At 41.1% G+C, this 71,456-nt stretch overlaps 4 protein-coding genes across 5 annotated transcripts; 2 read left to right on the plus strand and 2 right to left on the minus strand.

Annotated features, from left to right (window-relative positions):
• Positions 1-2,335: 2,335 nt before the first annotated feature.
• Positions 2,336-3,274, minus strand: LOC122482498 (putative olfactory receptor 10D4). Its single transcript, XM_043578818.1, has one exon. The coding sequence runs from the start codon at positions 3,269-3,271 to the stop codon at positions 2,336-2,338; it is 936 nt and encodes a 311-aa protein (XP_043434753.1). The 5' UTR covers positions 3,272-3,274.
• A 10,499-nt stretch (positions 3,275-13,773) lies between these two features.
• LOC122484208 (olfactory receptor 148-like) lies at positions 13,774-14,771 on the minus strand. Its single transcript, XM_043582210.1, is given in 2 exon segments — positions 13,774-14,297; positions 14,300-14,771. Coding segments are annotated over 2 exon segments (996 nt in total).
• Positions 14,772-19,205: 4,434 nt separating this feature from the next.
• On the plus strand, positions 19,206-55,669 carry VWA5A (von Willebrand factor A domain containing 5A). Of its 2 annotated transcripts, XM_043579689.1 has the most exons (19): positions 19,206-19,288; positions 20,252-20,296; positions 22,453-22,510; positions 22,630-22,832; positions 23,136-23,358; positions 23,481-23,656; positions 23,936-24,050; positions 27,647-27,816; positions 28,069-28,157; positions 28,362-28,506; positions 28,969-29,048; positions 35,818-35,932; positions 36,624-36,788; positions 37,067-37,167; positions 37,438-37,691; positions 49,210-49,365; positions 50,657-50,787; positions 54,525-54,651; positions 55,198-55,669. In XM_043579689.1, the coding sequence occupies exons 3-19, from the start codon at positions 22,468-22,470 to the stop codon at positions 55,275-55,277; spliced, it is 2,373 nt and encodes a 790-aa protein (XP_043435624.1). In that variant the 5' UTR covers positions 19,206-19,288; positions 20,252-20,296; positions 22,453-22,467; the 3' UTR covers positions 55,278-55,669. The 2 variants fall into 2 exon arrangements, with proteins under 2 accessions (XP_043435624.1, XP_043435625.1); XM_043579690.1 differs by lacking the exon at positions 49,210-49,365.
• An 11,277-nt stretch (positions 55,670-66,946) lies between these two features.
• Positions 66,947-67,900, plus strand: LOC122484209 (olfactory receptor 149-like). The gene has a single exon (XM_043582211.1). It carries the CDS (start codon positions 66,947-66,949, stop codon positions 67,898-67,900), a length of 954 nt encoding a protein of 317 aa, XP_043438146.1.
• The last annotated feature ends 3,556 nt before the right edge of the window (positions 67,901-71,456 follow it).

Genomic DNA, 71,456 nt, shown 5'->3' on the forward strand with positions numbered 1-71,456 from the left:
CGTTGTTTACATTTTATCCTTTAACATTTGACATGCTTATTATTTCAGATCAATTGTTGCTCATCTGGAAATGTCTTCAGTGTAACAAAGCTTGCTTGAAACTGGATTAGTGTCCTTTGGATTTTTAGCCAGAGTGACTACTTCATTGCTTGTAAGGTATAGTTACAACCTCACATTAGAGGTTTCTATACAGCAAACCACAAAGCATTGGTGAGTGGCATCTGTCACTGGAGCCCGTTTAATATTTTCTAATAGCTCATTCCACACCCAGTGTGATGGTTATAGTTTCTATCTGGGGAGCTTATTTTCAATTACCTGCTGATAGACAGGAACTGTAGGTAAGAAAAGGAAGAAAAGAATCATTGCATTATGAAAAATATTGTTTTACTCCTAAAATACTGCTTGCTTTCTTTTTTCTTCTTCCATCCCTTTCCTCCCTCTGTCCCTTCCCTCCTCCCTCCCTCCCTCCCTCCCTCTCTCCCTGCTTCCCTCCCTGCTTCTTTCTTTCTTTCTTTCTTTCTTTCTTTCTTTCTTTCTTTCTTCTTTCTCTCTTTCTCTCTTTCTGTTTCAGTGCATTCTTTATTCTCTGCTTCCTTCCAAAAAGGATTTAAGGTGACTTACAAGAAAAGCCATAAACAACTGGTATATAAAATACACAAAGAAAAAACAAAATCAAGAAAAGAATACGTTAGTTACAAAATTGAACACTGTTTCTATAAATAAAATTTACCTGTTTTTTCCTTAACATGATAAAACAGAGATTAAAGGTGTCAAAACAAGTTACATTGATCTTATTATGAGAAAAGAAGAAATATGTTCTTTTCAACAGAGAGGAAAACTTATTACTGCCACCTGAATCTGAGTGAAACTTCTAACATGGGCTTTCTATAAGAGACAAAGATAAATCAGTATTCCTTGTTTTGGAGAAAACACGAAGTAACGTATTTAAACTTGATTGGGTTGCTTGTTTTCTACTATCTTTTACAAAACTAAAGCTGATTCTTTCAGGAGCTAATAAATGATTCAAGTTCATAGTCTTCCAGACAGCTAATAATGCAAGAAGAATGGCCAGATCCTGAAGGAATGTGTACACTAGAAAAACCTTATAACTACACTTGACTACACATGAGAAAGATATTACTTTAAACGTTACCCAATTTAGTGTGAGTTTTGGCGTTGATTAGCAGAAAATTGGAGGCTATACTCTACAAAAAGAAAGGGTATTGAGTTCTGATATTCTACATTAATCTGGACTTTCTTGAATTTTTTCCATTCTCCCTTCTCTCTAGATTTTTATGAACACAATTAAAATTTTTTTAAATGTTTATTTTTGAGAGAGAGAGAGAGAGAGAGAAAGAGAGAGCGTGAGTGGGGGAGGGGCAGGGAGGGAGGGGGACACAGAATCAGAAGCAGGCTCCCAGGCTCCGAGCTGTCAGCACAGAGCCTGACGCAGGGCTCGAACCCACAAACCGTGAGATCATGACCTGAGCTGAAGTCCGAAGCTCAACTGACTGAGCCACCCGGGTGCCCCTAGATTTTTATGAACATGATTTTAACTGATATTATGAGAAAGAAACTTTTGGAAATTTAAACAACTAAGAAATGCTTTAGGAAAGATGGTGGTTGGGAGAGAATTCATGCAGCATAAGAATCAGTTCAATGTCGGGGCGCCTGGGTGGCACAGCCGGTTAAGCGTCCGACTTCAGCCAGGTCACCATCTCGTGGTCCATGAGTTTGAGCCCCGTGTCAGGCTCTGGGCTGATGGCTCAGAGCCTGGAGCCTGTTTCCGATTCTGTGTCTCCCTCTCTCTCTGCCCCTCCCCCGTTCATGCTCTGTCTCTCTCTGTCCCAAAAATAAATAAACGTTGAAAAAAAAATTTTTTTAAAAAAAGAATCAGTTCAATGTCTGCTAAGTGGCTCTATTTATTATCTTTCATTATAAAACAGAGGAAACATGAAAACAGACATACAATGTATTTAAAAATCTAGTGAGGTTTGGGGCGCCTGGGTGGCGCAGTCGGTTGAGCGTCCGACTTCAGCCAGGTCACGATCTTGCGGTCCGTGAGTTCGAGCCCCGCGTCGGGCTCTGGGCTGATGGCTCAGAGCCTGGAGCCAGCTTCCGATTCTGTGTCTCCCTCTCTCTCTGCCCCTCCCCCGTTCATGCTCTATCTCTCTCTGTCCCAAAAATAAATAAACATTGAAAAAAAAAAATCTAGTGAGGTTAAGTGGTAGGTCAATTCAGAGTATGTTTAATTTCAATATCTTGGAAGCTGAAAATGAGAATTTGTTCTAAGAAATGGAGAATCAAACTTTGCCCAGCAAAGCTTTAGATTTTCTCATTTATTCTTCACAGAGAAGCCTCTCTTGTGAAATATATTCCAAAGGGCTGATTTTACATCCTTATTCCTCAGGCTGTAGATTAGTGGGTTCAGCGTGGGGGTAACAAGATTGTTCACTATCTGAATTATTGCGTCAAGCAAGGCGCTGGGATTGGGCTGTAGGTAGATGATGATTACCGGTCCATAAGCACAAAGAATTGCAGTGAGGTGGGCACTGCAGGTGGAGAAGGCTCTTTGCCTGCCCTCTGCTGAGCGAATTTTTGATATGGAGATCCCAATGCGAGTGTAGGAAACAAGGATGAGAAAAAAGCAAACGAGAGACAAAAGACCAACATTTGTAAAACCAACCCTCTGGGCTAGAGCTATATCACCACAGGCTAGAGGTAAGACAGCAGGTATATCACAGAAGTAGTAGCCCACCTGGTTAGAGTCACAGTAGGGCAACTGGAAGGTGAGGGAGGTTAGAATAATGGCGTGAACACAGCCACCCGTCCAGGTCCCTGTGGCCAAGATGGAGCAGACCCTGCGGTTCATGATGACCATGTATCTCAAAGGATAACATATGGCAACAAAGCGGTCATAGGCCATCACTGTGTACAGGAAACACTCAGTGCAGCCCAGGAAGTGGTAGAAGAAGACCTGGGACACACAGCCCTGAAAAGAGATACCCCGACTCTGCCCTGAAAGGTATAACAGCATCTTGGGAACAGTGGTTGAAGAGAAGCCCAGGTCAAACATGGAGAGATTTCCCAAGAAAAAATACATAGGAGTGTGAAGCCGAGAGGAGGAGATGATAGCTGTGAGGATGAGCACATTTCCCAAGAGAGTACACAAATATAATGACAAGAACAGGAAAAAAAGGACAGTCTCTAGGCCCTCTGTCTCCGGGATTCCAAGCAGGATGAATTCAGTTACCGTTGTGTGATTTCTCATTTTTATGGAAGAATCAACTCTTGGGTGTCTGTGGAAAGAAATCTGTGGTTAAATTTAATATGTATATAAATGAGCTGTGTGTAAGTCAGTGAACTGGAAAAGGAGCCCAATGGTCTAGAAGAGTAGTGCTAGAATTGTCTTCATCTGCTCGCTTCTCTCCAAACTGGGCATCTCTCTGCAGTGCAGTTTCTATTTAAAGGTGCCCCTTGGGGGGCGCCTGGGTGGCGCAGTCGGTTGAGCGTCCGACTTCAGCCAGGTCACTATCTCGCGGTCCGTGAGTTCGAGCCCCGCGTCAGGCTCTGGGCTGATGGCTCGGAGCCTGGAGCCTGTTTCCGATTCTGTGTCTCCCTCTCTCTCTGCCCCTCCCCAGTTCATGCTCTGTCTCTCTCTGTCCCAAAAATAAATAAATGTTGAAAAAAAAAATTTAAAGGTGCCCCTTGGGGCGCTGGGGTGGCTCAGTCCATTAAGCGTCCGACTTCAGCTCAGGTCACGATCTCGCGGTCTGTGAGTTCGAGCCCCGCATCGGGCTCTGGGCTAATGGCTCAGAGCCTGGAGCCTGTTTCAGATTCTGTGTCTCCCTCTCTCTCTGCCCCTGCCCCGTTCATGCTCTGTCTCTCTGTGTCTCAAAAATAAATAAAACGTTTAAAAAAAAAAGGTGCCCCTTATTACAATATCACCAAGGAGCCTTACATGACCGGTCTCCTATCTTCCATTCTTTATGCACACTACTAAATTGCATTGATACCAGTGCTACTTTGCGATTCTAAAAGGACAAATATGAAGGCTCAATGTCTTAATGACAAACAAGGTCCAATTCAAGGTTCTTACATTGATCTAAGACAATCTGGTTACATTAACTCTCCCAAAATCATTTATAAGCTATACTTACAAAAGATACAGAGTCTTTCTTAGATGGTCTCCCTAGGTATAAAGTCAACAATGGGAAACTCTCCAAAAGAAGGGTCTGAGATAGCTCTTAATGAACAAAAGATTATGTTTAACAGGGTTCACATCCTCTGGATTTTAGAGCAATCGAGTAACTGGTAGCCTCCATTTCAGTCTCCAAAGTCTATCTCATCTAACCAGACCCAAGCTAAGCAATAGCCTGGTTTCATGTCAGTAGAAGACACAGGGGTAGTAGAGGTTCCTCTCCAACTTCCATGTTTTAAAAAAAAAACAACTTATATCTTTTCAACTTGTTTTAACTTTTCCAATACAGTGATATCCTTAAATTATAGATCAACTCATGAAGGCTATTCCCTAAGATCTTTATCTATCTATCAATCACTTAAAAAAATTTTTTTTTGATGATTGTGAAGGGAAGGAGACAGTGAGATCTAAAATAAGAGAAGTGAAGGGCAAACTTTGGGCACTTACATGGCAAACAGGGAACAAAACTGTTCTATTGAATGCTGTTTTCCTTTCCTTCTCCAGCAGAAGGAAAGAGCCCTCCCCTGCTAAATTCCCATCTTTCTGTAGTCTGCAGGTGGTTATCCTGAATTCTTCTCTTTTCAGTCACTTTTTAATAGAATGTCACAAATCTAAATGCACTTTAACTCCCTCACAGAAATTTCCTCTCTGACTCCAGAAACTGCGATCATTCCCAAACGCAGGAGATTTTAAATACCTTTGTCTTCCTTTGGGTATTAACCCCCCAAGTCAGGGATCTTATTGAGTAAGAGAGCAGTTAATTACTTGGTCTAATTGGACCTTAGAAATGAGAGAGAGGGGGTGGGGAGGGAAGAAAAGTGATTAAAGAGGAAATCTTTTATGATTTCTGTTGTAAAATATACTTCAGTGGAATAATAATTAAATTCATTTGGTGCCAATATCACATATTTTGTATGCATATTTATGTATTTACTACTCTTTTATATGTATGTGTTATTTTAATACACAAATTCTGTTATTTTACTGCACTGCCTGATAGGATTGACTTATTGAATGCAACAGGAACTGGGGTAGCCCAGAGAATTAAACAAATGAGTAAAAAAATGTAGCTCACGGGAGGTTGGGAACTAGGGCAGCTCCGGGGCCCACGGCAGTAAGAATGTTGGAGCAGTCACGGGGCACCGCCACCAGATGACTCAGCCTCAGCTGCCTTTTGCTTCCACGTGCCTCAGCTCCAGATTCAAGTCTGATTTTCTTGGTTGGGTCACACGCCTAGCTCTGTGGTCACGGTACAGGGTACAGTGGAATTGGGCAGTTCTCCAAAGGGTAGTGGAAAAGCTTATTGCCAGGAAAAAGGGGGGAAGAAGAATGTAAGAGGCCAAGAGAAAGTTCAGCTATTACTGGAAGCATCTGTCTTACATCACTTGGCATCTGTTTAAGCTTCCAAGTTAAATTCCTTGTGTACTTAAGAGTATTTTTTGGGGGGGGGGCGGGGGATGGTTTATCAAATTCTTTGCTAAATGTGCTCATTCATTTGCTTATTTGTGCATATGTGGATTCATTTGTTCCAACAAATACCAATTATGACAGGAAGGGGCATCCATTATTTGCCAGGAGAGCCAGAAAGGTCAGGGAAGGGGTGGCTAGACATAGCCCCTCTGCTCAAAATACTTAAGAGTCTGAGAGGCAAAGAGTCTTATTTTAACCTCATAAAACTCTGATGAAGTCTTCTATAGATGAAGAAAATGAAGATCCAAGAACAACTCATGGAGCTTACTCTGAAAGGAACTGGGGGGCACCGGGGTGGCTCAGTCAGTTAAGTGTCCGACTCTTGGTTTCAGCTCAAGTCACAATCTCATGGTTCATGAGATTTTTTTAAAATTAATTAATTAATTTATTGAAATTTATTGTCAAATTGGTTTCCATAAAATACCCAGTGCTCATCCCAAAAGATGCCCTCCTCAATACCCATCACCCACCCTCCCCTCCCTCCCACCCCCCATCAACCCTCAGTTTGTTCTCAGTTTTTAAGAGTCTCTTATGCTTTGGCTCTCTCCCACTCTAACCTCTTTTTTTATTCCTTTCCCCTCCCCCATGGGTTTCTGTTAAGTTTCTCAGGATCCACCTAAGAGTGAAAACATATGGTATCTGTCTTTCTCTGTATGGCTTATTTCACTTAGCATCACACTCTCCACTTCCATCCACATTGCTACAAAGGGCCATATTTCATTCTTTCTCGTTGCCACATAGTACTCCATTGTGTATATAAACCACAATTTCTTTATCCATTCATCAGTTGATGGACATTTAGGCTCTTTCCATAATTTGGCTATTGTTGAGAGTGCTGCTATAAACATTGGGGTACAAGTGCCCCTATGCGTCATCACTCCTGTACCCCTTGGGTAAATTCCTAGCAGTGCTATTGCTGGGTCATAGGGTAGGTCTATTTTTAATTTTTTGAGGAACCTCCACACTGTTTTCCAGAATGGCTGTACCAATTTGCATTCCCACCAACAGTGCAAGAGTCTGTTGATGTGCAACAGTGAAGTGTCTGTTCATGTTTTCTGCCCATTTCTTCACTGGATTATTTGTTTTTTGGGTGTGGAGTTTGGTGAGCTCTTTATAGATTTTGGATACTAGCCCTTCATGGTTCATGAGATTAAGCCCCACGTCAGGCTCTGTCTGCACTGACAGTGCAGAGCCTGCTTGGAATTCTCTCTCTCTCTCTCTCTCTCTCTCTCTGCCTCTCCTCTGCTCTCTCTTTCTGTCTCTCAAAATAAATACACAAATTTTGAAAGGAACTGGGATTTGGCCTATTCTCTAGGACTTTTGGCCATAGAAATTTCAGTGTTTAAGGAGTGTTTAGGTAGATCTACTACACCTCTGGAATTTTGATATAAAAAGTAAACTTAATGTTTTTGTTCCACATGATAAAAGGATGTAAAAGTTCATAATTCTACCATTTTATTTGTTCTTGTCTTTAATGTTTTGAAGACAAAATAGTCTGTACAAATAAAAAAGATGATAAATACACTTTTGAGTAGAAAGTGAAATACCGTTACATTTACCTTGGTCTGGTAACAATTTATTCAGGGAAGATACGTGTCATGGACCATCTTTAGTCCATGATTTAGAACTATCCAACCTGATTTACAATTAAGGTGACATGTGCTACATGTAATATCATGGTCACAGTGAAAATACAAATGGTCTACGTTCCCAAAAGGTCAGCCGTTTTCAGATATGATACTTATTACAGGACAGTGATGAGATCTCAGTAGGGTAGACTTTAATAAAATAACTCTGAAAATTTTCTTATTTTTGTTTACACTTTCCTCCAGAAACTGCAAAGATGTTCCAGAATTATCATAAGCAACAAAGGTACAATTGCAAGTTATTTTTATCTGCATTGTTAAGCAAATGGTTTGGTTTTTATAATAATAAATTGTCATTTAAGTCACTAAGTTTAGTGGTTGTATTTTGGGTAGCAATAAATAACGGAAACATTAATTTTTGGCATTGAGACTGAACTTGTAAAGGCAGCTTTCATTCAGTCTTTGTTTTGTTTTTTGTTTTTTAAATTTTTATTTGAATCCAGTTAGTTTCAGGTGTACAGTATAGTAATTCAGCACTTCTGTACATCACCCTGTGTTCATCGCAAGTGTCCTCTTTAATCCCCATTACCAATTTAACCCATCTCCCCACCCACCTCCCCTCTGGTAAACATCAGTGTGTTCTCTATAGTTAAGAGTCTGTTCCTTGATTTGTCTCTCTCTCTTATTTTTTCCCTTTTCTTGTTTATTTTTTTCTTAAATTCCACATATGAGTGAGATCATATGGTACTTGTATTTCTCTGACTGGCTTATTTCACTTAGCATTATATTCTCTAGCTCCATCCATGTCATTGCAAATAGCAAGATTTCATTCTTTTTTATGGCTGAGTAATATTCCATTTGTGTGTGTGTGTGTGTGTGTGTGTGTGTGTGTGCGCGCGTGCGTGTGTGTGTGTATCTCACATTTTCTTTACCCATTTATTTATTAATGGACACTTGGGTTGCTTCCATATCTTGGTTATTGTAAATAAAGCTGCTATGAACACAAGGGTCAGTCATTTTTTTTTTTAAATCTTCACTGAGCTGCAATCGACAAATAAAAATTGTATATATTTAAGTTGTATGATTGGATGTTTTGATGTACATATACATTGTAAAATGATCACCATAAAGCTAATCAACATATCCATCACCTCTCTCTTTCTTCCTTTCCTCTTTTCTCTCTCTCTTTTCTTTCTTTCTTTCTTTCTTTCTTTCTTTCTTTTCTCTTTCTTTCTGTTTGTGGCAAGAACATTTAAAACCTACATCTTAGCAAATTTCAAGTATTCAATACAGGATTGTTAATTATAGTCATTATGCTGTACAATACATTTCTAGAACTTCTTCATCTCATTGGGGCACCTTGGTGGCTCAGTCCAGTAAGCATTCAACTCTTGATTTTGGCTCAGGTCTTGATTTCATGGTTCTCAAGCCTGGTGCCCGCCTCTGCCCCGGCAGTGTGAAGTCTACTTGGGATTCTCTTTCTCTCTCTCTGCCTCTCCTCCACTTGTATGCTCTCTCTCTCTCAAAACAAACAAACAAACATTAAAATAAGAAAGACTCTCTCTCTCTCTCCCTTTGCCCCTCTCCACCACTTGTGTGCTCTTTCTCTACAATGAAAAAAAAAAAAGCAAGCAAAAATAATAGTAAAAAAAATCTAAACTAAACAAGAAGCTAAGACAAGAAAGGGTTGACAGAGGAAAGAAAGTCATGTAAAAAAATTAGAAGTTTCAGTGAAGTCATTTATTCACTCCTGAAAAATTAAGAAGCAGCTGCCATGATGTGCTAAAATCGCTATGCTCTGGTGAACAGGAATTGGCCTTGGTCTCTGCCCTCAAAGAGCTTACGGTCTAGTAAAAGAAGAAAGGCATTAATCAAACAATCATACATATAAGTTATAAATACTTAAGGTGGCAAATTCTAGGAAGAAAAGTTCAATGGGTTGAAAAGTTCTAAAGGAGAGTGTTTGTGTTCACCCATGTCCCTCCTTCCTGTCAGTAAATGGATGTGCACATCATGATTTGTAGCTAGGTGCTGTTCCCTGAAGGTCCAGATGGATGTCCCTAGGAAAATGTTATCTGATCTTCCACCTGAAGAGCGAGTAAGAGTGCAGGAAGGGGAAGGCACAGCATGGTGGAGGCCGGGATAGAGCATGTGCAAAAGCTTTGGAAGGGGAACACAGCCCATTTGAAGAACTCAAAGAAAGAGGAAAATAATTGTGAGGTAAAGCTTGAGAAGCCAAACAACAATTACTCAGGGCCCAGCCGGTCACTGTAAAGGTAATGGTCTCTCTATGAGGACTTTAAGAAATGCTAAGATGGGGGAACCTGGGTGGTTCAGTCAGTTGAGAGTCAGACTTCAGCTGAGGTAGTGATCTCACGGTCCATGAGTTCGAGCCCCCAGTGGGGCTTGCTGCTGTCAGCCTGTCAGCATGGAGCCTGCTTCAGATCCTCTGCCCTCCTCTTTCTCTGCCTTCCCCACCTCACATTCTCTCTATCTCAAAAAATAAATAAAACATTAAAAACAAAAACCCAAAGAGGGTCTTCAGCAGCATTACATTTGAGTATATTATGGGAGAGAGGGAATAAGAAGAGATAGTTCTAGCTGTCAGACGGAGCTAGAATACACCGAGGAAGATAAATAAGGAAGATCCTTGCACTACAGAATTTGAGATACTTGGTCAGAAAAAAAGGAGAAAAGCCAGTCACAAAGTCAGAGAGATGCTACTGAGAACGTATGTGGATTAATGCCCTGCTTTAGCCTAATCTGATGACGTTAGAACAGAACTTCATTTTTTGCCTGTACCTGAATGTACCCTGAGAACCAGACTTTGATTCTGATCATCATCAGGTAAAGCACACCCCACCCCCCCGCCCCAGCCATAGGTATCTTCTGGGAACACTCAGAAGATTAGAATCAACAGAGGATAGTAACTAATGAGGATGAGAAAAATAGAACCACACTCTATGGGATTAGAACATTTTATTACAAATTAGTTGGGGCACAATTTATAAACAACATAATACACGTTACACCATTGGTTTTAGACATGAATGTCTAGTTTTTCCTCAAAAGTAATTGTTCTTTTTTTCCCCTTAAAATTTCTGGCTTGAATAATTAACCTCCCTTGATCCCATAATGAGGTCTTTTTTTTTTTTTTAATCTGTTTTCTCTTGAAAATAGCTCTTTTATTTTTATCATTTTTTTTCAACGTTTATTTATTTTTGGGACAGAGAGAGACAGAGCATGAACGGGGGAGGGGCAGAGAGAGAGGGAGACACAGAATCGGAAACAGGCTCCAGGCTCTGGGCCATCAGCCCAGAGCCCGACGTGGGGCTCGAACTCACAGACCGCGAGATCGTGACCTGGCTGAAGTCGGACGCTTAACCGACTGCGCCACCCAGGCGCCCCGAAAATAGCTCTTTTAAAAAATAAATGTCACAATCTCATTGAAAAATCATGAGAGTGATGCAGAAGCATAAAGAAGAAAGTGGAAATAACTCAAAATTGGATTACCCATTTTTAATACTTGGGTGAACACTCTGTCATCCATTTACACACAGATAATTTATATGAAGGTAAAAAAATAAGGTGTAAGTATTCACAATCTGTTTGTTGCTTCCATCTGCTATATGGAAGCCTTTTTCATATTCCCCGAGCCTTTGTTTTATAAAACCAGTGTATTGGATAAGGGGAGGGCTAGAGAAGCTAGGAAGGAAAGATTCATGAAAGAAAAAGCACAGCGTGACTTATGGAAAATAAAAGGAAGAGTCACAGGTGGCTAAGAGAAGGGATTTTCGGGGGGCTTGAAGACAGGAATAAGAAATGATGTGGGGTAGCTCTCATACATCAGAAATATTAAAAGGAAAAAAGCAAGAGTAAGATTTTTGGGGGGATGTGTGTGTGTGTGTGTACAAGGTCAAACATTTATTTTCCCAGTTTCTGCAAAATTGCTAGATTGTGTACAGCTGTGTGAGGATGTGAGCTAGAATCCTAGTTTTATCCACAATCAAACTGTGTGACTTAGGGAAACTTACTTGACATCCCTAAACCTTGTTTCATCTTCTGTGAAATGGTCTCCGCATTCTTCACGTAGATAAGGCAGAGAATGTATATAAAGCAATTGCATAGTGCTAGGTAAGGGTTAAGGACTCAGGGAATAGTGACTACAGGCACATCCCCTGAAGGACAACTTAGGCTACATGTCTTCTCTGCCCACACCAAACTGAGATGTTAAACAATCAGACTGTGATTTGAGAGGGTTCAGAAGTGTATGTAGTTACAAGACAAGGGAGAGAACTAGCAAACTCAAAAACCACAGGAAATGTGAAAAAAGGATAAGCAGATGTAGTTTTCAATTGTGGTAAACTACACACTGCATAAAATTTGCTATCTTTACCCTTTTTAAAATTTTTAAAATGTTTTATTTATTTTTGAGAGAGAGAGAGAGAGAGAGAGAGAACGAGTAGGGCAGGGGCAGAGAGAGAGGGAGATACAGAATCCAAAGGAGGCTCCAGGCTGTGAGCTGTCAGCACAGAGCCCAACGTGGGGCTTGAACTCGTGAACCGTGAGATCATGACCTGAGCTGAAGTCGGACGCTTCACTGACTGAGATTCCCAGGCGCCCCATCTTTACCGTTTTTAAGTGCAGTTCAGTAGTGTTAAGTATTTTTGTACTGGTGCGCCATCAATCTCCAGAACTTTTTGCAAAACTTGTTGTCAACCTGAGACTCTATATCCATTAAACAACTACCCATTTTCCCCTCTCCCAGCCTTTGGAAACCACCATTCTCTTTTCTTTTTCTGTTGATTTGACTACTCTAAATACCTCGTATAACTGGAATCACATGGTATTTGCCTTTCTGTGACTGGCATATTTCACTTAAAATAATGCTCTCAAAGTTTATCCAGGCTGTAGCACGTGTCAGAATTTCCTTGCTTGTTCAGTCTGAACAATATTCCATGTATGTATATATCACGTTGTGTTTATCCATTCACCATCAGAATCCTTATACTGCACCTTAAGTCATTTATCTACACTTAAATGGGCTTCATTTTGTCCTTTTTGTTTTATGCCTTTTGTAAGGGCAGTAACATATTTTTTTATTTAGGATTTTCACTTTTTTTTTTTTTTTGCTTTGTTTTAAATGCTTTCAAGTAGGTTGGGAAGCTTTGTGAATAAGAATGGAATATAAAAACTACAAATCACCAAAATGTCATGAAAACTAAGGGCTGTTGTGTCTGTGAGATCTCCAGCAAATAACACCCTTCTTTCTCCTTAGATTCTGGAAAAAAAAAAAAAATTGAAAAATAATGATCAACTCCAGTATTATTGGAGACCAAGCTGGAAAATGGAACTTGGTGGGAGAACCAGATGATCTTGGTGGTTGAACCTCATAATTAGGCCTTCTTCTCCTCAAACAACACAGGACAGGGGGAAGGCTTTCCCCACCTTTTCATACTAAGGAGTAACATTGGCAGGATGGGGTAGAAGGAAAACCAGAACAATAGGAGTTAATAGGAGTTAATAGGAGTTAATAGTTAATAGGAGTTAATAGACCCAAGCCCAGCTTGGGTCTAGGCCTGGCTTTACCACGTAACTAGATGTGTTACAAAGGGCAAGACAACGATTGCGATTTCTCAGCATCACTATCTGCATATGGGAGAATGGATAGTGACAGAATAAAGAGAGATAATAGTAAAGTCAACATGTGAACATGACCTATGCCAGGGAATATTTTCCCAGTTATTTATCGAACATTTTCTATGCATCATGAGCACTGGAGAGAGGTAATAAGGATGAGCAAATTGCCATGCAGGACTTTTAGGGAGTCATGTAAAAAAGGGATTAAGAGTAGGGGCTTTGAGTTACCCGGATCTGAGTTCGAGGTCTGCTTTACTGCTTATTGTGCAAACTTGAGTCCACTACTTGAGGTCTCTAATCCTCAAAACCTTTTTTTTTTCTTTCTATACAATGGGAAATTCACTGTATGGGGTGATGCGAAGATTAGATAAGATAATACTGTGAAATGCTCATCATGGTGTCTGCAGAGCAGATCATGCTCTATATGTGTCAATACTATTCTTAGCAACATGGAGGAACTGAAAATGTTTATAGGCAGAAAAGAGGAACGTTCCAAATGCAGCAAGAGAAATGAAGTGAAGGGTGATTTAGCCTGGAGATGGACTATTGAGGGGTGCTTCTTGGACCACCACCGATCCTCACTATCCTCAACAAGACAAACTTGGTTGCATTATGAAGATAAGAAGTCTGTCTCCAGCTGCTTGCTATGCCCCATGGATTCCTTACCCAGGAATAAGGCACTGAGGATAGTATCAGGGGGATAATTTTTGGGGCCCCAAGTGTTACAGAGACATACATAGAAAATCTTATTAGGGAAACAAAATATAACACTTTCAAGGAAGCATTTTCTATTATCTTCTTATTTATTTAAGAGGAGAAAATAAGTAGATGATGTTGAGACAAAAATTTCCAAAATCCATTTAAGAAACCCATAGTTTATGCCAGAGAAATAAATACTACATTGTAGAACACTCTTTTCAGGGATCTTTTCACTTCCCTGTTTCTTAAGGAATAGATTAACGAGTTCAGCATGGGTGAGACAATATTATTTAATATTTGCACCACAGCACCAAGCAACGGGTTGGGTGAGGGCTGCAGATAGATGATGATTACAGGTCCATAGGCACAGAGGATTGCAGTGAGGTGGGCACTGCAGGTAGAGAAAGCTTTCTGCCTGCCCTCTGCTGATCGGATTCTCAGAATGGCAATCCCAATGCGTGTGTAGGAGATACAGACACTGAACCAAAGCATTAAAGCCAGAAAACCAACATTAGTGGAGCCCACTTTCTGGGCCAGGGAGCTGTCAGTACAAGCCAGGGGTAAGACAGCAGGAATGTCACAGAAGAAGTACTCCACCTGGTTGGAGCCACAGTAGGTTAACCAAAAGGTGAAGGAGGTCAGGATGGTGGCGTGGAGACAACCTGCCAGCCAGGCTGCCATGACTAAGCTGACACAGACCTCAGTGGGTGACAGATGGCCACAAAGCGGTCATAGGCCATCACAGAATAGAGACAACCTTTGCTAGACCCCGGGAAATGGTAGAAGAAGAGCTGTGCAGCACAGCCCTTATAAGAAAGGGCTTGGCTTTGGCCAGAGAGATAAAATAGCATCCTGGGACAGGTTACAGTTGGGAACAACGTGTCAAAAATAGATAGGCATCCCAGAAAGAAATACATGGGGGTGTGAAGGGTAGAGGAAGAAACAATTGCTGTAAGGATGAGTAAATTGCCAAGCAGGGTGAAGAGGTAAGCAAATGAGAAGATGACAAATAGCACAGTCTCCAGTCCCTCTGTCTGAGGTATTCCCAGTAGAATAAACTCATGGAACTCTGTGTGATTCCTCAGGTTCCCGGAGCAGAGGTCTGGATAGAGATAGACGGTGAAAGCATGAATGTGGAGAATGACTCGAGGCAGACACGATACCAGGACATTCATCACCATCAATCTTTGTTTATTTAAAAATTTTTTTAAAGGATTTCATTTTTAGGTAATCTCTACACCTAATATGGGGCTCAAACTTACAACCCTGAGATCAAGACTCACATGCTTTACTGACTGAGCCAGCCAGGTGGCCCAGGCTTTGTTTCAACATAAATATGGTGCTGAAATTAAGAATTAGGCTTCTGCCAAAGACATTTAGAGGACAGTGAAGCAAATAGAGTGCATGCTTTTATGTCACGGGATGTCATCGTCCTTAATGAACATGGATACAATGCGATACGAAACATTACTATGGTGAAATACTGGATGGGCTAAGAGAACAAAGAGCTCAATATTGAACAGATGAACATAATTTAACTAACATCCACAGTCAATTGTTCAATAATACATGCCCTAAAATAGACTAACCTGGAAGCCACTTCCTCCTGATTTCTTTTCAGAACATGTCTACAGTTAATCAAAGATACGGTCAAATACCCTAAATATTGGTCAAAGGTTAATGTGGGCACCCACACCTTTGATGACAATAATCGATTGCAATTCAGTACAATGTGCATTAGAATTTGAATTGTATTAGTATTATTCTAATTGAATACATTCCGTAGTTTGAGAATTTTCTTATTTAGCAATGTTCATTTGACTGAAAAGAAACTATCAGTGATAAATCTGGATGTGATCCTGGGGTTTTAAATTGTCTAAAGATTAGTAGCTAAGTTGTATTATGTAGAAGGTAGGTTTTAGTAAAGTTACATCACCCATAAAGATGTAGATACGGATGTTTAATCTTTGCTAACAACTGGAATTTTTGACTCCTTAGTGCAACAAAAGGATTTCAATTCCACAACTGTTTTTGTGTTTTCTGCTTTTTAAAATTTTTAATTTTTTTTCTGGTAAGAAAACTTACAATGGGATCTACTTTCTTAACAGATTTTTAAGTGTACAATACAGTATTATTAACTGTAAGCATGATGTTGTACAGCAGATATCTAGAGTTTATTCATTTTGCCTTCCTGAAACTCTATACCCTTGGTTCTGTCCCCATTTTCTCTCTCATCCTTACCCCTGGCAACCACCATTCTGCACTCTGCTTCTATGTGTGTAACTATTTGTTTTATTTTAAAGGAAAAAGTCACAGAACAGAATATGTTGAGAATAGGAATTGCCACCAGGGTGTGCTGTGGTCAGCTGTCTGTTACAAGCCTAGGATTCAGAGGTGCTTGTGAATTGTCCATAAAGGCATGCATGATACTCTCACTTTCAGTTTTGACTTTCGTGATTCAATAGAGATCCGAAGTATATGAAAATTGTCTAATAATTTCCTGACTTCCAATTATAATTCCTGATTGATTTCTTCAATCCTCTTCCATAATTAGTAGTTACTAATTGATAATTTTATCTTCTAAAAAAATTGGAAGTGGTAAGATAGGTTAATACTATTCATATATACAAAAGAAATTCCAAAGGAACTGAATTTAGGTTCTATTAGACTGTAAATCCCCTGAGAGTAAGCATCATAATTTGTCATTAAATCCACAATACTTATCCCAGTGCTAGTAAAGAGTTGGCATTTAAATATTTGTTAGATAAGTAACTGAATGAAAAGTTGGAAATTATTTTATAGACATACTTCGAGTATAAGTTCCATGAAGAGATTGTGTCTATTCTTGTTCAGCACTGTATCTCTAGAACTTAGAAAATAGTAGCATCCAGGAAGTGTGTTTATTTGAATAGGATTTTAGAATGCTCTGAAATGATTCCTTTTGTTTTTAGACTACTTTAGGCCTTTTTTTATTAATCCTGGAAAGCAATGGCTATAGCGAGCCTCCTGTTAGCTTGAGAGTCCATGCCTAATGGAAGGAATTTAGGTGCACATCAAAATGTAGGGTATCTAATTCCTGAACTAGAAGAGATAAGATGAGCCTTGAATATCTTCATAATTGCTGGTGACTCATTATTGTCTCTTGTTGGGGGGAAAAGCATGTACTTGACAGGTGGAAGGGAGAGCTAAGGAAGAATGGACCTTCCTGAAGAGAAGGAAAAGGAATAAGTTATGATTGGTGGTGCATTTCTATCAGTGAATAGGAAGAGGGGAAAGTGAGGAGGTGGCCATACTCTTTTCTTTGATTTTTTTTAATGTTTATTGTTTATTTTTGAGAGGAAGAGACAGAGAATGAGTGGGGTAGGGGCAGAGAGGGGGGGGACACAGAATCCAAATCAGGCTCCAGGCTCTGAGCTGTCAGCACAGAGCCTGAGATGGGGCTGAAACCCACCAACCTGAGCCAAAGTCAGACACTTGACCAGCTGAGCCACCCAGGCGCCCCATACTCTTTGCTTTGAAAGGGAATGGTGTGATGTTACACACATCATTTTTTGTTTCCCATTGGCCAGAACTCGGTCATAATGTCATACCTAGCTTTAAGGGAGGCTAGGAAATGTCTTTATTCTGAAAGACCATAGACTTGATTAAACTTGGGCTAAACTTGAGAATTGATATTAGAGATTACTGAGCAACCTAAAGTCACAAGGACAGAATTTTGGGTGGAGACACCTAATCTAAGGTGGCTTGTATTTATTCTCTATTACACTACAAACGTGTTTTCCTTAAGCACTCACACTACCAGATATTTTCTTCTTTATTTACTTGCGTATTTGTTTATTGACTATTTCCTCCCCCTGCAATGTAAGCTCCAGATAGGGAAGGGTCTTTGTGTCTTGGTATTGCCAAAATGCCAATGTCTAGAACAATGCCTTGCATACAGTAGAAGCCCAGTAATTATATGTTGACTAAAAGAGTGAACTACAAGGGGCGCCTGGGTGGCTCAGTCAGTTAAGCATCCGACTTTGGCTCGGGTCATGATCTCACGGTTCTGTGCTGACAGCTCAGAGCCTGGAGACTGCTTTAGATTCTATGTCCCTCCCTCTCTCTGTACCTCCCTCACTCACGCTCTGTCTCTCTCTCTCTCTCAAAAATAAATAAACATTAAAAAAATTTTTTTAAAAAGAATGAATTGCATGTTCTCTTTCAAAATTTGATCATTGGATTTATTAAATTGCCTATATGCAAAGAGTGAATTATTCATCGGGCTTACACGAAGTATGAATAAACAGATCAATAAAATACATTCATATTTTTAACAGCTATTAAGGTCTACTTAATTATGTACGTTGTGCCACATTCAGAGGCTTTTCATATAAGTGTCCTTCCAATAACCAGCATCATCTCTATGTTTCTTGATTCAGTTCCTTCCAAACCAGCTGCCATATACGGTCTGTAGCAAACAATTTTTTTTTTTAACCTCTCTAGTCCAACCGGGTCAGAAGATGAACTCTGCCCATTCTTCCAGCCTCTTCCTTTTGTTGACCAGACACTTCGGCCAACAGAAGTTATAGCCAGGAGAAACAATACCAGATGTGATTTCTACCAAGAGAAAAGGATCATTCCCTCTCACAATTAGTTTGATACATGTAAAGAACATAGTCCTAGAGCCTAAAACTGATAAAATAGAATCTGTGCTCATATTGTGCTTTACCATACATGTGTATATACACACATCACATCACGTCAAGATCCACCGAATCTTTAAGAACAACCCAGGGAGGGAAGTGTGCCATTATTTCCACTTTACAGATAAGACAACAAACTCAGAGAAAGTAAACATGAATACATTGCAGAGACCAAAATGAACCTGAGTTTTCATATGTATTATGTTTCTTTACCCTCTACATATTCTCAATAGCAATACAATTCTTTTTTTAAGCCTCAGACTTAACAGATCATTTTGAAATAAAGAAGACATAGGAAACTTCATCGCTTCTAGTGTTCCTTAGCCAGCAAAATGAGCATAGATATTCTAACTTCTTACGTTGTTAGCCCCAGCACCAAAAAAAAAAAAAAAAAAAAAAAAAAAAAACCAACCAAAAAACCAAACAAACAAAAAAACAAAACAAAACCCACAATAACCCAAAAACCAAAAACCAAACACCTTAATTTTATGATCCTGATGAAAAATCCATAAGTGATCCATGATTGGAAGACTTGGTCCCTGTGAGCATTGTCCGGTCTCCGGGCCCTCCCCCCCTGTGCTGTTAGGAAGGATGCAGTCTTGGGACAAATAACTCAAACTAGAGATTAGAAATCAATGATAATGCCCATAAAGTTCAGGGCCTACCATACAGTATTATTAGTAGGGCCTAGTGCACAGTAAGTCCTGGGTAATTCAATCTGTTACAGGAATATGATGTGATTTGATGTGATTGTTGATGTTACTGTGAAAGCACTTCACTGGTAAAACAGTCTCTTCCCTTTGCCTGTCTTCTGATTGGTCCTTAGCAGAGACTAGGCGTTGGAAAAACAGCAAACGTTCGAGGGTTGAAGAATTTTCCATTGATCCCTTAATCAAGTAGTCGCCACTTTGTAACCGGTCCCTAGAAGGGGCGGGTCTTCCTGGAAATTTTGACTGCAGCTGTTTTCCCCCCGGCTGTGACTCAGAGCGCCCAGACTGCGGGAGAAGGTAGGGGATCCCGCAGCCCGCGCTGGGGCTGGATCACACCCCTTAACCTTGACGGCCAAGACGCGCCCTTTCCAGCTCCCTTTCCCCATCTCCAAACCCGCTGGGGCTTGTTTTAACTGCAAACCCAAGGGGTGGGGGAATTTAATCCTGGTGTTCGCTCCCCGGGGGTTTTCTGCAGGTTTGGCAGTTTAGGGGGATCTTGTGGGGGGTGGGGGTGGGGGTGAGGGCTGGAAAGGGGATTTAGGCATCTGCTGATTTTCTCAAGGTCCCTCTTCTTTTTACTTTCCTTCTCTTTAACTTTACTTATTTCTCTCTCTTTCTCTCTCTCTCTCTCTCTTTCTTGTAGAAGATTGATGTTTTCTCAATTTTATCGAATTTTCTGCTGTGGAAATGGAGTTTCAAACCTCCCCCTACCCCCGATCCCAGTAGGACTGCAGCCTCTAAACCCTTCCCTATAGAAATTTAAGAAAGCGACTCTGGTCGCTTCTGTTAATACTTGGAGGCTGCAAATCTAGGACTGAAATTTTAAAGATTAAATCACTTTCTGTTTCTATCTGAGCTCCACTCCCCTCTTGTCCCCTGCAACAGGCTGCAGGGGTGTGGCCCGCTGCGCCACGAGCGCGCTGGCTCCGCCCTCTCCTAGGTGGGTGGCTGAACCGCTAGGTGCCTGGACTCTTGGATTCCTGAGGGTCCACCTTAACACGCAGCCCTCCGGCTCAATGGGCCCCCCCCCCCTCTATTTTCCCAGCCGCCTCAGATTCAACGCTTTGACCTTGGTCAGCTGCTGTGGTCAGTGTTGCCAGGTGCATTTCTGAAATGGCATCCTGGGGGGCAGAGAACTAGTTCTGAACCACCATAGTTTGTACGGAGAAGGGTGGGGGAGAAGGTGCAGAAAAGCAAATTCCCCTCAATGAAGGATTTGTTCTGGGGTTAGAATTGGGAAATAAGACTGTTTCTTTGTAGGAGATACTCCTCTGCTTCTGTCCCTTCACCTGGAAGCCATCCTTGGTGAGTATTGCCAAGCCTCAGAGATTGGGTTACTTGACACATTTCTTCAGTTGTCGACGGTCCTGGGTCTTCCTCCTGTTGTAAGCTTCCTACTGATATTTTTAGAAATTTTTCCCTCCTCTAACCCCAGCCCGTCCTACCAGATCTTACCTCAGTCAAGCATCTGCATGGAAGTCCTTTTCCTGACCATTCTTTCCTCTCCCCACAGCTGCTACTGCCCTCTGTGTTTCTATCAAATGGGAGCCATTTTGCCACACTCAGTTTTTTTTAAATTGTTTAATGTTTATTTATTTTTGAGAGAGAGAGAGAGAGAGAGAGAGAGAGAGAGAGAGAGATCATGAGTGGGGGAGGGGCAGAAGGAAAGGGAGACAGATTCCTAAGCAGGCTCCAGGCTCTGAGCTGTCAGCACAGAGCCTGACGTGGGGCTTGAACCCATGAATGGTGAGATCATGACCTGAGCTGAAGTTGGATACTTAACCGACTGAGCCCCCCAGGCACCCCACCACACTCAGTTTTTATCCAGTTCTTCGAAATACCAAATACAGAATGAAGACCCTGATTTATTGGCGCTGATCTGTGGACATGGGGCATGGTGTACAAGATGCACCATTGCCATCAGATGGATGAGCGACGTGGACATTGCTCTGGATGGGAGTAGGGTGAGGTTTTAAATGGTGATTGGGATGAGCATAGAGGGCCTAGAAGTAGTCCTCCAGAAGCTTCAGAATCCTTGAGGGGGATGTTGTTCTAGGAAGGAAAGTTGCCTTTCTCATGAGCCTGCATGTTTTTCTGGCCTGTGGGTTCCTCAGTGAAGGTTGGGCTTCCCAGAGCCTCGTCTGCTTCTGGGACTCTGGATAAGTACATAAGTTTCTGTTTTTTTCGGCATTCTCTGTACACCAGACACTTCCATTTTAGCTGCTTAAGTTGTGTTTTCAGTGAAAGGCCCCCTAACTGGTGCTGGAGATTGTAGCTCATGTCACCCTTTGACAGAGCAGGGAAAGGCAAGGTGACCAGTGATTCTGTTCAGAATGGTCAGAGGGCAGCTTCCAGGGGTACTAGGGCCAATGACTAGGACCAGACCCACCCACTCATTCTCTGGATAAAAGAATCATAGTGTAAATCATAATCTAGATATGTAAATGTATCTTCTTGTTACCATATCACACGAAATAGGTGTCTAAGATTATAATAAAATTTGGAATATGTGGTTAGGATGGCATGATTTAAAATAGAGGTCATGTTGGGGCACCTGGGTGGTTCAGTCGGTTGAGCATCCGACTTTGGCTCAGGTCATGATCTCACAGCTTGTGAGTTCGAGCCCTGCGTCAGGCTCTGTGCTGACAGCTGGGAGCCTGGAGCCTGCTTCGGATTCTGTATCTCCCTCTGTCTCTGCCCCTAACTCACTTGCATTCTGTCTCTGTCTCTTTCAAAAATAAATAAACATTTAAAAAAATAAAAAATAAAATAAAATGGAGGTCATGTTGCATATGTGATATTTATATATATATATATATCTTAGAATACTTTGGATGGAGGAAACAGTGGTTTCAATTGTGAGTCCCAAAAGAAAAGTCACAAGGTAAGTGATCTTAGTTGCAGGGGACCATTATGGATCAAGACGCTTCTTCAGTGCAGGTCTCTGTTTAGCATGATCCAAAGTAACAGGCAAGGTCTATTTAACAACTGTAACAATTACAGCAGGAGCAATACAAGTCTATTATCATTGATTAAACGCTTCCTGTAGGCCAGGCACTATTCTAAGGACTTCATATATATAAATCCATATATGCATATATGACAAATAGTATATGGTTTTCATTGTGGAAAGAAAATACTGAGGTTCAAAGGGGTTAAGATAATTTTAGTTATTCCACATACAGTATCTAAGGAATGGTATATTTGAAAAAGTGGAACTGGTATTTGAACCAGCTTCAGGGTGTTTCAGAGACTTCCTGTTTATTGGGTACATAGTGAATCTTACTGGCATTTAGAAGGAGTGTTACTATTGGCATCTGCGTCCCCTTCTTCACAGCTTCTTTCTCCTTCCCATTAATCCTCTGAATGTATTCTCGTGCCAGACAGGAGCACATGAGGTCTGGTCTTTGAATAAATAATCCCCAACATATCACTGTATTTATGATGTGTCTTTTCCACAGTAACCCTGCATCACCATGGTGCGCCCTTCTGGCCTACTAACCCGCCAAGAGGAACCAGGTAGGCATGATTCATGACCCTAACTTGCCATTGTGTCTTTGGCATCTAGCCCAATGCCTGGCATGCAGGAGGCCTTCTGGTAAAGTTTGTTCACCACTTGAACTCTGGTCTATCTCTAGTGCCATTGAAGAGCATCTGTGTGACCTTGTCCATTCGTGAGTTTGTGGCTGGTGTGGCTGCTACCTTAAACTATGAAAATGAAGAGAAATTTCCTTTGGAGACCTTCTTTGTGTTCCCCATGGATGAAGATTCAGCTGTCTACAGCTTTGAGGCCATGGTGGATGGGAAGACAATTAAAGCAGAATTAAAGGATAAGAAGAAGGTACTGGGGATGAGTAGATTATCTCCTCCCTTCTTATTTCCTTAATGCGTACTCTTAGGATCTCTAGCATATGCAACTTCACAAAAAATGCTGATGTTGAATGCTCTTTCTGCTATTCCCCTCTAGCTGCTATTTTCCTAAAATCATCTGGGGGGAATAGTCCATCAGGCATTCACAGTAGAGCTGTGACCTTGGCAAGACCAATCACAGGGCTTCTCCATCAGTCTCTGTTTTCCGTACCGCTCGTCTCTTCATTTAGCCATGCCACCTTTGGTATCACCTTCCTTTCCCTGTTATCCGTAGGCCCACATCATCTATGAGAGTGCCATCAGCCACCGCCACCAAGCTTTCCTCCTGGAAGAGGACAAGTGCTCCAGGGACGTCTTCTGTTGCAATGTGGGGAACTTGCAACCTGGGTCAAAGGTGGCACTCACCCTGAAGTACGTGCAGGAGCTGCCCCTGGAAGCGGATGGGGCCCTGCGCTATGTGCTCCCAGCTGTCTTGAATCCTCGATACCGTTGCTCTGGTGAGTATCCTTTCCTTTTGAATACTGGTGGTGGCTTATATAATTTGGGAAACCCCCTCAAGTGTCGTAGGGGTGCTAAGAAATATGAGAAGGGAAAACAGAACTAAGGTAACTTCTTGTAGGATCGCCTGAGGACAGTTGCCTTGATTTGAAGACTCCCATAGTCCCTTTGGATGACTTGCCCTATGCGTTCAGCATGACTGCCACTGTCAGTTCCCAGCATGGCATTGAGACGATCCAGTCCAACTGCCCCTTGAGTCCTATTGAGTACCTTGGAGATAAGAAGACTTCTGCCCAGGTAATTCATAAGAAAGTAATGTTGTTGCCAGCACCCCTGTTCTTTGGGTTCTGACCTTGTTCCTCACTCAGTCTTTCCAAAATGTTCCTTACTTTTCCCTACTAAGTAGAGGGAATCCTACTTTGTTCCTTCTTTATCCAGAGCCTTCTCTCCATTCTTGCCCCTGCCGCTGATCATGCTCACTCAAGGAAGAAGCCTGTAGCCCGCAGCTCTGACCTCAGCCCCAGGCAGCAAGCAGTGATAGTTCTAACATGGCTCTTTTGCTTGTTCCCAACTCAGATTTCCTTGGCTGATGGACACAAATTTGATCGAGATGTGGAACTCCTGATTTACTACAGGGAAGTGCATACCCCCAGTGTAGCTGTGGAGTTGGGGAATCCTAAAAACAACCCAGGTATTTTCTTTCTCCCTTTGTAGTTACCTCCTAAAGGGTAACTCTTGTCTTGGAATTTCCCTCAAATTACCCTCACTTTACTTTTCTTCTGTCCAGTAGTAGGTAAAACATTCAAAGAGCTTATATTACGGTTAGATACAATGAGTATCATGTGGTTGTGTCTTAGAGACAAATTTAAGTGAATCAGTAGATAACGAGATCAAGGACATGGACAAATAATTCACAAGAGGAAACACAACTAGTTTACAAACATAGATGGCAATGATCAGTCTCTACAAGTGCAAATAAAAATAAAATAAAATAAAATAAAATAAAATAAAATAAAATAAAAATAACTGGAAATGTGTACCTCCGAATCCCTTTTATCTATTTCTAGTCTATTTTATTTCTTTTAGATATCCTCTTATCTATTATCTATGGTACTAAGAGGTACAAACTTTCAGTTTCCAAATAAGTACGTCACAGTGATGAAAAGTAGAGCACAGGAAATATAGCCAATAAGATTGTAATAACGTTTGGTGGCAGATGGCAAATAGACTTATTGTAGTGAGCACTGAGTAATGTATAGAATTGTTGAATCATTATATCGGGTACCTGAAACTAGTATAACATGGCGTGTTAATTATACTTCAATGAAAAAGTAAATATTCATTTGTGGGGAAAAAATAAAATGAAAATAATGATGTGACATTTTCACTTTTCAAATTATCAAAGATTTCCAAATCCGATAATGCCTGATCATTCATCTCCAGAGATTTTTCATCTCACCCTGGGATCTTAATTTCTAAGTATGTTAAAAACTGGATATAGTCTCTTAATAGTTTTTTAATTTCTTTAATTTCCCTTATTTTCTAAATTTTCCTTACCATGTGTGTACTGTTCCTTATAACTATAACTGGTATAACCCATAGGAGTCTATTGCTGTCTTGGGCCTTCCTGGGAAGCCATGTCCCTGGATTGCAGGGACCAAAGTCTAACTGGAGGTACTGCCACCTCTGAAGCTTTTTTCACATTGGTGGAATGGAAGGATGTTTGGGGACAGTCATAGTCACAATGCTATAGCTTGGGTTAGGTTCTTACTTCTGTAACTACACTGCTATGAAGACAGTTTCCTGTAGTTGGTCCTCCAGAGGCCATCCTTCTCTCCCATTGTTAATGTTTGGCCAAGGTCGATTTAGAGCTCCTTAGTTTGCCCTCACTTGTTCAACCATTTTTTCTCTGGGCCAGTTGTCCATGCTAAAGCTGGTAGAGGGGCTCCCAGCCTCAACCAGATTTGCTCCAGCTCTTCTTCCACTAAGCTCCATGCCCTGTCTTTGTACATTAGTTTTGTCCTTTTGTACCGTTTTTGTCCTTTCCCTTTGGTGCCTCCCCCTTGGGTGCCCATGAAATACGCCCACAGTAGCGACCTGGTCTTCAGTCAGGATTATTCTAATCCACCAGAGAAAGTTTTATAGTGCTGAATCTTAAAAGGTATGGATTAGGATCTCAGTTCCTTTCCTTCCAAGAAGTTCCCTTGGCCCCTAGGCGGAATTCCTCATCTGCTCTCTATGATGGGCTCTGCGGGCCAGAGTGGGATATCAGGGGAAGCCTTTATGATCTTGTGAATCCCCTTCTAGCAGGGCCGCTCAAATCTCACTTTCTAGATCATATATCTGGTCAAGATGACTTTCTGTTCCCATTCATCCAAGGAAGAAAATGACAACCGGCAGCTTGGCTCACTAAACCCACTGACAGTTCTACAAAATGAAGCATATTACTACATGATGAAAGTACTTTACATACATATGTACATATGTATACACATATTTTAAAGTGTATTTATTTTGAGAAAGAGAGACGCATGATCTGGGGACAGGCAGAGAGAGAGGGAGAGAGAGAACCCCCAGCTGCACTGTCAGTGCTAAGTCCAGCGTGGGGCTCGAACCCAGGAACTGTGAGTTTATGACCTGAACTGAAATCACGAGTTGGATGCTCAACTGACTGAGCCACCCAGGCGCCCCCCAATGTGTGTATATATATATATATATATATATATATATATATATATATTTAAACTTAGAACATACTTGACCATATTAAGAACATTATTTTTAAAATGTTATATGTATAATTTAATAAAAATAGCATAAAAAGTTGGTAAATAATTTTCCAAAATTGTTATTAAGAGCTTAACCTGAGTTAAGGCCTCAATTCAGTTCCTTAAATATGTATCACTGAACCCTTAACATGATCTTGAGTCAGGTATTACTACTTGGATTGTTCAGATGAAGAAACTGAGGGCAGCAAGCAGAAGAGCTAGGGCTTGCTTGAAATGTCTTATTTAAAAATGAGGAAGCAGACACTCATAAAGGTGAAAATAATTTGAGCCAAGCCAAAGGAATTATAGTAGAAATACCTAGATAGTGCATACTGTATATCTGGCATTGTTCTAAACACATTAAACATACGCACCTGTTTCATTGTCATGGTAGATTGTCTGATTTACCAGTCCAATGCCAATCCCACTACAATAAGCTGCCTCTTTAAATAGAATGGAATTTACCTTGCCCATTAAAAAAAAAAAAAGCTACCCTTCCATTCTGTATGCAGCGATTTGGATTTTTTAGAAGTTATTCTTGAACTAGCATTCAAGCAAATATTTGATGAGCTGCGACCATTTCATTTGGAAGCCAGTTTGGTCATTGGGGTATCCCAAGGGTAAGAGATTAAAACAAACCACATCCTGTAGTCGTATTGAATCCCAAGGCTACTGAGTATTTAAACCTATAAATCCTGGAATCACTTTATAACAGTCAGGTATGGGAATTTAATTCTTTGTCCTCTTATATTCTCTGAACTGTAAAACTGGAGTGGATCTAATCACCCAGCCATTGTCACTTCATCTCTGTCTCAATACTAACATTTCAATTATTGCATCAGTTTTCACTTGTTCCTCAAAATAAAACCAAAGCTTTGACAGCCTGGTAACATGGGTCAGACTCCCATGGTTTCCTTCACAGTGTTGCTTGGATGATGCTGTTAGAGTCTAACACACATCCCACTTCCGGAGAGTATCATTAAATGTTTCATCCCCAAAGCAGAGGACTTTCCTTGGTGTGTATGACACTTATACTGTCAGCTCTTGCAAACTGCCAACATAGGAGTTGCCCATGAGCCTTCATTATTTCAAAAGTATAATTAAAGACCTAAACAAGGACCCACATAATACATTTCCTATTGATTTGATCTGAAGAGAAGGTGTCCCTGCCAATAAATTAGCTCGATTCTTCTGGCAGATTCCAGAACATTTTAACTTCAGGCATTTCACTCAATTACCTCCCTGCTAGGAAACTAGCATCCAATTATATATTTTAATTATTGGTTGTACCTGTGACCTCTACCTTCTTTTTTTCTTCCATATCTTTTCTGCTTCTCTATCTTTTATATGTTTATAACTCACCCCAAACCCTCTGCCAGGATATACAGTATGAAGAGCAAATAGCATTTTAGATTTGGATTTTCTCAGCTCCCTATGTAACTGACTACACCGATTCTTGGGGTCTTCGGTATTCTTGGATTCCTTTTCATGTTCTGGTGTCCTTATCTTTTCAAATTAGATGGTTTGATGAAAGATCCATCTGCGATGGTGTGTTTCTACCCAAATATCCCAGAAGTTGAGCCATCAGCTATCTGTGGAGAATTCGTCTTCCTCATGGACTGCTCAGGGAGTATGCAGTGCCCCATAAGTAAACAGGATAAATCACAGTTGCGCATAGAGGCAGCCAAGGTAAAGCTAGTTACTTTCTTTTTCTGGTCACGTGCACAAAGGAGGATGAATCGCAAGAATTAAATTGGGGTCCATCTGGAACTTTCCCCTTCTGAGCTACGTCTAACATGACCACTCTGAGAATAGCCTTGGGATATAAGGGCCTGGAGTCATGAAATGTGGGAAGGCCCACCCCTGTAAGAATTACACTGGGAGGGTCTGTGTGTCTGGGAGGAGCCTCTCTCACTGTCTCCTTGTACTCTCTTCCTTCAGGAAACACTGATTTTGCTGCTGAAGAGTTTGCCTGTAAACTGTTATTTCAATATCTATGCATTTGGATCTTCCTTCGAGGCATTCTTTCCGTAAGTTTCTAGAAAGCCTACAGAGGGTCCAAAAGGAAACTTCAAAGACAGAAGTAGATTGTTAGAGGGGTTCCTTGCACAGTTGACTTTGGCGTTGGGTGTTTCAGGTGAGGTTGTTTATAGTGGGGGTATCTCAGTTCAGGGACTTGATACTGGGTGGTGTTGAGCAGCTATCGTATCACTGGGCGTGTTTGTTTTTCTCAGGAATAGTGTGAAATACACTCAGGATACCATGGAAGAGGCACTGAGGAGAGTTAAACTTATGCGGGCGGACCTAGGGGGCACGGAAATCTTGACACCGCTCCAGGTCATTTACAGAGAACCTTCCACCCCGGGCCACCCCCTACAGGTAGGAACACCTGGAACAGAGCCAGCAGAAGGCAACAGAGAGAATGAAATCTCTGTTCAAGAATCCATCCCCCTGAGCTTGGTTGTAGGTTTGTTAAAATAGGACATAAAATTCAGAGTCTTCTATCATACAGTGAAGAGAATAAGACAAGAGACAAGAAGCGTTTAATAGAATTCCTTTCCTTAGCTCCGTGCTGTGGGCGGTGGGTAGTGGAAGTTGTTTTGTGAAGTCCCACAAAAGTTTTAGATGAGACGAGAAGGGGGAGGTGATGAAAATCCCAGGTCCCAAACAAGCCGTGTGAGAATGTGGTACAAGTGACCATGGAACGTTAGGGACCTCACACCCGTCTGAAGGGGCTGTAGTCTCTGGAATGAAACAGTTGATTTTTCCCAAGGGCAAATTCTGACGTCTTAAAAAATAATCTTCGCAGAGATATGATGAATGTCTTCTTTCTATCTACAGCTTTTTGTCTTCACAGATGGAGAAGTTACTGACACGTTCAGTATAATTAAAGAAGTTCGGAACCACAGACTGAGGCACAGGTAGGAAGAGAATGTGAGTTCTGGGTGACTGACCCGGGTAGTGGCACATGTAGTTTACTGCCAATTGCTACCAGGGTTGACATTCCTTTCAGAGGAGAGAGCGATTCAAGAATTTTAGTTTTACTAGCTAAAAAGCTTTTTCTATATCATTTTCCCCTCTCTAGTAAAAGATAAAAGTCATTTTGTAAATAATGTCTAAACCATATGGAAACAAAAATTGAATAGTAAGACAGTTTAAAAAATTTTTTTAGTGTTTTATTCATATTTGAGAGAGAAAGAGACAGAGAGTGAGTGGGGAAGGGGCAGAGAGACGGAGACAGAATCTGAAGCAGGCTCCAGGCTCTGAGCTGTTAGCACAGAGCCCGATGTAGGGCTCGAACTCACGAGCAGTGAGATCATGACCTGAGCCGAAGCTGGACACTTAACCAACTGAGCCACCCAGGTGCCCCAAGACAGTTTTTTAAAAACTATAACCATTTTTATCAAAGTAAAACATACACAAATCATAAGTATACAGCTGGGTGAATCACAGAGTTGATCACTACCAACTTTTACCTCTCCAAAGGAAATAGCTTTCCTGACCTGTAACACCATGGATTATTTTTGCTTGTTTTCAAATAAAAATAAGTGGGTTATACAATATGTTTTTGTTTCTGTGTATTTTACTTCTTGCCCTCAGTAGTATGTTGATATTCGTACCTATTTTGCATGGAGCCATGGTTAATTTTCATTGGTGTGTAGTATTCCATAGAATAATAGATAGTTATATGTGTATGTATGTATATATATATATATATAGAGAGAGAGAGAGAGAGAGAGAGAGAGAGTTAGATCTGTAGTTCACATGGATTTTGTGTGTTGTGTGTTGTGTGAAGTAGGGGCCAATTTTCATTATCTTCTCATGTTGATTTCATATTGACCCTGTACCATTTATTGAAAAGTTCTCACTGATGTACAGTGTCATTTTTGTCACAGATAAGCATCTACACATGTAGTAATTGTTCTTGGATCCTTTGTTCCATCCCATTAGTCTATTTATCTAGACATGTGCCAGTACTATACCAGATAAATTTATGTAGCTCTCTGATAAATATTGATTTCCAATAGAGTAAGTCTTCAACTTTGTTTTTTTTTTTCAAGATTGTCTCAGCTGTTCTTGACTCTTTATATTTGTATTTTAGAATTCGTTTGTCAGTTTTCACCAAAAAAAGGAGACTGTTGAGATACTGATTAGAATTACATTGACTTTAGGGGTGCCTGGCTGGCTCAGTCAGTAGAGCATGTGACTCTTGATCTCGGGGTTATGAGTTCAAGCCCCATCTTGGGCATAGAGATTACTTAAAAAAAGGAGAGAGAATTGCACTGATTTTATAGATCAGTTTTGGGACAAGTTAGTGTTTGTTATATTGAGTAGTCTAATCTATTAAGATGGTGTGTCCATCCATTTATTTAGGTCTTTCTTGATTCTTCTGAATGTGTGTTTCCAATATTTTATTTAAAAATTGAAACCTGTAGAGAAGTTGGAAGAATAGAACAATAGACACTCATATACCCTTCTACCAGAGGTCCATGTTTTAGCACATTTGCCTCACCTATTTTTTGTCTGAAATATTTGAGAGCAAACCACAGATACTGTAATTCTTCATATGCAAATAATAACGCACCTTATCTTCTAAGAACAGGGACATCCTGATGAATAACCACAATGAAACTATTAAACTCAGGATATCTAATGTTGAGATGATACTATCTAAATACAGGCCATATTTGCCAAGCTTTCTAATACTGTCCTTTACAGATTTTTGTTTGTCTTTGCTTTTGTTCCCAGAGGAAATCTAAGACCAAACATTTTATTTCATTGTTATGTTTCCTTAATCTTCTTTACTCCGGGAGAGATCCTCAGCCTTTCATTATTTTTCATGACACGGATATTTTTAAAGAGGACTATCTAGTTATTTTTGTAGAGACTCAATTTATGTTTGTGTTTGATTACTTAAATTCACACTTAGGTTAATATTAAATATTTTGGGAAGAAATATTCCAAAAGTAACATTGAGTCTGCTGATAGGCTTGACCACTTCGTTAAAAGGTGGTATCTGACAGAAAACTTGGAAATTTTGTTAAACATCTTGTTCTCAACAGATGTTTACTCTGTAGATTCAGCATTCATTGATGATTATTACCCAAATGTTATTACTGTCAGTGGTTGCAAATGGTGATTTTTAAGTTCTGTCAACTTTTCCAGATTAGTTGGCATCTTACTGTAAAGAAGAGTTTCTTGGGGTGCCTGGGTGGCTCAATCGGTTGAGCATCCGGCTTCAGCTCAGGTCATGATCTTGCGGTTCATGAGTTTGAGCCCCACGTCAGACTTACTGCTCTCAGTGCAGAGGCTGCTTCGGATCCTCTGTTGCCCTCTCTCTGCCCCTCCCCTTCTTGTGCTCTCTCAAAAATAAATAAACATAAAAAAAAAAAAGATGTTCCTTCCCCCTCCCTCCCTCCCTTCCTTTTGTTGTGCGAATATATACTTTGGGATTCTTCCAAAATTTTGGATTGTTTTTCAATTTTTTAAGGTTCATTATTTTCAGTTTTCATTTCAAAAATTCCAGTTTCGGCCAGTGGGAGCTATGTTTCACTTGTTCCTATGTCTTTTTCATGTGTCTCTTTGGTGTTTGAATATTTCCTTTCTTTCTTATAAAAGAGTACAGACTCATCTATACTCTTCCATCCCTATCGCCAGTTATTTCTACAAGAAGCCTAGTTTCTTTCGGTGAAAATGACAAATAGAGGTCAATATTTGAGTATTAGGCATAACTCTGTTACGGGGCTGTTCCTGATTGTAGCCATTTTTGGCAGACTGAACTAGCAACTATTAAAAGAATTTGTTTTAACTGATACCCCTACGTCCAAGGTAATAACATAACATTCTTTCTCCTTTTTCTTCTATTCCATATTTGTGCCTTTTTTCCTCTATGGTGACAAACCTGGTTTCCCATAAAATTAGTAAATGTGCTCATTTCCTTAATCCAACAATACATACAAAATCTCTCTGTAATGTTTTATAATTCTCTGTGTAGAGGTCTTCATGCGTTTGTTATTAGATTTTTCCCTAGGTGTTTGATACTCTTTTGATTTTTAAATGTTTATTTATTTATTTTGAGGGGAGGGCAGGGGCAGAGAGAGAGAAGGGGAGAGAGAATCCCAAGCAGGCCCCACACGGCCAGCAAAGATCCAAACATGGGCCTTGATCCCACAAACTGTGAGATCATGACCTAAGCCGAAATCCAGAGTTGAACACTTAACTGACTGAACCACCCAGGTGCCCTAGATACTATCTTAAATAGTATTTTAAAAATCATTTTATTTACTGGGCATTTATTTCTAAATAGAAATTGATTATAATAGCTTTTAAAATTTACATGGGCCTTTTATTCAGTGACTTTGCCTTATTTAAATATTAATTCTAATAGTATATTTGCAGATTCTTATAGATTTTATTTTTCTTCCCTTCCCTTTTGCCATGGAAAAGAACTTTAGTATAAACCTGAATAGATGTGGTCATAGCTGGCATTCTTTCCTTGTTTTGGACTTCAGAGGGAACATGTTCAACACTGCATCAATAAGTATGATTGTTGGCTATAGGTTTTTTTGTACATATCATCAGATTAAGGAAATTTTATTTATTTTGAGAGTTATTTTTTCTTTCTTTTTTTTCTAACAAAAACTGTGAATGATTGTTGAATTACATCAAATGCATTTTATGTATCTGTTGAGATGAGTGTTTGATTTTATCTTTTTTTTCTTTTCATGTGTGACTTATAATGACTAGTATTAGGCCAACCTTGCCTTTCTGAAATAAACCCAAATTAGTTGTGATCTATTAACTTTTTTTATGTATTTTTGGATTCAGTTGTCTGGTAACTTCAGGATTTTTTTTCAACTGTAGGATTTTTACATATATTTTCATGAGAAACGTCAACATATATTTTCTTATACTATTCTTGTCAGGTTTTGATGTCACTGTTATTCTGGCATCAGAAAATGAGCTAAAATTGTCTATTTTTCTATTATCTGAAAGATTTTCTTTTTTAAATGTTTTTAAAAAACAATTTTTTAAGTTTATTTATTTGCTTTGGCAGAGAGAGAGGGAGAGAGAAGGAGAATCCCAAGCAGGCGCCATACTGTCAGTGCAAAGCCCAATGCGGGGCTCAAACCCATGAACCATGAGATCATGACTGGCCTAAAATCAAGAGTCAGATGCTTAACCGACTGTACCACCCAGGCACCCCTCTTTATTAAATGTTTACTAGAAGTTGTCAGGAGGCCTTTTTTGTGGGAAATTTTTTAAATATCTTTTTTTTTGAAATGCACTATTCCTACTTTTATACATTTTTGATTTTTATGGGAATTTGTATATTTTATCTGAATTTTAAATGTCTTTGGATAAAATTCTCTTATGTTATATTGCCTTATGCTGTTGTTAAATTTTGTAGAATCTGTGATATATTACCTTTTCATTCCTGATGTTGGGTATTTGTGTCTTCTTTGTTTTTTTTCCTTGCCCTAAATGTTTGTCAATTTTAATAATCCTTTCAGAGCACTTTTGAGGTGTTTTTTTTTTAACCCTCTCTATTGTGCGGTAGTTTTTTCTATCAATAATGTCACTCCAATCTTTATTATTTTCATTTCCCTTTAAATTCTTTGGGTTTATTGGCCGTTCTTTTTCTAACATCTGGGGATGGATGCTCAGGCAGTTGAGTTTTAGACTTTTCTTTTCTAATGCATGCATTTAGATGTATACATTTAAACATATATATCTGAATCCTAATTGGGATCTGTCATTTTCCATTGGCATCCACGTAAGAGTAGTATCATTGCAATTTTTTAAAGCCTAAATTATTCAGAAGTATCATGTGTAATTCCCCAATATTTGGGGATTTTCTATTCCTTTGTTAGGTGTCAGATATTCTATATGAAAAGTTCTAGAACTCCTCTGAGCCTCTAGATGATGTTCTCTTCCCTCTGCGAGGATTGACTCTTTCCTTCTGACAGGTTGGGAGACTAGAAGCAGAGCATCCTAGTCCAATTAGAGCCAAATGAGCTTCAGACATTTGACGGCTGGTTCCTTTCAGATTCATCTCTACCTCTGGGGAGTAGTTCTGCAGGGTTGTGTTAAAAAAAAGCCCTGAGGTGTCTGTAAGGGCAACTTCTCTTTGGAAAGTCCAAGTCTGAAACCGCTTAGTTTTTCAGTCTTTCGAGCCATCTGTTTTGTACTTGGCACTATCTTCAAGGGTAACAGGTAACCAGATACCAGTCCCATCTCTCTTGGCCTCTCTCCTCTCCCAGGTCATGGCCCATACATTCCTATTGTCTTTGAAGCCATTTGATGTTTTCAAAAAGATGGTTAAGAATATTGTATACAGCTTTTCCAGTTCTCTACTGGCTGAAACAACTTTGGCTTTGCTGAAAGCAGAACTGTCCTATGGTGTTCTCCTTTAGGTCCATATCATATATTTAAGTTCCATTTCACCTGCTTGCCAGCTGTTTGGATAAATCAGCTAAGCTCCCTATCTCACTTTCCTCATTTGAAAATAAAGACAATAGCAGTATTTTTCTTATGGGTTTGCTGTGAGGGTTAAAAGGGTATACCTAAGTAAAGCATTAGGAACTGTGCTTCACATACAACATGTGCTAGATAAATTGTCGCCATTATTGTAATTACTATCCTTATTATTGTCACCCATAGGAAGCACTTAAGTAAGTCCTAGGCATGTTGTTAGCCATCCATAACTATTGTTTAGCTTTAGTTTTACACATACAACACTTAAACATGCACATAAAAGCCCTTCATAAGCCATAAGGAATGTAGGCTACTGTTGCAATGCCACATTGGAAATTTAAAGATGATAATATCAAGATGCTGGCAGGCTGTGGTCTCTAGGGGCATGGTCACAGGTCGGTCACTCTAATTAGAAGTCTGGTTCTTAGCCCTACAAGTTCAGAATGTTATGATGTCACTAGAATTGGGGATGATGACTCACACTAACCCCATTCAAAAGAGACTGATGCATAAGCCAAAATTTCAGTGCATTAATTTACAATGAGACGTCTCCTTGTCATGCCTTCTAAAAATGCTTCTATTAGTGTTGCCACTAATAGGCAGTTTAGTTGGGAAGCCAAATTGTAAGCTATTTAGTGCATGGATTATTTCAGGGAAAGAACTCTCCAGCTAGAAGAGCAGGAGGTACCCTTTCCCACCCTAGGACTGGTCTTGCCAGGGCAGATATGGCTCTAGTACAATGTTAGCAAGGCGTTGATGATAGTGTCTCTTTGATCTTACCTCTCCCACTTTCTCCTACCGTTCTTTGGATTTATTATTAAAATACTTGATGAGGATATGGTCCGAAGATTTTTTTTTTTTTCTCCTTCTAGGATCAGCGTAATATATATTGTTTTGCCAGGGGGATCTTACGGTCACATAGACCAGTGCTCAAATGTCATCTCTACCATTTGGTAGGTGTGTGATCTTGGGCATATTTCTTCAATTTGTTGGCCCTCAGTTTCTTATCTGCAAAATGAAGCATAAGCCTGCCTCTTAGGAGTCTTGTGATGATTAAATTGCATCATTAATTTAAGGCATTTGGTCTCCTGATTTGGGTCAAGGAACTAGACTAGCTATTTATCTCTTTATGTATTTTTGACTATTATGTGTTAATTTATAATTTCCCTCTGTAGTGTCTGTCTCTAACCTCTCATCCTTGTACAATTGCAGATGTTTCTCCTTTGGGATTGGAGAAGGAGCCTCCACCAGCCTCATAAAAGGCATTGCCCGGGTAGGAGGTGGCACTTCAGAATTTATCACAGGCAAGGACAGGATGCAGGCCAAGGTGAGGACAGGCCTTTGTTCAGAGGGCCTTGTGATCCAGAGGGAGTGTGGAGCGGGGGTCGGGGGGAGACACTGCCGCAAGGGCAGAGGCAACATCTTGACGCCAGAATTCATTTTCTTATATCCGTAACGCCTTGGGCTATAATACATAGTGGGGCTCCTTTTGACCTGATGTAAATGGGGCCTACTGCAGTTTCTGGAGAAATGGCATCTGGTCCTAGTAGTTGGAAGCCCAGAGACAAGATGCCAGAGGAGTTCAGGGCTTTGCGTTTAAGACCAGAAAGAAACCAAGGATTGTGACCGTCATGATCCGGATTCTAGATGCGTGCTCAAGGAACACTTTGGTGCTCTATCCTATCCTCCATGCAAATGAGACGAAGAGAACAAGAAGGACGAAACGTAGTATGTCTGGTAGATTGGCAGAGGCAGTCAATTCATATTCCCATTTGATCAGTGCACACAAGGGAAGGCATCTTCTTCCTCTGCTTATGTTTGTAAGTTCCTCTTTCCGGGGTGCTGCCATCCTTTACTTTATCCTCCCTTACCCCTACCGCCTCCTAGGACGATATTACGGAATAGGCATAACATATACAGTGTTGCATAGCACCTGGTGCATAATAAGTATTCAGCTGATAGTAGTTATTATTGCCGTTATTATTTTTTTGCTTAGTCTGTTCTCTGTCTTCCACCAGGCACTTAGGGCCCTGAAACACGCTCTACAGCCCGCAGTAGAGGATGTTTCTGTGAACTGGGATTTGCCTCGTGGTCTGTCTGCTAAAACGCTTTCACCAGAACAGACTGTCCTCTATAAGGGTCAGAGGTTAATTGTCTATGCCCAGTTGACTGGGACCATGCCGGTGAGTTCCAATTCTTGTTTGTTCCTCTAGTCAGGGTAGTTACGGCCCCGACCTCTGCTCTAGACAATTTTCTTAAAACTGGTGGAGTCTCATCAAATGATCACACTTGTCGGGTGGAGCCCACCTACCCCCTTCTCCATGATTTCAGTTTCTGATTTCCTGAGCTACCTGGGTCCTAGTCAGAAATTTTAATGTGTTGGGTTGGGAGGGGCCCCAGTTGTGACCTTTCTCTTGGTGACCTCTCCCTTCCATCACGTCTACTCTTCTCTACTTTGCAGCCAGAAGAGGGAACAGGAGAAGTTTGCCTCAACTACACACTCCAGGGCAAGAGTTGTGAGAATAAGGTGACATTTTCCCTACAACCCAAGCTTGATGACAAGTGAGAATCCAGTTTTCCTTCACTGTTTTATTTTGTTTTTTGTTTTTTTTTTGCGGGGGGGTGTCTCTGCCATCCTTGAGGGTTGACTTCTCTCTCTTAATTTGGGCCTCAATTGTGTCCCTACAAACACTTCTCCTTTCCGACCCATTCAAGTCTTCTCTCTCCCTTTATCTGGCTTTCTTGTCCCTTTGCCAAGGCTAACTTTTGAGGGCCCTGAGGAACTGGTATGTGTGTGCTCTTCCCTAAGTCACAGGGGTTCTTTTCTTCTAGCTTCACTATTCACCGCCTTGCTGCCAAGGCCTTTCTCCAGAGCATGGACATAGGCTTCGGGGAGACTCCAGCAAAAACTAAAAAAGATGTGCTGAAAGTCAGCATTGACTGTGGAGTCATAAGCTCCCACACAGCTTTCATTGCCATCAACAAGGATGTCAACAAGCCAGTTCAGGGGCCCCTGGCTTGTAGGGACATTCCAAGGCCGGTTCTGCTGGGTGCTGCTGCGCAGATGCCACAATGCAAAAGAGTTGGTGAGTGGGTTTTACCCCATTTGAACTCATGTGACACAAGGGGCCCTAGATACGTAAACACGTCATTTGAAGTAAAAGCTTGTGAACTTGAATTTTTTTTCCTTGCCTCTCCACATCTAGGATTTCTGGGTGCTGTGGTCCCTTTCTAGGGGACTAGAAAATATCCCACCGGCAAGGAGATTTTAAATAATCCAAGGGGGAAAAAAAACAAGAAAAATGAAAACAAAGTACACATACACATTGAGTATTCACACAGTCTAAATCTGAGGCTGATGTAGCCTATGGAGAATTAGATGGGTAATGATTATACAGGTGGCTGATGGTAGTGATTTGGTAGTGTTAGGGAATGGGTGTCTCAAGCATCAGTCAGGTGGGCTTGAGTACAGATATTAGGGGCTTGAGGGTTAGGGTCAGGTAGAGAAATTCCCTGGGCAGGATTCTGTGGCCAGAGGGGAATGTGTGATGTTGGTTGTAGAGGCAGGCTTCAAGCTGCGCCCAGATTTTTGTTTTAGTGGTACCATTTATTTAAATAGAGTAACTAGGGGCGCCTGGGTGGCGCAGTCGGTTAAGCGTCCGACTTCAGCCAGGTCATGATCTCGCGGTCTGTGAGTTCGAGCCCCGCGTCAGGCTCTGGGTTGATGGCTCAGAGCCTGGAGCCTGTTTCCGATTCTGTGTCTCCCTCTCTCTCTGCCCCTCCCCCGCTCATGCTCTGTCTCTCTCTGTCCCCAAAAAAATAAATAAACGTTGAAAAAAAAAAAATTTTTAAATAGAGTAACTAAAAGAACAGGAGCCAGTGTAGAGGGTAGTATGTTGAATTGTTTTTGAGTACTTTGAACTTGAGATCCCTATGGCATACTCATATGAAGATGTCCAGTAGAAAGATAGATAGATGGTTCTGCCATTCAGAGGAAAGCTCAGGGATGAAGATACACATTTGGCAATATTTAACATGTAAGTAATAACTAAAGTCATGAGAAGAGATGAGATTATCAGAAGGCATGTACAGAGTGAGACGAAAAGGGGATGAAATGGAAACACCGAAGAAAACCCAGTATCTAGGATTCCCCACACCAGAATGAAAAGGAATGAAGTAGGATGAGAAGAAGTGAGTGCACATCCAAAACAAATGAAATATGATTTAAAAACGTGGAATTATCAAAGTGTAAGATACTGCAGACAAGTCAAAGTAGAAACTGAAGGGGGACTATTGGGTTACTATCAGAGAAGTTCTTGCTGCTGTAATCAAGGGCGATTTCATTGGCTTTGGTCAGGAAAGAATCCATATTACAGGACGTTAAAGAGTAAAGAGAGGTAGGAAATGAATGTAACGACACTTTTGATAAACATGAAGCTGAAAGGGAATGGAATAGAGAGTGGTGTCTACAGAAGTTGTAGAGTTGAGGTGGAATTTTGTGTGTTATTATCTCTTTAAAGTTTCAGAATGGGGGAGATTTGAGGATGCTGTAATGCCCAAGTCAGAGTGTCAGCAGGGAGGGCTGACACTTTTGGGGCGGGGGGAATGGGGTAGCTAACTGAGACGGGTGTCTGAGGAAGTGGGAGACGATGACTTCTAGAGCAGCAGTGAAATCCAGGAAGGACAAGTATTAGGACACTCGCCCACTGTTGCCAGGAAGGAGAGGAAAGGTGGTGGAATTTGATTCCAGTTCACAAACTGAGAGGCAAGTGCTTAGAGTTTCCGTCTGATAGGTTTTCTGTAGTTTTAGTGAAAGAGACAGCAAGACTAGCTACTGAGTCTGAGACAAAAAGAGGTAGAAGAGAGAGTTTGAGGAAAGGGTTTCAAGTAGCTCTGTGGACAATTAGTGCAATTCCCAGGGAAAAATAAAGCCTTTGCCCAGGAGTGTTGAGGGTCCAGTTTAGTTCTGATTCTTTGCCCTTTTTAGTGGCACCAAACTAGCAGAGAGGAGCACAGTCCATGTGATTCATTTTGGCAGGACTCAGCAGCTTTGGTGTAAGAACAAAGGCAGCAGAGTGTTGATGTACTTTCAAGGTTGGGGTATTACCGGATGGGTGTCATGAAAAGGAAATCAGGGACATGGAGTTGAAGAGAGTGGTTAGGTGTTGGACCTGGAACCGAAGCTAAATAGGAGAGAGACTGAAGATAAAAGGAAGGGGACTATAGGGAAAAAGCAGAGGAGACACAGATTTAGAGGTCCAGATGAAGTCAAAGACCAGGCAAAATAGAGATCTCTGAGTTAGAAGGCTCCAAAGATTGGATACTGTATTTAAAAAGTGGGATTTTTTTTTTCAATTTGCTTTTTTTTTTGTACAGGTGGAACAATTCTGCTGGATAACAAGATTCTGGCTTGGGAGGGAGTGGCTGAGGTTGCAGCCATTTGATTTGAGAAAGTTAAGACGCTTTGAATGAGGCTGCTGGATAGGTTATCTACAAGGGTACTGAAATCTCAAGATGATGGCAGGCTGTGCAATGAAGTGGGAGTCTAGAAACTAGCATTCAGATGCTTTTGTGAATAATGGGAAGTGACAGAGAAGGTTGGAGGTTGACAGCAGGAAGAGTATGAGGAAGGTAATCCAGGTGAGGGTGGAGGAGTAATGAGCTGGAAGTCACCTTTGTGACTAACGAGGTTGCCAGTCCCACCTCCCCAACCTGGGTACTTAGACTATGGTACCTCAGGAGAGCGCCATGTGAGAGGGACAGAGAGAAAACAGTTCTGGGAAGAAGAAGATTAAAGTTAAGTAGTTGGAAGAAGCCTCCTGTAATGAAATGAAAGATGCAGGAAAGATCATTGTCGGGCATCGAGTGTTCAGAGGACACAGCAGGAAGGGCTCAGGAGGTAAGGGTGTGTGCAGGAGGTGGGCTCACAGGAGAAGGAGAAAAGATGGTGGCTGAGGCAGACATGCATAGGAGGACATGTGTCCCACTTTCTCAGTGCCCTTTGCCTATATAGCAGAGAGCAGACGGTGCCTCAGTCTCAATGTCTATACTGGTGGTTTTCAGCTCATTTTAAAGGCCTCGTCCTCCTACCCACCTCGTGCATCTCGGCCCACACGGACCAATCAGTACTTGAGCATGTCATGTCAGCTGAATGTTTACAAAAGTCTCTGTAAGCCCATGGTTAACGAGGGCCTGTGCTCTCCAGGTGAGCATGTTTCCAGGGACTTTTCCTCACCCATGTTTGTCTATCACATGTATAAGACTAGACACACTCAGCCCTCTGGGTCATAGATCAGAGAAGAAATGCATGTTTCTCAAAGAGACTTCTCCTGAGATGGAAAGAGCTCATTGTCCCACCAATAGGACCAACTTGGAGACTCACCCTACAGGTGAGATGGGACTCATTGCTCTGCTCTGATCTATGGGGACCAAAGAACTAATCTTCAACGCTTCTGCTTCCCTGGCTTTCTCTAGCCGGAAGGTAATCTGTTTGAAAAGTGGCAGGCAGAGGATGAGATTTGTCCAGTCCCCATGCTTGCTAGGGTCAGCCCACCTTCACTACTCTACAATACAGGACCCTGAAACTACCCAGCAGAGTGTGGGTTAAGGCCTGGCTGAACGCACCCCCTTTGCCATCTCAGCTCATCCAGCTTGCCTGCAGAACTCTCCCGCCCTCCCGCTGCAGAACTCTGCTGCCACCCTGTTTGGGTCCCCGCTGCACTGGTCAGTCTTCTGCAAGTTGGATTTGAGAGTAGATCTTCCTGAAGCTGGCCACTCACTTTCTTTCTGTCACCAAAGGGTGTTCCTCAGAACACCAGCTGTGGTCCAAGCAGCTGGACTTCTCACGTACAGGACAAACTGAGTCAAAGTACATTTTGCCACTAAGACGTGTCTTTTCTAGTAAAATAGGCTTAAAGGCAACTTCTTTCTAGTCTCGGATTCTTGTAGCAAGAATTTGTGGTATACAGTTGTTTAATTGTTGAAACATCTTCATTGCCATTTACCCTCTACTTATTCATTCCCTTTAGGCTGCTAGTTAAAGAGAGGACTTTATGGTCTCAGGTGGAGTCAGATCCCCGTCCTCCCAACTACTGTGGGGTTTTAGGCAAATTAAATTCACTTCCCAGAGCCTTAGTTCCTTCAGCTGCACAACTACTGACCTCACAGGGTTGTCATGAGAAAATTCTTTTATTTATTTGTTTATTTATTTACATCCAAGTTAGCAGATAGTGCAACAATGATTTCAAGAGTAGATTCCTTAATGCCCCTTACCCATTTAGCCCACCCCCCCCCACAACCCCTCTAAGCAACCCTCAGTTTGTTCTCCATATGTTCTCTGTATGTCTCTTATGTTTTGTCCCCCTTCGTTTTTATATTATTTTTGTTTCCCTTCATGTATGTTCATCTGTTTTGTATCTTAAATCTCTCACATGAGTGGAGTCGTATGATATCTGTCTTTATCTGACTAATTTCGCTTTGCATAATACCCTCCAGTTCCATCCAGGTAGTTGCAAATGGCAAGATTTCATTCTTTTTGATTGCCGAGTAATACTCCATTGTATATATACACCACATCTTCTTTATCCATTCATCCATCAGTGGACATTTGGGCTCTTTCCGTACTTTGGCTATTGTCAATAGTGCTGCTATAAACATTGGGATGCATGTGCCCCTTCAAAATAACACACCTGTGTCCCTTGGATAAATACCTGGTAGTTGAATTTCTGGGTTATAGGGTAGTTCTATTTTTAATTTTTTGAGGAACCTCCATACTGTTTTCCAGAGCGGCTGCATCAGTTTGCATTCCCACCAGCAGCGCAAAAGAGATCCTCTTTCTCCGCATCCTCGCCAACATCGATTGTTGCCTGAGTTGTCAATATTAGCCATTCTGACAGGTGTGAGGTAGTAGGTATCTCATTGTGGTTTTGGTTTGTATTTCCCTGAGGATGAGTGATGTGGAGCATTTTTTCATGTGTCGGTTGGCCATCTGGATGTCTTTGGAGAAGTGTCTATTCATGTCCTTTGCCCATTTCTTCACTGGATTTTGATAAGTTCTTTATAGATTTTGGATACTAACCCTTTATCTGATATGTCGGTTGCAAATATCTACTCCCATTCCATCGGTTGCCTTTTAGTTTTGCAGATTGTTTCCTTCACTGTGCAGAAACTTTTTATTTTGATGAGGTCCCAATAGTTCCTTTCTGCTTTGGTTTCCCTTGCCTCCAGAGACATGTTGATAAGAAGTTGCTGCAGCTGAGATCAAAGAGGTTTTTGCTTGCTTTCTACTCTAGGATTGTGATAGATTCCTGTCTTACATTTAGGTATTTCATCCATTTTGAGTTTATTTTTGTGTACAGTATAAGAAAGTGGTCCAGGTTCATTTTTCTGCATGTCGCTGTCCAGTTTTCCCAGCACCACTTGCTGAAGAGACTGTCTTTTTTTTTTCAATATATGAAATTTATTGTCAGATTGGTTTCCATACAACACCCAGTGCTCATCCCAAAAGGTGCCCTCCTCAATACCCATCACCCACCCCCCCTTCCTCCCACCCCCCATCAACCCTCAGTTTGTTCTCAGTTTTTAAGAGTCTCTTATGCTTTAGCTCTCTCCCACTCTAACCTCTTTTTTTTTTCCTTCCCCTCCCCCATGGGTTTCTGTTAAGTTTCTCAGGATCCACATAAGAGTGAAAACGTATGGTATCTGGGCGCCTGGGTGGCTCAGTCGGTTAAGCAGCCGACTTGGCTCAGGTCGTGATCTCACGGTCCGTGAGTTTGAGCCCCGTGTCGGGCTCTGTGCTGACAGCTCAGAGCCTGGAGTTGGTTTCAGATTCTGTGTCTCCCTCTCTCTGCACCCCCCACCCCCCCGTTCATGCTCTGTCTCTCTCTGTCTCAAAAATAAATAAACGTTAAAAAAATTTAAAAAAAAAGAAAACATACGGTATCTGTCTTTCTCTGTATAGCTTATTTCACTTAGCATAACACTCTCCACTTCCATCCACGTTGCTACAAAAGGCCAGATTTCATTCTTTCTCATTGCCACGTAGTACTCCATTTTGTATATAAACCACAATTTCTTTATCCATTCCTCAGTTGATGGACATTTAGGCTCTTTCCATCATTTGGCTATTGTTGAGAGTGCTGCTATAAATATTGGGGTACAAGTGCCCCTATGCATCAGCACTCCTGTATCCCTTGGGTAAATTCCTAGCAGTGCTATTGCTGGGTTGTAGGGTAGGTCTATTTTTAATTTAAAAAAAAAATTTTTTTTTTAACGTTTTATTTATTTTTGAGACAGAGACAGAGCATGAACGGGGGAGGGTCAGAGAGAGGGAGACACAGAATCTGAAACAGGCTCCAGGCTCTGAGCTGTCAGCACAGAACCCAACGCGGGGCTTGAACTCACGGACCACGAGATCATGACCTGAGCCAAAGTCGGCCGCTTAACCGACTGAGCCACCCAGGCGCCCCTATTTTTAATTTTTTGAGCAACCTCCACACTGTTTTCCAGAGTGGCTGCACCAGTTTGCATTCCCACCAACAGTGCAAGAGGGTTCCCGTTTCTCCACATCCTCTCCAGCATCTATAGTCTCCTGATTTGTTCATTTTGGCCACTCTGACTAGCGTGAGGTGATATCTGAGTGTGGTTTTGATTTGTATTTCCCTGATGAGGAGCGACATTGAGCATCTTTTCATGTGCCTGTTGGCCATCCGGATGTGAAGAGACTGTCTTTATTCCATTGGATATCCTTTCCTGCTTTGTCAAAGATTAGTTGGCCATACATTTGTGGTTCTCTTTCTGGATTCTCTATTCTGTTCCATTGATCTGAGTTTCTGTTTTGGGGCTGGTACCATACTGTCTTTATGGTTACAGCTTTGTAATATAGCTTGAAGTCTCGGATTATGATGCCTCCAGCTTTGGTTTTCTTTTTCAAGATTGTTTTGGCTATTTGGGGTCTTTTCTGGTTCCATTCAAATTTTAGGATTGTTTGTTCTCGCTCTGTGAAGAATGCTGGTGTTATTTTGATAGGTAATGCATTGGATATGTAGATTGCTTTGGATAGTATTGACATTTTAACAATATTTGTTCTTCCTATTCAGGAGCATGGAATATTTTTTCCATTATTTTGTGTCTTCACTTTCTTTCATAAGCTTTCTGTAGTTTTCGGTGTATAGATTTTTCACCTCTTTGGTTAGATTTATTCCGAGGTATTTTATGGTTTTTGATGCAATTGTACATGGGATTGGTTCCTTGATTTTCTGTTGCTTCATTGGTGTATAGGAATGCAACCGATTTCTGTGCATTGATTTTATACCCAGTGACTTTGCTGAATTCATGGATCGGTTCTAGCAGTTTTTTGGTGGAATCTTTTGGGTTTTCCATATAGAGTATCATGTCATCTGTGAAGAGTGAAGGTTTGACTTCCTCTTGGCTGATTTGGATACCTTTAATCCTTTGTATTGTGTGATTGCTGGGGCTAAGACTTCTAATAGTATGTTGAATAACAGTGGTGAGAGTGGACATCCCTGTCTTGTTCCTGACCTTAGGGGGAAAGCTCTAAGTTTTTCCCCATTGACAATGATATTAGCAGTTGTTCTTTCATATGTGGTTTTAATGATCTCGAGATATGATCCTTCTATCCCTACTTTTTTGAGGGTTTTTATCAAGAAAGGATGCTGTATTTTGTCAAATGCTTTCTCTGCATCTATTGAGAGGATCATGTGGTTTCTGTCCTTTCTTTGATTGATGTGATGTATCACATTGATTGTTTTGTGAATATTGAACCAGCCCTGCATCACAGGTATAAATCCAGCTTGGTCGTGGTGAATAATTCTTTTAATGTATTGTTGGATCCAGTTGGCTAGTATCTTGTTGAGGATTTTTGCATCCATGTTCATCAGGGAAATTAGTCTGTAGTTCTCCTTTTTAGGGAGGTCTTTGGTTTTAGAATCAAGGTAATGCTGGCTTCGTAGAAAGAGTGGAAGTTTTCCTTCCATTTCTATTTTTTGGAACAGCTTCAAGAGAATAGGTGTTAACTCTTCCTTAAATGTTTGGTAGAATTCCCCTGGAAAGCCATCCGGCCCTGGACTCTTGTTTTTGGGAGATTTTTGATTACTGATTTGATTTCTTTACTGGTTGTGGGTCTGTTCAAATTTTCTATTTCTTCCTGTTTCAGTTTTGGTAGTTTATATGTCTCCAGGAATTTGTTCATTTCTTCATATTGCCCATCTTATTGGCTTATAATTGCTCATAATATTCTCTTATTATTTTTGTATTTCTGCTGTGTTGGTTGTAATCTCTCCTCTTTCATTCTTGATTTTATTTATTTGGGTCCTTTCCTTTTTATTTTTGATCAAACTGGCTAGGGGTTTATCAATTTTGTTAGTCCTTTCAAAAAACCAGCTTATGGTTTCATTGATCTGTTCTACTGTTTTCTTTTTTTGTTTGTTTTTTGTTTTTTTGGTTTTGATAGCATTGGTTTCTGCTACAATCTTCATTATTTCCTGTCTTCTGCTGGTTTTGGGTTTTATTTGGTGTTCTTTTTCCAGCTCTTTAAGATGTAAGGTTAGGTTATGTATCTGAGACCATCTTCCTACTTCAGGAAGGCCTGAAGTATTGCTATATACTTCCCTCCTATGACTGCCTTTGCTGTGTTCCAGAGGTTTGGGGCTGTGGCGTTATCATTTTCATTGGCTTCCATGTACTTTTTAATTTATTCTTTAACTTCTTGGTTAGCCCATTCATTTTTTAGTTGGATGGTCTTTAGTCTCCAAGTATCTGTTATCTTTCCACATTTTTTTTCTTGTGGTTGATTTCGAGTTTCATAGCATTGTGGTCTGAAAATATGCACAGTGTGATCTTGATCTTTGTTGAAATTGTTGAGGGCTGATTTGTGTCCCCGTACGTGATCTATTCTGGAGAATGTTCCAAGTGCACTGGAGAAGAATGTGTATTCCACTGCTTTAGGATAAAATGTTCTTAATATATCTGTTAAGTCCATCTGGTCCAGTGTCATTCAAAGCCATTGTTTCCTTGTTGATCTTCTGTTTAGATGATCTGTCCATTGTTGTAAGTGGGGTGTTGAAGTCCCCTACTATGGTGTTATTATCAAAGAGTTTCTTTATGTTTGTGTTGATTTATATATTTGGGTGCCTCATGTTTGGAGTATACATGTTTACAATTGTTAGATATTCTTGGTGGATGGACCCCTTACTTATGATATAATGGCCTTCTTCATCTCTTGTTACAGTCTTTATTTTAAAATCTAGATTGTCTGATATAAGTATGGCTACTCTGGCTTTCTTTTGGTGACCATTAGCATGATAGATGGTTCTCCATACCTTTACTTTCTATCAGAAGGTGTCTTTAGGTCTAAAATGGGTCTCTTGTAAACAGCATATAGATGGATATTGTTTTCTTATCCATTCTGTTACCCTGTGTCTTTTGATTGCAGCATTTAGTCCACTGATATTTAGAGTGAGTACTGAAAGGTATGAATTTATTGCCTTATGTTGTCTGTAGAGTTGGAATTTCTGGTGGTGTTCTCTGGTCCTTTCTAGTCTTTGTCACTTTTGGTCTTTTTTTTTTTTTGTGGTTGTTTATTTATTTGTTTTCATCTTTTCTCCCCTCAGAGAGTCCCCCTTAAAATTTCTTGCAGGGCTGGTTTAGTGGTCACAAACTAATTTTTATTTGTCTTGGAAACTCTTTATTTCTGCTTCTGTTTTTGAATGGCAGCCTTTCTGGATAAATAATTCTTTGCTGCATATTTTTCTGATTGAGCACATTGAATATATCCTGCCACTCCTTTCTGACCTGCCAAGTTTCTTGTGGATAGGTCTGTTGCAAACCTGCTCTGTCTTCCCTTGTACGTTAAAGACTTTTTTTCCCCTTGCTGCTTTCATGATTCTTTCCTTGCCTAGGTATTTTGTGAATTTGACAATGATATGTCTTGTTGAGGGTTGGTTTTTGTTGAATCTAACGGGAGTCCTCTGTGCTTCCTGGATTTTGATGTCTGTGTCCTTCCCAAGGTTAGGAAAGTTTTCTGCTGTGATTTGCTCACATAAACCTTCTACCCCTTTTTCTCTCTCTTTATCTTCTGGGACTCCTATGATTCTGATGTTACTCCTTTTTAATGAGTCACTGAGTTCTCTAATTCTTAAATCGTGCTCTTTTGCCTTAGTCTCCGTCTTTCTGCTTCATTGTTCTCCATAAGTTTGTCCTCTATATCGCCGATTCACTGTTCTGCTTTATCTACTCTTCCATTCTTGCTGCCATGGCAACCATTCGAGATTGCAGCTCAGTTATAGCATTTTTTATTTCATCCTGACTAGCTTTTACTTCTTTTATCTCCACAGAAAGGGATTCTAATCTATTTTCAACCCCAGCTAATATTATTATTGTGATTCTAAATTCTTGTCCAGACATCTTGCTTGTATCTGTGTTGATTAAACCCATGGCTGTCATTTCTTCCTGTTGTTCCTTTTGAGGTGAATTACTTCGTTTTGTCATTTTGAAGGAAGAAAAGGAATTAATAAACTAAAAAAAAAGTACAATTAAAAACAACACAAAGAAATCAAATAAAGGATGCTAGAAATTAGGTGTGTTTTGGTCTGGTTGTTGAAAGGAGCTTGATAAATTAGAGAAAAAAGGGAAATATAAGAAAAAAAAGAAAAAAGGAAAATGTTTGAAAATTTGAGAAAATGAATACAATAAAATAGAATAAAACGAGATGATGGAAGTAATAATTTTAAGAATTTACAAAAAAGTTAAAAATTTAGAAAAAAATTAAAGATATATTTTTAATAATGGAAAATAAAAATAATGTTTTTCTCTTTCTGTATTCAAGAAAAGAAAAGAAAAAGAAAAAAAATTGAATAGATTGACCAGCAAACAGACTGAAATACGATTGAAATTACATCAGTCTCCCCTAGAAGTCGAACTGTGAATCACTTTATAGTCTATAGACTAAGCACATGGAGAGACTCTTGGTGTTCCTCAAGAGCTCTGTTGGCCCAGTTGGGCGGGGCTTAGTATAACAGCTCCATTCTCCAGTAGATGGCACTGCTTACCTCACAGGGGTGGATTGTTGTGGCACATAGAGGTGTTTATGCCCATGTGCGGGAGGGATGAAAATGGCGTTGCCCAGCTACCTAGTCTCTAGTATTGGAGCTCTGTGCTCTCCCCGACTAGCAATCAAGCACCCCTCCTTTGTCTCCGGCTTCTGTTCACGTCTCGCTTTTACACTGTCTGTGACGAAGCTGTCAGGCTTCCAGGTGGCACCTCCCTCCTGAGTTTTATTTCAGATGGGGCTGTGTTTCCCAGCCCCTCATTTCTGAGGGACTGTGGCTTTGACCCATTCTGGCCTTCTGGAGGAGGGTCTGGCTGAGCAATGGCCTGGTGCCAGCCCTCCTCAAGGAATGTTCATGAGACTCTGCCGCTGCTGATGCTCAGAGACTGTGACTAGGCACCAGTCCACCCATGAAAAATTTCATGCAGTTGTGTAGCAGCAGCATTTCAGGGATTATGGCAAATCACAACACACATCTGGCACCAGGCTTCCCTCTTAACATCCTTGTTCCAACACCAGTGAATGTGGTTGTTCTCCAGGGTCTGCTAGGATCTTTGGCTGTAGGCATGGTTCACAGCCTCCACCAAATATCTTCCAAGCAATGAAACTGCCTGTCCAAGACATAACGCCCCAGGAATTGAAGGACCTTGATGCTGGCTCCTGGGGATTTGACCTTCCCACCAGAGCACCGCCAGGTATCGAGCTGTAGAGTTTCAGACTCTATGCTTCCCTGTTTATAGTGTCTTAATGGAATTTAAACACTCTCCTTTCTCCTTCCTCCTTTCTCCCTTTTTTGTTCAGTCCCTTGCATACTCTTCCTTTTCTCTCCAGCCGCTTTTGGTGGGGGGTGCTTTCCCATACTCTCCCCACCCCCCATCTCCATCTTCTCTCTGCAAGCAAAAACAGCTCTCTGCCCTCCACAGCTTCTCTCTCCACCAGTTCACCTCTCTGCACTGCGTACCTGCCAAGTTCTGTGGTTCAGGTTGTGCAGATTATTGTATTAGTCCTCAAGTCAGTTTTCTAGGTGTGCAAGATGGTTTAGTGTTGATCTGGCTCCATTTCAGGGATGAGAGATGCAAAAGAACTTCCATGCTGTTCTGCCATCTTGGTCACTTTGAGAAAATTCTTCATGGTAGCCACAGAGTAGCTTTACTTTGTGTTGGTTTCCTAGGCCTTCCTCACTTAGAATATTCCAGCTCTGACCATCCTCTTAGCAAAGATGAAAGAAAAGTTACCTAGCAGTGGTGAGCTTCTGGTTTTTGTGAGCTATTTAGCAGCTACTTTTTGTATGGAACCAAGGAAGGGCCTTCCATACTTTTTGTACATTTTGAGTGTTAGAAAAGCTGAGGTTCAAACTAAGACTGTTGAAATTCAGAGATTTTTTTCCCCCATTAGAGTAGAATTGTTTTCTAGTTATAGTTTTTCTCACCTGCTAATTTCCAAGTTGCTGTAAGTACACCATCACATATGATAGATAACCAGATGTGAGATACTTTCTGTGTGGTCTTTAAGCAACTGTTGTAGCACCCAGATAAGACACTAGACTACCCTTTGAGGTACGTTGCTAGGTGCTTCCTTTATATCTGCTTTCTTTTGAAAATTTTTATAATTAAAATTCAAGCTACATTGGTGTAGATTTTTTTTTTAATATACATCAAGTTTTAAGGCCCATTTAAATAGGACTGGATAAAACTTTAAGCAGCATTATCATGTGGGTTCTTTAGTTCCTCGTATCTTTTCCTTGTTGCTAAATTTTTAAGTGTAGCTCCCCTAGATTTAGTATATCATTCAGGTGGCCTACATTGTCACAGAGAAAATACCTGCCTCCCAGGGGAAGGACTATGACAGGTATCTTGGTAGGATCTGCTTAGCTCTGTGCTGTCACTATAGCCTGTCTTTCTCAGGTATGCTAAGACCTGTCTTTCTCAGGTATACTAAGGGATCGTAGCTCTATAATTTCTCACGCTCTTTTTTTGTTCCCCAAAGTCTTTGGAGAGACTTATCTGGTGCAGCTGATATCCCTCCAAAATGCAGATGGTTCCTGGGATCTAGATGAAGATCTGGCCAGGATCCTAGGTATAAGTTTGAAAGACCTATGGTCTGCACTCCCTGTCAAGGTAAGATTCAGAGAAGAAAAAGGAGTATGTATGTTTTTGAGGGGTTGGGGTCGGTCATGAGATTGGGGTGATTCATGACTCATCTGAGAAAGGAGACTATAGGAGGCCATAGACTAAATTGATTTCTAATAAATAGATGTTGAAGATTTTTCTTGGTATGTTAGAGAAGAACGAACAAGGAACTAAGAGCCTAGTTGGTGGGAGTTGATGGATGACAAAGGGAAAGCAGACATCTTCTTTCACTTCTTATTCCCCATCAGTCATCTTAGTTAGAATAACTAACATTTTTTGAGCAATTACTCTCTGCCAGGCACCATGCTAAGCACTTAACATCCACTGACTTATTCATCATAATAATTAAACTAAATCCTATTCACATTATTGCTATTTTATATAGAACCATAATACTGTGTCTGAGTTTTCCCAGCCAGTCAGTGGCAGAGCTGGATTCAGTTCTAGAACTGTCTTCAGAATCTACATGGCTACTAATTTGTGCATGTGGCCCACAAATCAGCAAAATTTCACTGAAGTCAGGACAGGTATTAATAGGGAATCACCTAGTTATTTCAAATGTGTCTAAGTCTGCTAATGAGGACAAATTTCAGTCCAGAATTTCAAGGCAACTTACCAAATCTTCTGAGAAATTGTTAAATATGGACAAAGACCAAAAGCCTGAAGGACAGGTGTTGTTCTGAATTTTCAAAATGTGAAAGGTGGTTAAATAAACCTCAGGGACACCTGGGTGGCTCAGTTGGTTGAGCATTGGGCTCTTGACTTTGGCTCAGGTCATGATCTCATGGTTCATGAGTTCAAGCCCCACACGGGTCTCTGCACTAACAGCGTAGAGCCTGCTTGGCATTCTCTCTCCCCTCTCTTTCTGTCCATACCCCACTCGTGCTCTCTCTCTCTCAAAATAAGCTTAAAAGAAATTTTTTAAATGATTAAAAAAAACCCCTCAAAAATCCTATACCTGCGTCAACTAATACAGTATCCACTTGTCCAATGGCTATTGAGCAATTGAAATATGGCTAATGCAAATGAGGAACCAAATTCTTAAGTGAATTAAAATGGGATGTAATTGTGAAACACATGCTGATTTTAAGACTTACTGTAAAAAATGCAAATATTCATTAATAATTATTTTTATATTGATGTTAAAATGATATTTTTAATGTGTTAGGTTAAATAAAACATATTAGTAAGATAATTGTACCTGTTTATTTTTATATTTTGACATATGGCTACTAGGACATTTAGGATTATATGTGTGTGTGACATTATATTTCTACTAAAAACAACTGTTCTAGAACAAATAATTAAAAGGATAATTTATAAACCATCGGAAAAAGATATAAGAATCATGATGTTCTAACTCGGTTTTATTGGGAAACCAATGACATGTCAGACTAACATTTCCTTCTTCGACATGGTAACTGGGCCAACCAATCCAGGGAGTCAGGAACCCTGGGGTATCTGAATTTCATTAAGGAATTTGAATTTTTTAAACGATGAGTATATGGACTGAGAACAAACTCACTGAAAATTCATTGCACTGAATAATGAATTTTTTCAAACTTACAACAGGTTTTTGGAGCCACCAGGCTCTGCATTCTCTGGAGGTTTATATTTTCAATGAAAATTTAGATCCAGTGCTAAATTTGTGAATTTGCCAAAACTGGGAGATAGAACAGTAACAAAATTGAGATCCCAAAAGACCTTGAACAATGAATGACTTGTAACTTTCCTGAGGGGGGGAAAAATTACTAGGAATCAAAATACTCTTTTTGCTTCTAAATCTTCAATTTTGTAAGCAGAGAATAGAAGCAAAATGACTTAAGACCTGTTGCAACATGGAGACTTGGGGTGACTGCAAACTTCATGTGAACCAACGCATGTGATATGTGATCAGTGGAAGGCACAGGGTTTTCAGAAGAGCTGTGTGTGCTATGTATTTGGGGCTGTGGTCATAGAATTTCATAAGTTCACTGACCTCCATATGTGACCACTTAAGGAAGTGTATTTTAGTTTTTATTTTTATTTTTTAAGTTGATTTATTTTGAGAGAGAGAGAGCAGCGAAGGGGCAGAGAGAGAGGGAGACAGAGAGAATCCCAAGTAGGCTTTACACTGTCAGTGCACAAAGCCGGATGCAGGCCTCGAACCTATGAACCGCGGCTTCATGACCTGAGTCAAAATCAAGAGTCGGATGCTTAACCAACTGAGCCACCCAAGTGCCCCTAAGGAGGTATATTTTAAACATCACTGTGATGTTTCTAGACTAGATCAAGCATGGGGATTCTTATTGCTCTGACATTAGCAGTTCTTTTAAAGAAGAATGAAAGGAATTGAGAATTTTGATTGACAGGACTCCTCACAGAGGACCTGATAGCTGTTTCCAAATTTTAAAGGTCATGATCTAAAAGAACAGTTTTTCTTGATCTGTTGTGTCTATAAACTGAAGGTGGGACCCTGGGTGAAAACTCATTTTCTTTCTTTTTTAAAAAAAGATTTTTTTAATGTTTATTTATTTTTGAGAGAGACACAGAGTGTGAGCAGGGGAGGGGAAGAGAGAGAGAGGGAGGAAGAATCCGAAGCAGGCTCCAGGATCTGAGCTGTCAGCACAGAGCCCGACGTGGGGCTTGACCTCACTGTTGGTGAGGTCATGATCTGAGCCAAAGTCAGACCCTTAACCGACTGAGTCACCCAGGCATCCCTAAAACTCATTTTCTGTTCTCTGCCTGAGACTCTCTCTTGAGTGAACAGTGTGACTCCAGTCCCAGCTGTGTCATTTGCTAGAAGGCCAACTTTGGGCAAATCATTTCACTTTCTTATGAATCAGTTTTCTGTCTCAAAAATGTCATTATTGGTGGGGCGCTTGGGTGGCTCAATGGTTAAGTGGCTGACTCTTGGTGTTGGCTCAGGTCATAATCTCATGGTTTTGTGAGTTCAAGCCCCACATGGGGCTTTGCACTGGCAGCCCAGAGACTGCTTGGGATTCCCTCTCTCTCTTTTTGTCTCTCTCTCTAGCTCTCTGCCCCTCCCCCACTCATGCTATCTCTGTCTCTCAAAATAAATAAATAAACTTAAAATTGTTTTTTTTAATTGAAAAATGTCATTATGGGGCGCCTGGGTGGCACAGTCGGTTAAGCATCCGACTTCAGCCAGGTCACGATCTCGCAGTCCGTGAGTTCGAGCCCCGCGTCAGGCTCTGGGCTGATGGCTCAGAGCCTGGAGCCTGTTTCCGATTCTGTGTCTCCCTCTCTCTCTGCCCCTCCCCCGTTCATGCTCTGTCTCTCTCTGTCCCAAAAATAAATAAATGTTGAAAAAAAAATTTTTTTAAAAATGTTATTATGGGTAATTCCTCTTTTTTTTCTTTTGGTTTGGCAAATATTCAAATAAGACATTCAATACTTTATAAAAATATAAAGAAATTATGCACGTATTCTCTTATCATAGCTTGGGAATGCTTGTTGGGGATTTTGTAGGAGTTTTCAGCACCGCCCTGGTGGTTCTGCTGGATTGAAAACTTAAGACTTTTCTACTCTAAGACTCACAATTTTTGCCCTGAGGCTCAGGGCCTGGCTTTACACCTTGCAAGTAGCAGAGGAGGTTCCGAGAGAGCAGGTCGTCACATTTAACAGCAGTTTGGAGCAAAGTGAGTGAGGAGGTGTTTGTGTCCCCTCGAGGGGCCTCCTGCTCCAACTTGGAGGTTTCAGGGAAGTCTCTGTGTGTTGTACAGGATGCAGATTCCTCAAGCTGGGCCACAGTCCTGGCGGTGGTTTGGCTACATGCCAAGGCTAAGCACCAGAAGTGTGAGTGGGAACTTCTGGAAAAGAAGGCCAGAACCTGGATTAACAGTAATGCAGGTAGGAGTTCAGTCCTAAGACCCCATCTCCTTCCCTCCATCGGAAGCTGGCCATCTTGCCAGGTGCTGAGCCTCCAAGCCTGCTAGCAGATGACTGAGAGGGAGCCCCGTGGTCCTCTCCCAGTTCAGACCTTTTCTGGATTCCCCCATAGTTCTTTCCTTGGGGGAGGGGGCTGAGAGTGCAGTCTTAAATGGGGGAAGGGGAGGTAAGTAAAGAGGGAAAGGGACAAGGATGGGGACTGTGAATTGTGAGAAGGAGATGACGTGGTGTTTATTCTCCTCACCATCTCGGTACTGTACCGAGTGTAAGGCTGGACTGGAGCTCTCACCCCTCGGGGGTTTATTAGCTCACTGCTGCTCAGTATTTCCGGGGTCTGAGAAGATGAAAGGGAATCTGGGCAGTAGGAAGAGAAAAGTCAGGGGTGTTAAAGAAAGACAGGAGCCAGACTCCGGGGAGATGAGCAGGCCAGTTTAGGGGAGACTCGGGGAAGAGTGTTCACTCTCATTGTGATTCCTCAGCCTAATTCTTGTTTTCTCCTCCTAACAGGCTCCATCAAGAAAAAGCTTGTGAAAGCTGCTATTGCTTTTACCAAGTCCTCCGTGGACCCTGCTGTCTTTGGAGTCTGAGGAGACTGTCCAGAGAAACAAGTGCCTCTCCCCTGCTGCTGCCCTTTCCTTTACGCTCTCCTGCTGTGGTGTGTTTTTCCTTTTACACCTGGCCTGTCAGTTTCTTGACATACAAGTGAAGGATGCCCATCCCACCTTGCCTCTCTGTTCCCGGTTCCCTTTGGGTAGGGCGATCCGCTGCCCCCCCCAACATGTACCCTCAGCCAAGTGCCAATGGTCCCAGAACCTGTTCCCTTTCTTGGAGGAATTTAAAGCATTTAGATATTTAGATATTTACATTCCTTCCGGGTTTTCCAGAATGACCACATGAAAAGCAGGTGACACAGACTCCAGACTAACGGGTACAGCACTGATGTAGGAGATCCCTAAATAAGAGAATTCAGTGCATTATACTCGCCTGTTCCCTTTGGTCTTTTTTTTTTTTTTTTTTTGAGAGAGAGAGACATGGTGCAACTGAGCAAGGGGCAGAGAGAGAGAATCCCACAAGGGGAAAAGGGCAGGGGAGAGAGAGAGAGAGAAGTGGGGCTCACCCGAACTGGGGCTCGAGCTCACCCAGTGTGGGACTCCCAGTGTGGGAACTGTGAGATCATGATCTGAGCCGAAGTCAGATGCTTAACGACTGAGCCACCCAGGCACCCCTATTCCCTTCGATCTTATATACTCATCACGATCAGACTGCTAAGCTATCCAATTTTCTATTCTAAGATAGGACAAAGAATTGGAAGGGAGGTTGAAAGCCAGCATCGGGATCAGTATAACCTCAAGATCACAAAGAGAGAGACTCCACGGGTCCTCTGTGAGAGGCGGCACTGCTGGTGGCCTTCCCGGTTGATTCCACTTGGATTTTGCTAACCAGTATCACATGCCTTCCCTCCCACTGCCTAAGAGACGGGACTGAATCATACCTTTTGGGGACAGATGTTTCTCCTTAATTGTTAAACTTTTTTTTTTTTTTTAAGTTTCTTTATTTTGAAAGAGAGAGGGTGAGAGGGTGAGCTAGGGAAGGCCAGAGAGAGAGGGAGAGAGAGATCCACGCAGGCTCTATGCTATCACCGTGGGGTCTGACACAGGACTTGATCTCATGAGCCATGAGATCCTGAGCCAAAATAAAGAGTCGGATGCTTCACTGACTGAGCCACCCAGGCACCCCTTAATTGTTAAACATCTTAGTAAGAAGCTAATAATGGAATCTTTCATCTTGGCCTGAACCCATGAGGCCTCAAAGTCAGGCTCTATAATCTATAATAAAGGAAAAAGTGGGTTTAAAGGTAGCTTTGCCTGAGACCTGAGACGGGATCATTCAGCCCATGAGGAAGAAAGGGGCTCCCCATGCTTGTTTCTGACCTTCATGTCCCACATACTCTGTCCTAGTGGGAATGACCCTATTTGACGTGGTGTCCCCTACGATACTATTGTATCAATATTAAAATGGCTGTCTCTACACTGCACTTTCTTGGGTCTGATCTTTTGTGGACTTATTTTTTGAACCTGCATTGGTTTTATTATCCCTTATTTTCCCTCCCAACGTTGCTGATGCCTGCATGGTTTACACTGGGTCCTGTCCCCTCATCTTCCGTTGTAGGCTGATTTCCTGACTCACATGAGGCAAGGAAAGGACACTGATCAGAAAACCACTAGTAGAATCCTGACAATACACTTAAATAGTTATGTGATAATGGACAAATGATTTAACCCCCAGGAGCTCAGTATCCCTATATGCAAAACTGGGATTACACTCGAATTCTATTGTCACTTTCATCTTGAATATTCAAGAATACTGAGGAGGACCTCAGTATCTGTTCACTTACGTAGAGAATGGCCTAGACCTGAGTTCTGTTGAGCTGTTGAGTGAACCTCAGGAACATTAGCCTGACTTCATAGTGGAGACCGATCTCCCAGGATTTTCTCACAAGTCTGCTTATGGCTGAGTGTCACCTGTGGAATAGGGCTGTGGCATCACCTGAAAGCTTGCTAGAAATGCAGAGTTTTAGGCAACCCCAAGAACTACCGTATTAAAGTCTGCCTTTTAGCAAGGTCTCCAGGTAATTCATGTGAACATTCGAGTTTCAGAAGTGAGGGCTTGGTCTTTATAAAATAGCTTGTTTATATCCATGGCTGCCATCTAGATAGGTCCTATTGATGTTGTGACAAGAGACAGCTTCCTAAAGACCATGCAACTTGTAGAACTACCCTGTGCTCATAAAAATATGGCCCTTTACATTTATTGTACAGATCATTTTTTTTTTTTTTTATTACATGTATTATTCCCTTCCCTTTTTCTTACCCTTCAGCTTGTGGACTAGGCTAGAGCTTGGGAACTTCTAGAGCAAAAAACAAAACAAAACAATAACAACAAAAGCAATCTTCCATGTGTCTTCTTTAACATACAGAACTGACTATAGTTTTAAAGTAGGATGGTTTTATTTTTCCATTCGAGCTCATGCAGTAACATGTTGTGCCAACTGTAAATTCCTCAAATTTAAACAAGTGTCGGTCTTCATAATCAACAAGTATGTTTTGGCACATTTATCGAAGCCCACTTTCAAGGCTGGTGCTTCATGTTTTTGGAAAAGAGAAAGCACCATCTGTACTTTCAGGAACTGATGATCTGGGCAAGGAGCCCAGGAGAGAAACTGAGCTCAACTCCCATTGGGCGTCCTCACCCTGCAGCTCTTTCCTGGCTGCAGAGACTTGGCCACAGGAGGATGGCAGATAGCACTACCTCGAGATTCTTCCACTCACACTGAGCCCAGTACCTTCCAGAGCAGGGTACCCGACTGCGCATAGACTTAATGAAACCCAGTGCCTCTTTTCCCCAGTTGCAGCATAGTCACGCTGGGATCATGTAGCGTGTGCCGTTCCTCTCCCAATTGAGCCGTTGCTTCCTCAAAAACAGTCCATGTGCTTCTAGTATCTGATTGACTAGAAGAAAACCAAGAAAAATCTCATGCAATGAACTAAGCGCATGTACTGTTTCTCCTACCAGCTTCATCAGTTTTTGCCTCAGGTATTTCGATGATCTCTTGTTAGATCGTGTACACATTTAAGATTATTGCATCTTCTTGGAGAATTCACCCTTTCGTCATTATGTAACACCTATATCCCTGATGGGTTTCCTGGTTCTGAAATCTGCTTTGTTTGAAATGAGTATAGCCACATCAGGTTTCTTTCTTTCTTTAAAAATTTTTTTGTAATGTTTATTTTTGAGAGAGAGAGAGAGTGAGCTGGGTAGGGGTAGAGAGAGAGGGAAAGAGATAATGCCAAGCAGGCTCTGTGCTGTCAGCACAGAGCCCGACGTGGGGCTTGATCTCACAAAGCCGTGAGATCATGACCTCAGCTGAAACCAAGAGTCAGATGCTTAACTGATCTCATGAACCTGTGAGATCATGACCTGAGCTGAAACGAAGAGTTGGACGCTTAACTGAGCCACCCAGGCACCCTGTGCCAGCTTTCTTTTGATTAGCATTAGCATGGTGTGTGTTTCTTCACCCCTTTACTTTTAATCTATGTACATCTTTATGTTCAAAGTAGGTTTCCTGTAGACAGCATATATACTTGGGGCTCATTTTTTAAAAATTTTCTCTGACAATATCTTTTAATTGACAAACTTACCATATTTAAAGTAATTATTAATATAATTGGATTTATATCTATCGTGTTTAACTGTTTTCTATATGTTGCATTCTCCCCTCCCCCTTTTTATTTTGCCTTCTCTGGTTTGAATTAAGCATTTTATGTGACTTCCTTTTATCTCTACTCTTTTTTTTAAAATTTTTTTTTTCAACGTTTATTTATTTTTGGGACAGAGAGAGACAGAGCATGAACGGGGGAGGGGCAGAGAGAGAGGGAGACACAGAATCGGAAACAGGCTCCAGGCTCCGAGCCATCAGCCCAGAGCCTGACGCCGGGGCTCGAACTCACGGACCGCGAGATCGTGACCTGGCTGAAGTCAGACGCTTAACCGACTGCGCCACCCAGGCGCCCCTTTTTAAAAATTTTTTTTTTTCAACGTTTATTTATTTTTGGGACAGAGAGAGACAGAGCATGAACGGGGGAGGTATCTCTACTCTTAACATCAATTATATTTCTTAATTTTTAAAATTGTTGCCCTGGAACTTGCAATATACATTTGAAACTAACTTGAATTTCATCTTCAAATAGCACTATACCACTTTCGGTGTAGTGTAGGCACCTTATAACAGAGTTTTCTTAACCTCCACTCCCACCACTATGGTATAGCTGCTATTCATTTCTCTTACCCATATATATAATGATTACCCGGGACGCCTGGGTGGCTCAGTCGGTTGGGTGACTGACTTCTGCTCGGGTCATGATTTCACGGTTCATGGGTTCAAGCCCCGCATCGGGCTCTGTGCTGACAGCTCAGAGTCTAGAGCCTTCTTCTGATTCTGTGTCTCTCTCTCTCTGCACCTCCCCTGCTCGTGCTCTGTCTCTCTCTGACTCTCAAAAAATAAATAAATGTTAATGATTACCCAATGCTTTGTTATTGTTATGCTTTAAAATTGACCTTCTAAATCAATTAAGAGAAAACATTTATTCCACTTTTATTTATTTATTCTCCAACACTCTTTTTTTTTATGTTGATCTGAATTTCTGACCTAGATCATTTTCCTTCTTCCTGAAGGATCCCTTGTAACATTTCTTGCAGAACAGGTGTGCCAGAAATGGGTTCCTTCAATTTTTGTTTGGGAAAATTTTTATTTCTTCACTTTTGAAGGGAAATTTTACTGGAAGAATTTTATATCCTATACCTTATTTTTTAATTTAAATTTTAGTTAGTTTACAGTGCAATATTGGTTTCAGTATATCCTATGCTCTTCAAACATTTTAACACTTTAAATATTTCACCCCACTCTTGTCTTGCTTGTGTAGTTTTTGATAAGAAATCTACTATAATTCTTCTTCTTCTTTTTTTTAATGGGTAAGGTGTTTCTCCCCCACTCAGGCTTCTTTCAAGTTTTTTCTTCATCTTTGGGTTATATATTTTATATGTATTTTAATATATGTATGTATTTTAATATATGTATTTTAATATATATAAATATATGTATTTTAATATATATGTATTTTAATATATATATAATTATATGTATTTTATAATACATGTATTTTAATATATATATATGTATTTTAATATATATATATAATTTTTTCTTTATTCCCCCTTTTGTAAGGATGCTATACTGTCTCTTCTAGGATATATGTTGTTTACTAGAAAGTTTACTTTTCTTGAACCTTGACCTACTTATATGCTTATCCCATGGAAATTGAATACTGTAGTTTGCTTGGCAGATGGGGCTATATCTCAGACCCTGCTAGATTAGTGATAATTCCACTAATATCTGCCTGCTATCTCTGATCCAGAAGCTGTTCCAGTATTCTAGCCTGATGTGGCTACCTGAACCATGTCCCAGGAGTTCATAGGCTTTGATAATGGGAGTGGGGACCAGATACAAGCATGTGAAATCACTTAGGAATTGGTAATGACTGAGGACACCAAATCATTCAAGAAAGTTCCATGTATTCAACTCCCTGATATTTCTATCATTCCCATCTCTCCACCACCAAAGATGTAGAAACTATGAGTTTTATTCCCACATTTATTACTTTAACTCCTCTATTAGGTGGATCACATCTCTTTCATAGAAACCATTAAATTGTCAAGAGGTCAAACAAAGAAACTGAGCACTTTCCTACTAGAAGAAAAAAGAGAAGGAAAGAAAAGAAAGAAAGACTGAAAGAAAGAAAGAAAGAAAGAAAGAAAGAAAGAAAGAAAAAGAAAGAAAAGGAAAAAATATCAGCCTTAAGAAATTTATCACCCTTTAGCCATCATCCTACTCTTTTCCATTTTTGGCTCATAGTTCAATTCTTCCCCAGAGTTTTTGCAGTAAGGGAAGAAATTTTCATTTGGCCATTTCCCCCAGACCCCAGTCCTGCCAACAAACAATAAAGCACCTGTCACTGGACCAAGAATGCCTAGACTTAGCCTTGCTATTTATAATCAGAAAGTTCTGCTGAATGATTAGTTGAGAAACCAGTTGTTTCTGGAATATGCCAGTGACTTGCTTAAATTCCTGGAGTAGAGGAAAAAGGAGTTGAACAAGGTTTTCTCTGATTAAAACAAGGATGCTTTCAATATAAGGGAAATTTCCCTGTAAATATACCATAGCAAGACATCTGTCTTGTGGAATATCTACTGAACTTTCTGGGACTCCTACCCTATGAAATAGGACATGAGGTGAACAAGCTGCTCTCTGTCACTCTCTCACTTTCTCCCATAGTGTACCGCCATAATCTTGTCAGAAAACACTACACAAAAACAGTAATGACTGTGAGGGTATACATAAGCCTCCTCTAAATCTCGAGAATGAATCTACTATTAACTCTCCTCTTACACAGGGACAGCTGCTGTCTGTATGGAGTCATTTTTGGAAGCAGTAATGATGTAGTGGAAAGAGGGCTCAGCCTGGGAATGCCTGGGTTCCTTTGTGGTCTAACTTTAGGAAAGTCACAGATGCTCTGAGTTCCAACCTCCTCATTTGTAAAACAGGGCTCATAAGGGCCATCTTACAAAGTTCTTGAGAGAATTAATTAAAATGACATAAAAGTGCACCAGAAAACTGAAACAATCACACAAGGAAAGTGATATTAGTTATGAATAAGTATTTGAAAGTCAGAATTAGTTCTGAACATTTTTCTTGATAACTGAAAGGAAAGAGTCATGTTATCTTGGATTTGAGATGCAGCTCTACCACTGACCAACTTTATTACCTTGATTAAATTGCTTAAACCCGTTGAAGCTAAATCTCCTACTAGAAATGGGGGAAATAATACTACGTGCCTAATAGAGTTCTAGTGAGAACTGAAAGAGATAATACATGTAGACCAGTCAACACAATTCTAGCACATACGCACAATAAATGTTAGCTTTTATTAAAACTGTAGTCTAGGGGCGCCTGGGTGGCGCAGTCGGTTAGGGGTCCGACTTCAGCCAGGTCACGATCTCGCGGTCCGTGAGTTCGAGCCCCGCGTCGGGCTCTGGGCTGATGGCTCAGAGCCTGGAGCCTGTTTCCGATTCTGTGTCTCCCTCTCTCTCTGCCCCTCCCCCGTTCATGCTCTGTCTCTCTCTGTCCCAAAAATAAATAAACGTTGAAAACAAAACAAAACAAAACAAAAAAAACCTGTAATCTAAAAATAAAAAAATCTGTGGTCTGTTCACTATGACATCTCAACAGGCCACTCTCATCTTGTGAGACCCTGCCTGAGTAGCATCTGGACTCGCTCCATGACCTATGTTTCTCCTTTCAAAAAATGTTTTCACAGCAGTCTTGGTATTACAATAGTTACTTTTGTAACCACTACGGGCATATTTGTCATTTCTTTTGTATAGGGGTTAGTAGAATTACCATCATTGAATAAACATTCCACTTTTATTGTGTTAGGTCAGTATCATTGAAAAGTTTTACAGTATAAACAAAACCAAATGATTTCATAATTAGTAAGAACATTGATTCAAGTTATTCATCCAAATTGACAATATTTTTTTTTATTTTTTTTTAACATTTATTTATTTTTGACAGAGAGAGAGAGCATGAACAGGGGAGGGTCAGAGAAAGAGGGAGACACAGAATCTGAAACAGGCTCCAGGCTCTGAGCCGTCAGCACAGAGCCCGACGTGGGGCTCGAACTCACAGACCGCGAGATCACGACCTGAGCCGAAGTCGGACGCTTAGCCGACTGAGTCACCCAGGCGCCCCCAAATTGACAATATTCTTAATGGCACACCTACAAGATGATTCTCTCCACACCTTGGATATTTCTAGCGACAAGGAGCTAATCATCTCATAAACTTGCGTATTTCACCTATGTACATTTTCTAATAAACACTTTCTATTCTGAAAATAAATCTTTCTACCATATCTGCCTGTGATTCCTGAGTCATCACATGGAACAGCGTATATCAAGACTACCAGCCATGCAAGCACTTGAAGACCACATTATATCTCTGTTTCTGTTTCAGTACAAAACTCAGATCTCTGGCATTCATCAAAGCATAAGGCTTGAAAGCATTGGCTTTGCAATTAGAATCTCAATTCAGTTTCTTTCTAGCTGTGTAATCTTCAAGATATTTCATCTACTTTTCAGTTTCTTTGTCAAATGCCACCTACTTTATAAGGTTTCTATTGGAGATTAAAAGTAATAACAAATGTAAAATTTAGCATAACACTTAGCTTGAGGTAAATGTTTACTATGGATTAACTGAATATTAGCTATTCAATCATTTTTCTCAATCATTTTGAGAAGGTTTATATCCTGCTCCTTTATTTAAAAACTTTTTAATGTTTATTAATTTTTGAGAGAAAGAGAGACAGAATATGACTGAGCAAGGGGCAGAGAGACAGAGAGAAGGAGACATAGAATTCAACGTAGGCTCTAGGCTCTGAGCTGTCAGCACGTAGTCCCATGTGGGGCTTGAATTCATGAATGGTGAGATCATGACCTGAGCCAAAGTCAGACGCTTGACCGACTGAGCCACCCAGGTGCTCTATAGCCAACCCCTTTATTTATACGGGTCCTCTGCTATGGATACATCTAGTATGTAAATATTTCTCTTTAGGAGTACTGACCTGAAGGACACATCATGATAGGAGATGCATAATACATAATCATTAACTGATGAGGTTTCTGTCTTTAATAGTGATGTTTATTAGAGGTAACTGTATAGTCACATGAATGTACAGATAACCTCAAAAGCAACTGACAGGTAATATAATAAAGCCTTGGGAGTGTAAAAGACAACCAAAAAAATGATAGAATTGAAGCTCATTCTACCATGTAAGTGATCTTGAAGGAACATTGTTATTTCCCACTTTACAGCATCTCTTTCTGATGATTTTATTGCTATTATTTCATAGCTGGATGATAAATAAGGTTAAAAAACTAATTGCTCCCTCAGAGCTATCTCTATACCTCAAGTACGACATAAGGGAATCTAAAAAAATTTCCAAGGAAGCAATCCAGAGAGAATGAGTGAGTGTAGATCTTGATTGTACAAACCCTATGAGACTCGGTTCTTTATAAGTAGGAGAATTGAAGCTCCTTTGGTTAGAGCACTCTGTGTTCTGCTCTGAGACAGTAAAGGTGAGGTCTTGTTATGACACTTTGGCAAACTTGACTGTTTTCTCAGGTGGACGATGTGAATATCCAGACTGCTGCCATATCTGACTGCTCGCCTCTGCCCCTCACACATGAGCAGGTCCACACACAGGAGCTTTTCTGGTCCCTGGGCACATCTTTTTCCTAAAATAGACTTATAAATCAAACAGGAGTATAGAATTATAGAATATCCAACTATAAGTAAGGACCAAAGACTTCTGAGAGCCTTTTTTTTTGACCAAGAAGAGGTGATCCAGAACTCATAAAAATTCGGCATTGCTAGGAGACACTCTTCAGGTATGACTAGAATTTGTAATAAGAAGCAGGTTGTCAACAGCCTCTCTCCCCCAGGATGTCACTGTTTCCCTCTCTGCTATCTTCAATTTTGTCTCAGTTGCAGGGTGGTATATGAATGACTCATTTTGGCTTGGTCATTCTCTTTGGCGTGTTTTTCAGTGTCACTTGCCACAGTCTATGATTGGAATCCCCATGTTGCATGTGACTCTATCACTTGAAAGCTCTTTTTTTTTAATATATGAAGTTTATTGTCAAATTGGTTTCCATACAACACCCAGTGCTCATCCCAAAAGCTGCCCTCCTCAATACCAATCACCCACCCTCCCCTCCCTCCCACCCCCCATCAACCCTCAGTTTGTTCTCAGTTTTTAAGAGTCTCTTATGCTTTGGCTCTCTCCCACTCTAACCTCTTTTTTTTTTTTTCCTTCCCCTCCCCCATGGGTTTCTGTTAAGTTTCTCAGGTTGAAAGCTCTTGTAGTGGGGCTGATATTAAGTTCTAGTGTCAAAAGGATAGAAAAAGTCTGTTGTCTGATCTCTAAAACGGAATTCTATTTTAACTAGGTGTGCTGTAAAGTCAAGACTGGAAATAACCAGGAAGAAGTAAGACAAGAAGTCTTGCCCTATCTTACTATAAAATGATGTGAACCCATCTAGAAGAGTGTCATTGCTTGCAGTGGATGGCTGTCTTAACAGCAGAGGCAGAAGGCAGTTTTCTTAGTGATTAGGAGTACGAAGCAGCCTGAATGAAATGAAACCTGTCTGGGTCTCAGCTCTGTCACATATTAGCTTAGTAACCTTCGGCCACTTGCTGAACTTTTCCAAGCTTCAGTTCCTTGATTTGTAGATGAGGACAGTAGTAATAGCTTCTTCTTATACGTTTACTTAAATGAGTCACATTTGGAAAGTGTTGGGCACAGTCCTTGGAGCACAGTAAATATTCATTAAATGGTATGTATGTATATGCACGTGTCTGTGTATTATTATTGTTGTTGTTATTAAATGAGTAGTGGGAGGAAGAGGTCTCTGTGTCTTCCAGGCACCATACCCTGCTCTTGAATTGTTTGAGCTGTTCTTTGACTTTCCACTATAAGGGTCCCTGTATTTCTTCATCACGGTAACATGAAATTGATGCTTTCTTGCTGTTACTATTTCTTTTGCTTAGTATTTCAGAGTTGCCTCAAGTCTCCTGAGGAAAAGTTAAAAGCACCAGAAGAACCAGAGCAGTGTCACCCAAAAGATATGGGGCTATAAGACCTTTCAAGTCAGGAGGGATGTAATCTGAAGAGGATATGGTCTAAGTCTTTTCAATAATTTGTTTCATAAAACATTTATTTACAAATAGTTACAGAATGCCATCACCAAAGGAAAGCACTTAAAGAAGGAAGTTTAAGATACATACGGGGCGCCTGGGTGGCTCAGTCGGTTGGGCGTCAGCTCAGCTTCAGCTCAGGTCACGATCTCGTGGTTTGTGGGTTTGAGTCCCACGTAAGGCTCTGTGCCGGCAGCTCAGACCCTGGAGCCTGCTTCGGATTCTCTGTCTCCCCCTCTCTCTGCCCCTCCCCTGCTCACATTCTGTGTCTCTCTGTCTCTCAATAATAAACAAATGTTAAAAAATTTTATTAAAAATAAAAAAGATACATAAAATGAGCACTTATTATTAGGGTTTATGTTTTTGCCAGATGCCCTCACAGACATCTCATAAACTTTACTAAGACAGCCAGGATTTAAATGAAATGCTCTGATTTCTAACACATTTCCCCCTCCCCCTCCCCACCTGCTGATTTTTCTAAAGGATAATGAACAGTGAAAGTTTGTTACTCAAAGATATCATGAGAGTATAAAAACACAAAGACGCCTAAGGAGAGGAAATGCTAACGAGAGAACTGAACAAACTGAAAAAGGTTTCTCAGCAGGAGAATATTTTGTATATGCTCTAAACCTCTGATCTCATCATAGAGAACAGCCATCAGCCTCTCTAACACACTCCTTCCAGGAGTGGGATGGAGTGTGGTGCTGAAATTGGCATCTCTTACTACCTGATATTTTGATATACACCTTGCCATTCATAAGAAGGCCGGTGTTGCCTGTTAAAAACACAATCAAAGCATTCATCAGTGAAAAGCTTGATAATTTGATGTTGGTGTTCAGACTTAGGTGTTGTGGGTTCCGTTCAGAGGTCTGCCTTTCTCACAGCTATGAAGAATCTCTCAGCAGTGACTGAGTTCATCCTGCTGGGCATCCCACACACGGAGGACCTGGAGACCATGCTCTTTGTCCTGTTTTTGGGCTGCTACGTCTTCACTCTTATGGGGAACCTGCTCATCCTACTGGCGATTGTCTCCTCCACTCGGCTTCACACCCCCATGTACTTCTTCCTGTGTCAACTGTCTGTGTGTGACATATTTTTCCCTTCTGTGAGCTCCCCCAAGATGCTCTTCTACCTCTCGGGGAACAGCCGGGCCATCTCCTATGCGGGCTGCGTGTCCCAGCTCTTCTTCTACCACTTCCTGGGCTGTACCGAGTGCTTCCTGTACACGGTGATGGCCTACGACCGCTTTGTCGCCATCTGCTACCCTCTCCGCTACACGGTAATCATGAGCCACAGGGTGTGTGCCATCCTGGCCGTGGGGACCTCTTTTTTTGGCTGCATTCAGGCCACCTTCCTAACCACTCTCACCTTCCAGTTGCCCTATTGTGGCCCCAATGAGGTGGATTACTTCTTCTGTGATATCCCGGTGATGCTGAAGCTGGCTTGTGCTGACACCTCAGCCCTGGAGAGGGTGGGGTTCGTCAGCGTGGGCCTCATGCCCCTCAGCTGCTTCCTTCTCATTCTCACCTCCTACAGCCGCATTGTCTGCTCCATCCTGCAGATCCGCTCTACTGAAGGCAGACGCCGTGCCTTCTCCACCTGCAGTGCCCACCTCACCGCCATCCTGCTTTTCTACATGCCGGTGGTCCTCATCTACCTCAGGCCCACCCCAAGCCCCTGGCTGGATGCAACTGTTCAGATCCTGAATAACCTGGTCACCCCCATGCTGAACCCCTTGATTTACAGCCTCAGGAACAAGGAAGTAAAATCCTCTCTGGGGAAGGTGCTACATCACTTGGGCTTCCTTGCTGACCAATTGTACAGAGAGAACGCTAGTTAAGGCTTCAGCTGAACTTTGTAGCATATATAACAATTCTATGTAGTTGTCACACATATTTTTGAATCTGAAAGGACAGGCATTATACCATTTATATAAAATGGATTGTCTCCATTTTACAATGTGGGGACTAAGATTCTGAGGCCTTAAAGTGGCTTCTCGAAGGACCCATAAAGACTGAATGGCAGAATGAAGACTCTAGGGCTGGTTTCCTGACCCTGGGACTTTTACTGTCTTGAGGAGTTCATACTGCTGATGAAGGAAGGAGGCAGCTCTCCCCAGGAGGCTGAACAACCTGGACCTTCTGCTTCCCAGTATTTATCTTCTGCCTCCTCCTACACTCCCTCCTCCTCTTCTTTCCCCCTCACCCTGGCACTTCTTCCTCCTGGCTGCGGTGATTGTCTCCTCAAATGCCACATTGGTTAAGCCCTCGCTTTATTGGTCTAGGAGTTGTTGAAACAAAATGGGAGGGGTGCATGCCCAAGGCTTCAAGTAACACCGTAAGAAAACGTAAACATGTTGTGCAAAGAGAAAGTCTTCCAGCTGGGGACTGAGGCAGGTCTCTGTGCAAAGCAGAGGTACTTACTGGTGTACCGTCCCCTACAAACCCTATCTGTCAGGCTTAGACCCGGAGTAGCATTTTGATGGGATGAGGATTTGGAAAAGACAGACAGGGAATCCATGGAGGGGTGACTGGGCTGTGATTCCCTTTGAACTTGGCTTTGTATTGCTCACTACCACCAGGGGGCCATGCTGGGTCCACGCTGTCATTGTGTGGTGACTTTGGCTTTTCTGTTTACCAAAAAGTTTGGACTTTGGTCCCCAGTCCTATAATTCTTCATTTGGTGGCTGAAATATGCTAAGAATGAAAAATGCGCTATTTCAATATTGTAGACTATTGTTTGTATGACTGGATGCAATGAGAACAGGATTCCACTTGGGGAATACAGTTGCTATGATGTTTATTCTAACGGTGATGTAGAGAGAGAAGACCACTGGGCGGAGGGCAATGGAAGAGGAGGGACAGAGGCAGAGACCAGTTCTCTTCTCCCATCTGTACTTCTCAGAATCAGAGAGCAGCCACGGAACTTGCCAGACCAGACCAGTGCCACTGGGTCTGTGTGCCCTCTACCTGTGGCTGAGCCAGTACAAGCTCCCGTGGCAGAGTAAACTCTTGCCTACTCTCTTCTCGTAGGCTGCTAAAATCCCTCTCAGTGCTGTTTTCTCCCTTGTTTCTCAGCAAACAAGAGCTTAAAAGGGAAGGCGGAAATACATCTGAAGTAATTTCAAATCTAGTGTATCCCAAAGCCTTTTCAAGCCTCTCTGAGTCCATTTGAAGATCTCTTCCCTTTCCTCGGTTTCCTGGTTGTAGCTGCTCAGATCATCAAAGTAGAATAATTTGTAAGAATAAAAGATGAGACACAATGCTGTTTCGTTTTCACTCATTCAGATGTCATTCGAGGACTAACTCTGTGCCAGGGGTGGGGAATGCAGAGCTGAACAAGACACGATTCTACCTGAAAGAAGTCAGAGTCCGCCAGAGAAAATAAACAGATTTATAACTAATTAGAACATCCCCTGATAATGCTGGCAGCTCTTGTGTCTCTAGTTAATGTCTAACACCTTTCCTCCTAAGCAGGGCCCAGCCTGGGGTGTGGAGGCTCAGGGAGGGTTTGATGGTGGAATGAGACTTTTCTGTATTCTATGATTAAAGGGACAATGTAAGGAGAACTTGAGAAAAAATATCAATTTGAGAAACCCCAAATCAGGTAGGCCACTTAGCAAAATATTTAATCCACAGGGGCCAAGACAGAGAATCAAGATCCAAGAGCAGCGAGGCCAGAGAAGAACAAGAATTTTAAAGCAGAGGTCCAGAGAATGTTTTGAGCAGAGTGGGCTGCAGCAGCAAGGTCATGTGAAACACTGGACCCAAGCATGGGCCAGGAGTGGCATCCAAGACCTGACTCCAGGTGGATTCTAGATTCTTGAAAGGTGTCCCTGTTCATCCCAACCCTTTTTGCAACACACCATTATAGTCTCCAGTCACTTTCGGCTCCTTTCTAAATTTGTTTTACATATAACCAATGCCCGTTGTGAATTTCACTTACGTATTTTGTTTTACCTACAGTTCCTGGAGAGAGAAACTACGATGTGGGCATCACAAGTGGACACCTATGATATGGACATTAACAGTGGAGCTGAGCTGATGGCTCTTACCCAGCACTGGGGGGATGTGAAGACAGGTGTTCAAGGGCATGTTCACAGGAGTAGTCCTGTTCTGTGTGTTCCTTGCTCTCCCTGGGACCCTGCTGATTTGTTGTAAATCAAATTGATTGAAAAAAAAAAAAAGTCAGAAATTAATGCTTTCAATACTTGACTTGCAATTTTTGGTATGTCAAAAACACTGGTTTTACCTTTACAAAAATAATTATTCAAGCTAAAAGAGTATTTATGTTTTGCTAGTTCATCTGGGGTAAGAAGAACATTAGTGCCTGTGGTTATTGGACTTCTAAATTGGTGAGAAATAACCTAGTGACATCAAATGACATCATCATCAATGACAACATCAAAAAGACATCATCATCTCGTTGGAAGTATTTTTGACGTGTTTTTATTAAATAGTAAGCATTTAGAAAATAATTAAAAATAGGTAAAGTATAAGGAACTCTAATACAATGAACACCTGGGTCCTACTTCCTAGTTTAAGGCAGAGAGCAGTGTCAGTGCCTTGAATGTTCTCAGTAGACCCCAGCCTGATTCCTTACCCTCACTCCCTCTAGAAGTCATCACTCTCTTGAGTTTTGTGGTTATTATTCCTTTGTTTTTCTTTAGGTTTCACCCCTATATTTGTGTCTCTCAACAGCCTATGGCAATATTTGAACTTTATATTAACTTAATTCCACTGAAATTTGCTATTTTTCATTTAAATGTCACTCTTTCGACATTAATGTTTTTGCATGGGAAGTTAACTCATTACTGCCAAGGTGCAGGATTCCATTGTATGAATATATCCACATTTATTCTCTGTTGTTATTTTTTACTTATAACTTAAATGTGAATTTCCAGAATATAAGAATGCTTTTCTTTTAAACCGCCACAATGTTTGGTGAGTTCTTTATACCTTTCAGTACATATAGATATGACACAAAGATACCATCACCAGCCTCCCTTTATGATTTCCTTCTATCAGGGAAAAGAGAAAATGAAAAATTTTATTTAGTTGGGATTTTCCCAATAGCGGACCCTGAGACAAAGGTTTGAAGATAAACAATTTATCTGGAAGATGATTCCAGAAAACATGATAAAAGAGAGGGAAAGTGACACAGGAAAGGACAGTCAATCAAGCAAGTGTCAATGAATGGGTTACCACTGTGAGGAACTGTGGCTCAATAGCACAAGGGATCCTCTGAAAAATGGTGTTTAGCAACCTCTGAATCGTCCTACTGAGTTGCAAAGGAATCTGGAGTATTTTTATATCAATTCCTGCCCCACTTTTGTTGGTGGATTAATTATCGCACGTGTCTGGTCCGCCCCATGTATGTTGACTGAATAAAGTTCC

This window comes from Prionailurus bengalensis, chromosome D1 (genome assembly GCF_016509475.1).
Source record: "Prionailurus bengalensis isolate Pbe53 chromosome D1, Fcat_Pben_1.1_paternal_pri, whole genome shotgun sequence".
Classification (NCBI taxonomy): domain Eukaryota; kingdom Metazoa; phylum Chordata; class Mammalia; order Carnivora; family Felidae; genus Prionailurus; species Prionailurus bengalensis.

Bases quoted from the DNA above. Each gene is read 5' to 3' on its own strand.
- LOC122482498 (XM_043578818.1), bottom strand. From the start codon at position 3,271: ATGAGAAATCACACAACGGTAACTGAATTCATCCTGCTTGGAATCCCG.
- VWA5A (XM_043579689.1), top strand. From the start codon at position 22,468: ATGGTGCGCCCTTCTGGCCTACTAACCCGCCAAGAGGAACCAG. The intron at 28,507-28,968 runs GTAGGAACACCT...TTCTATCTACAG, and splicing joins CCCCGGGCCACCCCCTACAG to CTTTTTGTCTTCACAGATGG. The intron at 50,788-54,524 runs GTAAGATTCAGA...TGTGTTGTACAG, and splicing joins GGTCTGCACTCCCTGTCAAG to GATGCAGATTCCTCAAGCTG.
- LOC122484209 (XM_043582211.1), top strand. From the start codon at position 66,947: ATGAAGAATCTCTCAGCAGTGACTGAGTTCATCCTGCTGGGCATCCCA.